General features: G+C 40.4%; 2 protein-coding genes and 1 pseudogene across 2 annotated transcripts; 2 read left to right on the top strand and 1 right to left on the bottom strand.

Annotated features, from left to right (window-relative positions):
• Positions 1–34,149: 34,149 nt before the first annotated feature.
• Positions 34,150–37,497, bottom strand: LOC129529393 (mucin-19-like; annotated as a pseudogene).
• A 10,375-nt stretch (positions 37,498–47,872) lies between these two features.
• On the top strand, positions 47,873–48,376 carry LOC129529333 (cyclin-dependent kinase 2-associated protein 2-like). Its single transcript, XM_055373948.1, has one exon. The coding sequence runs from the start codon at positions 48,047–48,049 to the stop codon at positions 48,374–48,376; it is 330 nt and encodes a 109-aa protein (XP_055229923.1). The 5' UTR covers positions 47,873–48,046.
• Positions 48,377–57,209: 8,833 nt separating this feature from the next.
• On the top strand, positions 57,210–61,649 carry LOC129529391 (unconventional myosin-Vb-like). The gene is given in 2 exon segments (XM_055374069.1): positions 57,210–57,255; positions 60,376–61,649. Coding segments are annotated over 2 exon segments (1,320 nt in total).
• Positions 61,650–72,089: the final 10,440 nt, after the last annotated feature.

Here is a 72,089-nt window from a genome sequence, read left to right as displayed (position 1 = left end):
CCACCACGCCTGGCTAATGTTTTTGTATTTTTAGTAGAGATGGGGTTTCATCATTTTGGCCAGGCTGGTCTTGAACTCCTGACCTCAGGTGATCCTCGCCCTCCCAAAGTGCAGGGATTACAGGTGTGAGCCACTATGCCTGGCCAAGCAACAGTCTTTTTAAAGGAATCTTTTTTTTTTTTCTGAACAGTAGGTGTCAATAGTGGGATTAATATATTCAGTAAACCATGCTATTAACAGATGTGCTGTCATCCAGACAGTGATGTTCCATTTCTAGAGCACAGAAAGAATAGATTTTGCATAATTCTTAAGGGTCCTGAGATTTTCAGAGTGGTCAATGAGCACTGGCTGTAACTTAAAGTCACCAGCTGCAGTGGTCCTCAAAGAAGTTTTGAAGCCAAGCATTGACTTCTCTCTAGCTATGAAAATTCTACATCTTCACTAAGCTTAATCATTTCTAGCTCTGGACTTAAAGTGAGAGACGTACAAGTCTTCCTTTCATTTGAGTTCTTTGAAGCCACAGTGGTTACTAATTACCACCCCCGGTGGGTGTCATCCTCCTCCCTCTTCTATCAAGTTCACCCACACCGGGGCGTGGGGAACCGCGCTTCCCGCAACCCACATGCCCTGCGCGCCTGGGGCTCTCCCACAGGGGGCTTTCGTGAGCCAGGCAGCAAGGGACATCCCGCTGCTCCAAACCAGCCAGGCTGCGCAGGCAGAAGGACTCTCCCAACCTGCCCGGGCATGCGGGGCTTTGTGTTCGCTGCCCTGGCTCCTCCAGAACTGGGGCTTTCCCATCCTCAGACTCCCTGGTAGTCTCCGCACCCCAACAAATGACAGGAAGACCAGAACCCGCAGCGCGACGTTCTTCTGGGCGCGTGCTCAGTGGGACAGCTTGGGCCCCCTCAAGCTGAGTCACAGCGGCAAGGTGTGCTTACGCCACCCACGTCCCACCGGAGTACGTGGTGGGGCTGGAGCCCCAGGTCGCCAGGGCGGCGTGGGAACCCGAAGACGGGGCACCTCCACCTCCGGAGCTCGCGACCCCGGAGGCCTCTGCGTCAAGCACAGATGCCAGCCATCCAGGCGCCTCCCAACAGCTCCAGGAGCCGGGGCTCTCATGTGCACTCACCTCCAGCCTGTTAGATGAGCTCCTGTCAACCCCAAAGTTTCAGCAAAAGGCTCAATCTTTCCTAGATCCGGCGCCACTAGGAGAGCTGAAGGACGTGGAAGAGCACGCTTTGCTGGAACCACTCTCAGCCAGGAAGAACACAGGGCTCTTCTGGAGGAGCAGGTTGGAGCGGGGTTGGGGCGTGGTGGGGGCAGGGCGGCGGCCTCTCTTTCGCGGTGAACCTCAGGCTTGGTATGGAGAGGCGTGTCTTCCCTTCCAGCTGACCTGCCTAGGATCCCTGAGTTCCAGGTCCAGTGAGAGACTCCACACAGAGGAGGGCTGTCAAGAATGACAAGAAAGAATTCCTGAGCATCCCGGGGATCCCAGGGCCGGTCCAGGTACCGGGAGGTGGGCTGTCTACTGCGCATACGCGGGTTTCCAGGCAGCAGCCTGGGTTTTCTGACTAGCCCAGATGGAGCTCTCATCCCTTTTTCCACACGTTCTTCAGTCGGGTTGGCGGAGACCTCAGTCCGCGAAACACTGGGCCGGGGCAGAAGCCAGGCCAGTTCTCCTTTCTGCGGCTCGACTCCTCTGCCTCTTCGCTCACCATCACTTGCCAACCCGTGTCCCATCAGCCTCCTTGCCAGCACCATGGAGGGCCTTGCAACTAAATGTAGACCTGAGACCCCGTGCAAACCGGGGTGCTGCCCATTCCAGGTAAAAGGGAAGGCAGGCAGAGATGAGGACAGGAACAGAGACAGAGTGAGATGGAAGGATGGAGCTAGGAGAGGATGGGTGGAAGGAGGGACCCCGGAAGGGAGAGAAAGAGGGAGGGAGAAAGGGAGGAAAAACCCGGGGGAGGGAGGGAAGAACAGAGGGAAGGATGGACCGAGGGAAAAAAGGAGCAAGAAGCAGAGAACGGAAGGCAGAGACAAAAACGGTCTTATGCCTCCAGAGCCAACAGGACCCAGCACTCCGGGAAAATGTTGGGTTCCCATTGCGGGCTAAGTGCTGGGCCCACAGCCCCGTTGGCCAGCGGGGCGATCAGCGGCCCTCTGGATCGCCAGCCTGGGTTACTTCATCCCGGAACAATTCAGACCAATTCCATTTCCAAAGGAATGAGCGAATTCCCCAGAAAGCAATGAGTTGAGACTCAGGTGGTTGTCTGCTTTTCATCCACATGGTTCACAGATGACATATCCCCACATTGAGCCCTGCAACAGAGCTCGAGGCAGATAGTCCCATCCACACGGGAGTCACACTGAGGCCAACTGAAGCGTGATTCTGGATTCCACGTTCTTTGCCCTCTGCAAAGGTGCCTGTTGCTCAAGTTTCTGCCCCCCAAAAGCGTGACCATGTTGACTGTTTGTTTCCCGAGCTCTGTGGGGCCCCGGAAACTTCCAGGAATGCGTGGAAGACCAGCATCATGTCGGTGCTCTCCTTTCCAGTTTTCAAACAGGCTATATTGGAGACTCCCCATTTTGAAGGAAACAAGAATGCATCGTCAGGCTGTGATGTACGGGATGTTTCTTTTCTCTGCGGTTTTGCTCTCGTTGTCTACGTGAAAATGAACAAGATCCACACACCTGCGTGTGTGAGACTATCACAGCAACTGTGACACCCACGCGCTGGCAATAGAGTTGGCAGCCTGATCCCGGGACAAAGGTACTGATGGCCATCCAGACACTCCCCACCACAATCACTGGCAAACCTACTCCAAAACATGCAGACGCACAGGGGCACACGCGCGGGAACACAAGCACACACACAGACACACAAAGACACAGACAACTTGAAGGAGAGCAAGGGACAGAGGGATGGAGAGATAGAAACCGAAGGAGAGAGAGAAACAGCCATCGAGAGAGAGACAGAGAGGAACTGGGGAGATTGAGAGAGAGAGAGCAAGGTGGAGAAGGAAGTAGAGAAAGGGAAAGGGTGAGGGAGCTACAGAGGGAGAGCAACAGAGCCTTGGAGAGGGAGGCTCCATCTGGTAGACAGGGTCCCCTTTGACCAGGGTAGGGTGGAGGGTGACTGGGCCGGGCTGGAACAGGGGGACAGGGCCGCCCCTGCGGGAAAATCAACGGAGCCCTGATACGTGTTTTTACTTGGATTGGTTGGTGGCCTTGGGGATGCATTTCGTAGCGTCATTCCTTTGTTGGCTCCTCCCTGTCCTCTTGGTGCTGTGGGCCCTGAAAGTTGTAGAGTGCGCCCGTCACTGTGGCAGGAGCAGTGGCGCTGAGCGTGCCCACGGGCCGCGGCTTGGGTCTTTCTCATTTTCCGGGTGGTATGGCCGTAGACAATGGCAGTGGCGCCTGGCTGGCAACCCGGGGCCGCGAGGCTGAGATCAGGCACCCCGGAGCCGCTTGCCCATGGCCGGGCTGCTCTCCCCCTCTACGCCCAAGCACCACCAGTCGCCGCGCTGCGCTTTCTGCCGACCTCCCAGAGCGTCCCGCTGTCGCTGGTGGCCAGACCACGTGCGAGACAGAAGCGGCGCCAGAGGCCTCCATCCCCTGCCAGGGCTCTGGACTCTCCATGCGGCCACCCTCTCGCTGACACTCCAGGCCTTCCCCAGGCTCTCGAGCTCCAGAGCTTCCAACACCTGGGGCCCGCTCAGGACGGGGTGTGCTCCGAGGCGTCAGGGCCCAGGGCCCAGGGTCCTGAGGTACCCTCCGGTCCTCCGCCTTGCCGCGGAAAAATTATTTTGGATTCCTGGCCGCCCCTCCTGCAAGGGCCCCTCTTGCCCCACACACCCAGAGCCGCCAGGGCTGCCCAGGGGCTAACAGCCGGCCCTGCCCCGCGGGCCCTTTTTCTCACAACGCCCACACCATCGTCGCTTGTTCCGACGAGGACCCGCCGTGGCCAATGGGGCAGGAAGGCTGTGCTTTGCCCCGTGCTAGCACTGGAGCCCCGGCAGCCTCATCCCAGGAAAGAGGGGCTGACGGACACCCAGACACACCCCACCACTACCACGAGCAAACCCACCCTGACACACACACGGATACACACTGGTGCACACACGCAGACACACACACACGGACACACACACCACACCCGGGCACACACACACGGACACACAAAGACACAGACACAGAGAGCTTGAAAGGAGACCACCCCTTATATTGTCTTATGCCCAATTTCTGCCTCCAAAGAAAGAAGTAAAATCTAAAAGGCAGAAATGAAATCCACAGGCAGACAGCCCTGCGCCACACCCTGGGCCTGGTAGTTAAAGATCGACCCCTGACCTACTCGATTATGTTATCTATAGATTACAGACATTGTATAGAAAAGCACTGTGAAAATCCCTGTCCTGTTTTGTTCTGATCTAATTACCTGTGCATGCAGCCCCCAGTCACGTACCCTCTGCTTCCTCAATCCATCACGACCCCCTCACACGGACCCCCTTAGAGTTGTAAGCCCTTAAGAGGGACAGGAATTGCTTACTCAGAGAGCTAGATTTTTGGAGACGTGAGTCTGCCAATGCTCCCAGCTGAATAAAGCCCTCCCTTCTACAAGTCGGTGTCTGAGGGGTTTTGTCTGCAGCTCCTCCTGCTACAGAAGGAGAGCAAGGGAGAGAGGGATGGAGAAATAGAACCAGAGGGACAGAGAGACAGCGATAGAGAGAGAGACAGAGAAGGGGGAGGCGAGACAGAGGGAGGAAGAGAGAGCCCCACAGTAGAGAGCGAAGTGGAGGAGGAAGTAGAGAAAGGGAGAGGGTGAGGGAGTTGTAGAGCGACAGCGACAGAGCCTTGGAGAGGGAGGCTCTGCTCAGGTAGACAGGGCACCTTTCAGCAGGCCGGGGTGGGGTGGAGGGTGCTTGGGCCGGGCTAGAACAGAGGGTCAGGGACCGCCACCCAGGAAAACCAACGGAGCCCTGAGACTTGTGTGTGTGTTTTTTTTTTCTTGAATTGGTTGGTTGCTTTGGGGGTGCGTTTCAGAAGGTCCTTCCTTTGTTTGCTTCTTTCTGTCTCCTTGGTGCCGTGGGCCCCGAGATTTGTAGAGTGTGCTGGTTTGTCTGCTGGGAGCAGTGGCACCGAGCGTGTCCATGGGGCGAGACCTGGATCTCTCTCCTGTCCTCAGGACTGGAGTTCACACGAAGTCTGTGGCATTGGGAAAGCGGGTGCACAGGGACGGATTTCCTCGTGGCTGGCGAAGACAATGTCCTTCCCTTGGGGAAAGCAGCCCACGGGTTCTGGAGCGGAGGTCTTCGCTGGGGTCTGTGGGACCCGCTGTCCCTGCCCGCCCCTTCCCCCGGCTTGCACGGTTGCCGCGTCGCTGGAAGAATGAATAGAATTGCCTGGGAGTCCGGGGAGCGTGAAGACACCCGGGACCTCAGGGAACCCGCGCCTTCGCCCTCGGGGTCGGTCCCGTCGCGCCAGGGTTGGAGCCGGGCTCCTGGCGGGGCTGCTGCGAGTCGGAAATGGTGGGATGCTGCTGCCTGGCGGTGCTGCAGCGGCGGATCTTCAGGACGAGGTCCTGGGCTTCGGCTGGGGGACGGGGGTGGTCAAGGGGTAGCAGAGGCGGGGGGCAGTTGGGAAGCACGGAGACAAAAGGGGGAAAGAGGGAGGGAGCGGGGAGCCAAAAGCCTATGGTACCCGCTATTACCAGGCGGAATCCCATCCAAGTACTAACCAGGCCCTACCCTGCTTAGCTTCAACAGATCAGAGGCGAGCGGGCGCTGTTCAGGGTGGTGTGGCCTAGACGCCAGCAGCGGCGCCTGGCTGCCCCAAGAGCCCGGCCCAGCCACGCCCGCACGACTCCAGGCGTCACCGCCACCCCGGGGCCGCGGGTCTCGGATCCGGGACCCCCAGAGGCGCTCGCCCGTGCCCCCGGGCAGCTGTCTCCCTCTACACCCGAGCACCGCTGGCCTCCCAGAGAGTCCCGCAGTCACCGGCGGCCAGGCCTGGCGCAGGACCAATGTGGCGCCGCCCTGCTGTTGCTGGGGAGCGCCGGAGGCCTTTGTCCCCTTCCCAGACTTCCGGCTATCGGGGCGGCCTCCTTTCCGTCCACGTTCCAGTCCTTCCGCGAGCTCCCGAGCTCCGGAGCTTCCACCACATCTGCCGGCTCAGGACGGGTCGTGCTCATCCCTTAACTTTTTAACTTTTTGTTTCTATTTATATTTTATTGTGCTATGTCTTGAAATGTTGTCGTAGTTATTACTTTTGATTGGATATTATTTAGTATTCCTACCTTGAATAAGAGTAGTTTACACAACACCCATCTATAGTGTTATAATATTCTGTTTTCTTTTGTATCCTATTAGCAGTGAGGATTTTTTTTTTACTTTTAGGTGATCATTTATTGCTCGTTAATGTCCTTTTCTTCCTGATTGAAGTACTCCCTTTAGCATTCCTTTAGGACAGGTATGGTATTCATAAAGTACTTCAGCTTTTGTTTGTCTGAAAAAGTCAGTATTCTTTTTATTTGAAGAAAATTTTCACTGTATATTCTATTCTAAGGTAAAAGTTTTTTTCCTTTAGTACTTTAAATATTTATTGCTTCTCTCTCCTGGCCAGTAGAGTTTCCACTGTAAAGTCTGCTGCCAGACGTGTTGGAGCTCCCCAGTATGTTATTTGTTCTTTTCTCTTTCCTCCTTTAGAACTTTTCTTTATGTTTGATTGTTGGAAGATCGGTTGTTGAATGCTTTGAAGTAGTCTTTTTTGGGTTAAATCTGCTTAATGTTCTATAACATTTTTGTAGTTGGATATGGATATCTTTCTCTAGGTTTGGAAAGTTCTCTGTTATTATCCTTTGAATAAATTTTTCTACCCCTGCCCCTTTCTCTACATCTTCTTTAAAACCAGTAACTCTTAGATCTGTCTTTCTGAGGCTATTTTCTAGATCCTCCCCTGCCTCTTTCTCTACATCTTCTTTAAAACAAATAACTCTTAGATCTGTCTTTGTGAGGCTATTTTCTAGATCCTGTCGGCATGATTTGTTGTTTTTATTCTTTTTCTTTTGTCTCTTATATGTATTTTCAAAGAGCCTGTCTTCAAGCTCACTATTTCTTCGCTTGATCCATTCTGCTATTACATGGCTCTAATGCATTCTTCAGCATGCCAGTTGCATTTTTCAGCTCAGAATTTCTGCTTAATTTGCTGTAACTATTCCAATCTCTTTGTTGAGTTTAGCTGATAAAATTTGGAATTTCTTTACTTTGTTATCTTAAATTTCTTTCAGTTTTTTTTTTAAATACAGCTCTTTTGAATTCTCCATCTGAAACATCACATATCTCTTTTTCTCCAGGATTTGTCCCCAGTGCCTTATTTAGTTCATTTGGTGAAGTCATGTTTTCCTGGATGGTGTTGATGCTAGTAGATGTTCTTCAGTGTCTGGACATTAAAATCTTGGGCATGCAGCACTATATGAGAGGTTTAAAAAATAAAATTTAAAGAGAGAAAAGGTGAGTATTTATTGTAGTCTTCATTGTCTGGGCTTATTCGTAGCTGTCTTTCTTGGGAAGGCTTTTCACATATTTGAAAAGAGTTGGGTGTTGTGGTCTAAGCCATATCTGCTTTATGGGGGACCTAATACCCAATAATGCTGTAATTCTTCCAGACTCAGAGAAGTACCACCTTGACAGCTTTCAACAAAATCCAGGAGAATTTTCTGGTTTACTAGCCAGAGACTCTTTTTCCCTACCATTATTTTCTCTCAAAGATACAGAGTATTTCTCTCTGTTCTAAGCCACCTAAAGCTGGGATAAGAAAGACACAAGCACCCCTGGCCACCACCACTATGACTGTCCTGGATCAGACCTGAAGCTAGCACAGCACGGGTCTTGCTCAAGTCCTGCTGCATGCACTTTCTGACGACTGCCTATGTTCACTCAAGGCCTTTGGTCTCTACAATTAGCAGGTGGCAAAGCCAGACAGGCCTGTGTTCTTTCCTTTAGGGCAGTGAGATCCCTCAGTCCCTGGCTGGGTCCAGAAGTGCCATTCATAAGTCAGGGCTTTGGCCACTTTTTAATAGGGTTTTTTTTTTGTTTGTTTTTCTCTTGTAAATTTAAGTTCCTTATATTGAATAGTAGATCTTTGTCAGATACATAGTTTGTAAATATTTTTTCCTCATTCTATAGGTTGTTTGTTCACTCTATTGATAATTTCTTTTGCGGAGCAGAAGCTTTTAAGTTTAATTAGATCCCACTTGTCAATAGTTGTATTTGTTGTTTTTGGTGTCTTTATCATGAAATCTTTACCTCTTTCTATGTCCAGGATGGTATTGTCTAGGTTGTCTTCCAGAGCTTTTATACTTTTGGGTTTTACATTTAAGTATTTAATCCATCTTGAGTTGATTTTTGTGTATGGTATAAGGAAGAAGTCCACCTTCAATCTTCTGCATATGGCTAGCCAGTTATCCCAGCACCATTTATTGAATAGGGAATCTTTTCCCCATTGCTTGTTTTTGCCAGCTTTGTCAAAGATTAGATAGTTGTAGGTATGTGGTCTTACTTCTAACCTCTCTATTCTGTTCCACTGGTGTATGTGTCTGTTTTTGTACTAGTACCATGCGGTTTTGGTTATTATAGTGCTGTAGCATAGTTTGAAGTCGGGTAATGTGATGCCTCAAGCTTTGTTCTTTTTGCTTAGGATTGCCTTGGCTACTTAGGTTCTTTCTTGGTTCTATATGAATTTTTAAATAGCTTTTTTCTACTTCCATGAATCATGTCATTGGTAGCTTAATAGGGATAGCTTTGGACAGTACAACCATTTAAATGATATTAATTCTTTCTCCCATTAACATGGAATGATTTTTCATTTATTTGTGTCTTCTCTGACTTCTTTGAGCAGTGTTTTGTAATTTTCATTGTAGAGATTTTTCACCTCCCTGGTTAGCTGTATTCATATGTACTTTATTCTTTTTGTGGAAATTGTGAATAAAATTGCCTCTCTGATTTGGCTCGTAGTTTGGCTCTTCTTGGTGAATAGGAATGCTAGCAAATTTTGTACATTGATTTTGCGTCCTGAAACTTTGTGGAAGTTGTTTATCAGCTTAAGGAGTTTTGGGTCACAACTCTAGGGTTTAGATAGAGAATTATGCTGTCTGCAAACAGAGGTAGTTGGACTTCTCTTTCTATTTAAATACCCTTTATTTCTTTCTCTTGTCTGTTTGCTCCAGAAAGGACTTCTAATACTATGTTGAATAGGAGTAGTGAGAGAGGGCATCCTTGTCTTGTGTGGGTTTCAAGGAGGATGCTTCCAGATTTTGCCCATTTAGTATAATGTTGGCTGTGAGTTTGTCATAGGTGGCCTTTATTATTTTGAGGTATGTTCCTTTGATACATTTAATTGAGAATTTTTAACATGAAGCTTTGTTGAATTTTACTGAAAGCCTTTTCTGCATCTGTTGAGACAATCACGTGGTTCTTATCTTTAGTTTTATTTATGTTATGAATCACATTTTATTGATTTGCCCATGATGGACCAACCTTCCATTCCAGGGAAGAAGCTTACTTCACTATGGTGAATTAGCCTTTTGATGTGTTGCTAGATTCAGTTTGCAAGTATTTTGTTGTGGATTATTGAATGGATGTTCATCAAGGATACTGGCCTTAAGTTTTCTTTTTTTATTGTGTCACTGCCAGGCTTTGGTATCAGGATGTTTCTGGCCTCTTAGAACAAGTTGGGGAAGAGTCCCTCCTCCTCTATTTCTTGAAATAGTTTCAGTAGGACTGGTACTGGCTCTTCTTTGTACATGTGTTAAAATTTGTTAATCTATCAGGTCCTGGGCTTTTTTGGGGAGTTGATAGGCTATTTGTTACGGATTCAATTTTTGGAGCTCATAATTGGTCTGCTCAGAGACTGAATTTCTTCCTGGTTCAGCCTTGAGAGAGTATATGTGTCCAGGAATTTATTAATCTCTTCTAGGGTTTCTAGTTTGTGTGTATAGAGGTGCTCATAGTAGTTGCTGGTTGTTATTTTTATTTCTCTGGGGTCAGTGGTAACATTCCCTTCATCATTTCTAATTTTGTTTATTTGAATCTTCTCTCTTTTCTTCTTTATTAGTCTATCTAGTGCCCTATCTATCTTATTAATTTTTTCAAAAAACCTTGATTAAGTGATCTTTTGAACCTTTTTTCTTGTCTCAATTTCTTTCTATTCAGCTCTGATTTTAGTTATTTCTTGTCTTCTATAAGCTTTGTGGTTGAGTTCTTCTTGCTTCTCTAATTCTTTCAGTTGTGATATTAGGTTGTTAATTCGAGATATTTCTAATTTTTCGATATGGGCATTACTTCTTATGCCCTACTCTAACTTTTGTCCTTCTAGAAAACTCAGAACTATGCTTTCTAAACCAATTCAAATTTTCTCAGTGAATCAACCTGGTCTCCCTGAGGCAAAGTTCGCAATTTTCCATTACACATGGTTCTCTTTCTCTGTAAGAATATCTAATGCAACAATGCAAGTGTTTCTTTCCCTCCTGGTAATGCGGGAAACACCTTTTGGCTGAGACCGAGACTTAAAACCTTGTTCTTCCAACACTAATGAAGATCTATTTAGAAAGCCTCCATTTTTACAGAAAAGATATATAAACACCAATGAAAATAAATATGAAATTATATGACATGCAATTATATTCTGGAAAGACTGAATAAATAAGTGAACTAAGCTCTAAGAAAAAAGATGATGATATAAAATGATATAGAAGTAAAAACCTCGGCTGGTATAGCATAATTAATGTATCAGTAAAGTATGTACATTGTAGAAGGGGCAGGAAGACAGCACACAGAGTGAGACCGGACCAAAAGCTTTAAGGGAAGTTCTATACCCTTAAACGAGATTAAAGTGGACTCAGGAAAACATGGGCCACATGAGGGGAAGGACACATGTTCCAGACGGGCCAAAGCTCAGAGGATCTCTACCTTCTTCAGGAGGAAAGGGGAGGCAAAGCAGCAGGCAGAAGACAGCACGGCCAGGTCAGCACAGGGCACTCAGGCCAAGCCAGGTGGGCTCCATCCTACGGGTAGTGAGGAGCCACTGCCGGGTGGGCTTTATTCATTAGTTTGTTTTGTTTCCTTTAGTAACGAAGGCACATGATCAAAGTTGACCTTTGTAAGTGCTGCAGCTGAACAAAAAGATGGATATAACAAGTATTTTAAAAATTATGTTGTATAGAGCACTACCCTCAGTGAGATATTAGTAGAACACACTTGCACACACACGCACACACACTCACACTGAGCCCAGATTATTCTGGCAAATGCTGGGTTAAGCAAACTAAAAGAAACATCTTTTGTGCTGGACTTCTCAGAACCTGGAATGTGGCTATATGACTCATAAAACAGCAAGGTTAAGACAGAGCATGTCATTTTTTCCCAGAAAAGTTGAAACACTTTCCTTCCCTTGGCTTCAGTGTCACCTTCTTTCTCCTGGTTCTCCATCAACCTCTTTGGCTGCTCCTTCTTGATTTCCTTTTTGACAATCTGCTGCTGCTCAGCCATTCTCTTTTCATTCCCCATGGATTTCTCAAGTGTGTTTCTATTCCTGCAGATTAAACTTCCCTTGTTTTTCCTGACACCTCTCCTTGTCTGACCCTCCCCAGTTCTAAGGCAGGTGTTCCATCTGTGTGGGCTTTTGGCATCCTGGGATGCTCCCAGCATGTTCCCTGCCACACTTCATCAGGTTTTCTCCGTAGACTCTGCGAGGGCAGCAGCCTTGTCTCCACCATTCCTTCAACGCTCAACACATAACACGGAAGCTGACTCCATAACATTTAGTTGGCCAACTGAGAATAAATGTATGTTCCTCTAGATCTTAAAAAGTTACAGAAACATAGCACAATAGTCAAAAAAATTCTCTTTAGTCAGGAGATCTCTATATATGTGCAACAGTTTGAAGTCATTATTAAAGCAAAGTGAAAGAGAAACTGTCACAAAATTCCCTAAGATATATTATTTTGCTTTAATCTTCAATTCGTTATGTGAGATAATCAAGACCATGTGTTATTGTACATATTTCTAGCTTACAACACAATGACCTGATTTTTATTGTTTGAAATAACCGCAATATAAATCAGTTAATTAAAAATTGCATAAATAATCCTTTCAAATAAAATTCTGCCTAAATTTTCCATTACTCATATGTTCAAATGATAATGAGCTCATAGGCTTTTCCAATACCTCAGTCAAAACACTGTACTGATTCCAGCTGTGGGAATACTACCTGAAAGTTATTTTACAGATGGGGAAAATGTACTTACGTGACGTTGGCATTTGCACTACTGTGCCCTTTTGGGTCAGGAAAAAGCTGTTCCCTTAAAGTCCTAAAATCTCTTCTGTCAGGTCTGAAGGGTGGGTGGGAAACACAGTTTTACGAATTTTAGCCACAGATGTTTTATTCCTTGCTTAAAGCAGTGACTAGATAAAGGCCACTAGAAGAGCCTTCTATGTTTCTTTAGAAGTGTGTGCCTGAGAACATCTTCCTGAAACACTCCCTTGTCTCTGCCCAAAATCATTTTAGGTAGGAAAATCAAAACTCAGCAGGCTGAGGAGATCGAAGGGGATCACTGAGCTCTGAGTCTTATGAGGGAAGAGAGAGAGGTCTAAGACTTTTTGTGTATAAATTTAAGGGTTCCAAGTACAATTTTGCTGTAAGCATGGATGGCATAGTGGTGAAGTCAGGGCTTTTAGGTATCCATCACCAGAATAATGCACATTGTACCCATTAAGTAATTTCTCACTGTTCACCCCTTCCATCCCCTCACCCTGCTGAGTCTCCCTTGTCATTACACTCTCTACGTCAATATCTACACATCTTTTAGCACCCGCTTATGAGTGATACAATATGATGTTTACTCTGTGTCTGGCTTTCTTCACTTACAACAATGGCCTCAAGTTCCATCCATGTGTCTGTAAAAGTTATGATTCTATTGTTTTTTATGCCTGAATAGTATTTCATTGTGTATATTTTCTACATTTTCTTTCTCCAGTCATTTGTTGATGGACATTAGGTTGATTTTATATCTGTGCTACTGTGAATAGTGTTGCAACAAATACACAAGTACAGTTATCTTTCTGATACATTGATTTCTTTTCCTTTGCATAAATACTCAGTGGTGGGATTGCTGAATCAGACAGAGCCAATAGATGATCAGTAATGGTGGCCAATCATCAGCTAGAAACAAAGAACTTAGCAGGGCTTGAAAACACCAAAACTCTGAGACCACTGACCTTCAAAAACTTCAACAGCCCTGAGTGAAAAGTCCAAACACATTTATCTACCATTCGAAGACGCTTTATTGTCTGTCCTCTGTGCATCTCAGTAGTCTCTTTTTACCACACTGTCTATATACTGCATAAGCCATTTATATGAAACTATCTGACACTCCAAGGCATCTTATACTATATAGTCAACCATGTATCCCTAGTACTTAGCACAGTCCTGGCATATAGTTTGCTACTAAACTTTTGCAGAATGAAGGAATTATCTTGTAACCAGGTTCCAAGTTTTAAGGTGATTCTTCACTAAAAAAAGTATTACAGTTCACAAATAATCTAATTCCCTTTTTACAAATGGGATCGATTTTTATCTTATCTCCTAATAACATTACTTTCATTTACTCCGATCTAAATATACTGTCCTAAGAGAGCAATTAGAAAGAGTTGAAGCTGGAGTTTGAAGAATTGTACATGGTCCTGTGATCCCCTACCTTGTTTTAACCTGAGTGACTCTCTCCTAGAGGAGAGAGAGCCGGAGAGACTCCATTTTAGTTTCTTCAAGTGCAGCCCCCATTACCTCCCTCCCTTAAGGGAATAACTAGTGTAAACTGACTCAAAGCACGTCCAGGAATGCACTTACTGATAAGATATTGAGGCAAGCTGCACCAGCAGCTCCTGGGGACGCGCTCGGTGAATGTCACGCAAAACCCCTGCATGTCTCTTTTTGTGATAGTTTAAGCCCCTGCACCTGGAACTGTTTATTTGTTTTGTAACTGCTTTTGTAACCAATTAATTTTTTTAACTATTTGCCGGCTCTGCTTCTGTAAAAATTGTTTCAGTTAAACTTCCCCTCCCCTATTTAGACCACAGAATAAAAACAAAACCAGCCCCTTCTTCAGGGCCAAGAGAATTTTGAGCGTTAGCTGCCCTAGGTCGCTGGCTAATAAAGGACTCCTTAATTTGTCTCAAAATGTGGCGTTCCTCTATAACTCGCTTGGTTACAACAGTCCACACTGTGGCCTGAGGTGCATCGCCCACCTGAGCTTCATCTGTCACCTCTGTGAACAAAGACTTCAGAGCCAGATGACAAGAACGGCCCAAGCAGTCCACTAGGGAAACCTGGGCCCAGTGTACATCAATGCAGAGCATCAAGCATGGCGTAACAGGTGCACAGTTGCCTATTCCTGTTCAGAGATGACTGCATCTCACACACTGTAAAATGACGAAATGCAGAGAAGCAGATGTAACTGAAGAAGACAGCAGGAGCAACAAGGAGGGACAACCATGACCTAGGAAGGCACAGTGCCAGAGACGCCTGGACCCCACGCTAGGCTTAGTGCCTTTTATACTCTTGGGACCCAGCGCTTTCCCTCTCCATCACAATGCATACATGACATTATTTGTTGTTTAAAATATTGTCCTTAGATTTCACCTTTCCTAGGAGACACAGGCAGACCCTGTGACATTACAGCTTCTGGCACACAGTAGGTGCATCACAAACATCTGCTGAGTTCACACACTCTTGCCTTCTCAAACCTTCTTGTCAAGTCTTCAGTGAAAAGGAATTGCTGATTGAGCAAGAATTAAACTTCTAAAGACTCCTGGATCCACTGAAGTTTGAGACAAGGTGAGATTTGTTTACTGCCATATTCCTAGCTCATAGCATACTGTAGTCACTTAAAAAATGTTTGTTGAATCAGTGAATGAATTGATTCATACGTCATACTGAGCTATATATTTTCTGAGAAAAATTGATAAATTTAATAGTTTAATTCTAGTATAATTTTACTTTACTTACTCAACGAACCTGACAATTCAACTCGGTGCCAAGCACACTGCTGCTGAAGAAAAAGAGGTGTACGATACGACTTCTGTCTACAAGAAAGCCACAGTCTAAAAAGTAGAAACATATGAACAAATTATAACAATAAATAGGCTAAATTCAAAATCAGAGGGGTTTGTTTCTATTTTAAACAGCTCTAGTCAGGAAGTGTTAGAAAGTTCTAAACAGGAAATGTTCCAACACACCATCCAAACATGAAGCAGGAGACACCCATAATTGAGTTTGCTGCCACCAACCCCAACAGCAAGAATTCCAGTCCTGCTGCTGCAAAGTAAGTGTCACTCTGATTTTATTACTGCTGTGTAACCCAGTTTTAGACTCTCTGGTTCTCTCTTAATATTCTAAAAAACTGTTAAAGAGAAAATATTATTATGGTGATGAGCCCATCCAATGCAGCCATCTCAACATCATACCAATTATAAGGCCTATCTTTTAAATAGAAAACTGTTAGTTTAACTTATTTATCCAAATATCAGTATTAGATAAACATGTTTGTCATCAGACTTTGGATTTGTGGGTTAAATAGCATATAAATATGATTAGAGCCTTAAAGTTTACACTTCTCTGGTTTGCTCAAATTTTTTTCAAAATAGCATATGCCTTTCTAAAAAATTGTTAGTATATTTTTTACAATGAACATTAAAATATATATTTTCCAAAAACAAAATGCAGCTCCCATTGGTAAATGATGATGTTGAGATACAACAGACAACTTCTCTTGGAAACCATTTAATCAGTGCTCACTTTTGCACTCTTTCCAGAAATGTCAATGGCTTTAAAATGTAGAAGTATATTATACAACTAAACTTACACTTATTCAGTATTGTGCAATATTTAGTACTTGATCTAGCTATCTCTTGCTGAATAGTAACCCATTCCAAAACTTAAGGAATTATTTATTGTTTAATATTGTTTATTGTTATTATTTGTTCAGTGATTTTAAATAATGTTATTTCTCATGGTTTTGTGGGTTGATGGGCACTACAAAAGTTCTCTTTTGGAGTCTTTCTTGCAGTTGCTGTTGGTTGGCTGCTGCTGAACTCACCTGAAAGCTCCACTAGACTAAAGAGCCTAGACGGGTCACTCATATGGCTGGCAGTGCATATTGGCTGCTGAGTGTGATGCCTATCTGACCTCTCCATGGTATCTGGAGTGCTCACAACTTGGTAGTTGGTCCCAAGACACACAGGCAAATACTACAAAGCTTCTTAAGACCTAGCCTTGGAGGTCCTAGAATACATCTTCTGCTCCATCCTATTGGTAAAGCAAGTCATTGTGACCAGCACAGATTCAAGAAATTGGAGATTCGACTCCAGCTATCAATGTAAAGAGCAGCATGTGCATGCAGGGAGGAAAGAAATTGAGGGCATCATCTTGAAAACTATCATATCACATTATTATTCCAACTAATGAACATTATGTTTTAGATGGGTAGTACTAGCTACTCGTCTCTCCCCCAGAAACCCAAGCTAAGCATGGACATATTGAAGAGAATGTCAGCACCATTAAAAAAACTCTAGAAAAATCACATGTGATGACTGAGGTTAATTCAGTCTGTCAATTACATCAATATAATTCCCTTCTTGTAACCCTAAATAAGGTGAAGCAGAATTGAATTCTACAAAAGCCTTTCATCTGTTTTCCTATGGAATAATTAACAAACCCAATAAATGTATAAATAGTATGAAGTCCAATTTATTTTAGATTTTTACCTTTTAATTTCAAAGCTTATAGAAATCCAGAGAACTAATCATCATAGTCCGTAATGCCTGGACCAGAAGTCTTTGTTCTAAGAGTATCTTGTGGCATGCTAAAAATGTATTACTAACTAGGAAATTTAAAACTTTTTTGTTAGTGATTTTAAGAGAGCTGACTAGCTCATCACCACAGTTCACACAGATTAAGAATGGAGATTACTCTGCTGAGTGGATTCATAGTGATCAGAAAAAAATCACAAAAGAGGGAAGGAGATAGAGAAGGGGAAACATACTGTCAATCCCTACAATTAAAGTGATTTTTCGAATGGTTTGATTTTGTATTTGCAAAGGAAAGGCAGCTTATTGTGATAGAATAAGAATCCCACTTCTATATATATAGATATATATATATATATTTTTTTGAGACGGAGTCTCACTCTGTCACGCAGGCTGGAGTGCAGTGGTGCGATCTTGGCTCACTGCAAGCTCTGCCTCCTGGGTTCACGCCATTCTCCTGCCTCAGCCTCCTGAGTAGCTGGGACTACAGGCACCCGCCACCACGCCCGGCTAATTTTTTGTATTTTTTGTAGAGACAGGGTTTCACCGTATTAGCCAGGATGGTCTCGATCCCTGACCTTGTGATCCTCCCACCCCAGCCTCCCAAAGTGCTGGGATTACAGGCGTGAGCCACTGTGCCCGGCTTGTCTTCTTTTGAGAAGTGTCTGCTTATGTCCCTTGTCAATGTTTTAATGGGGTTGTTTTCTTAATGTTCAACATCACTAATCATCAGAGAAATGCAAATCAATGTGAGATACCATCTCATATTAGTCAGAATGTCTACTATTAAAAAGTAAAAAAAAAATAACGAATTCTGGTTATACTTCAGAGAAAATGAAATGCTTATACACTGTTGGTGAGAATGTAAATAGTTCAGCCACTGTGAAAAGCAGTTTGGAGATTTTTCAAAGAATTAAAAACAGAAGTACTATTCAACCAGCAATTCCATTGCTGAGTATATATCCAAAAGAAAATTAAAAATTCTACAAAAAGAAACCCCACATGCACTTGTATATGCGTCATATTGCTATTCACAATAGGGAAGGCATGGAATTAACTTATGTGTGAATCAATAAATTGGATAGAAATATGTGCCACATATACACCATAAAATACTATGCACACATTAAAAAGAATACAATCATGTCCTGTGCAGCAACATGCATATGTCTGGAGGCCATTATCCTAGGGAAATTAATACAGGAACAGAAAACCAAATACCACATGCTCTTGCCTATAAGAAGGATCTAAACATGGGGTACTCATGAATATAAAGATGACAGCAATAGACACTGAGAACTACTAGATGAAGGAGGGAAGGAGGAGGGCAGGGGGTGAGAAACTATGAGTGCTATGCTTACTGCCTAGGTGATGGGATCTATTATATCCCACATTGTTCAGCATCACACAATATATCCATGTAATAAACCTGCAAATATACTCCCTGAATCTAAAAAAATTTAAGGCAGAGACAGAATAAGAGGGCAGAATAGAAGCCTACATTCTCATCCACCACACAAAAACACCAAATTTTCACAACTCACTACATTCAAGAAGCACTGTCAAAGGGACCAAAAATTGGGTGAGCAATCACTGTACCTGGTATTAACTTCATATCACTGAAACAGACATTGGAGAAGACAAACAAATAAAAGATGGTCTAGAAGCACAGATGCCACCTCTTTTTCAACCACCAGTAGTGGCTACATCATACAGAGATAGTATGTTTGGGAGAGGGAGAGCATAGTTTGTGAGGCTTTGCAATAAACTCAGTACTACCCTGTCACAATGAAAAGCAGAACCAGACTGTACTCAGCTGACATCTGCCAATGGGGGGAGCACTTGTATTGGCCTTAGAAAGAGGAAAACCTCCCATCTTAGTGTTGGGAGCTTGAGTTTTTACAAGTCTTGCCATCATGAGTTGACATGCTATTGGACTCTAAGAGAACTTAAGGGCAGTCTAGGCCACAAGGACTTCAATTATTAGGCAATTCATATTCTGAGCTGGACTCAGAGCCAGTGGAATGTGGAGGGTGGGGAGAATGGGGTCTACTGAGACAGCAGCCAGAAAAGCTAAGGGAGTGCTCACAATACCACTCCCCCACTCCCACCTAGCAGCAGCCACAAAACACAGAGAAACCTGTGAATTTGGGAGAGGGAGAGCACAGTGACTGGAGGACTTTTCATTAAACTCAGTGCTGCCATGTCAGTAAAGACCTGGCAGAATTCATCACCTGCTGACTAAAGAACCCCTGTACCCAGAATAAAAAACAGTGACAACCAGGTAATACACCATGGGCATTGGACTCTGAGAAGCGCTAACTTCAGGTGTGACCCAGTACATTTCTAGCTGTGGTAGCTATGGTGAAAGACTTCTGTTTGAGAAAAGCAGGGAGGAAAGTAAAGGGTCCACTGCATTGCACCTGATATGCCAGCTCAACCACAGTGGGGTAGAGCACCAAGAGGATTCTTAGAGTCCCTGAGTCCAGGCCTAGAGTCTTCTTGGTCAGCATTTCTGCACTTGCCCTGGGCCAAAGGTCGAGTCCCAGGCATTGCAGAATTTATCACAAGCTAATTAAAGAGTCCTTGGGCTTTAAGTGAGAAAATGATGATGATTTGGTGGAAACCCCCCATGGGCCAGTAGTGTTGGAAGTCATAGAAGAGGCTCTTCTGCCTGCAGACAGGGGAAGGAAGAGTAGAAAATACTTTGTCTTATTCCCTAAGTGCCAGGTTAGCTACAATAAAATAGAAGAGCAGGAAAATTTTGAAGATCCTATGCTTTAATCTCTGGCTCCCAGGTAGCATCTGTGGACCCACTCATGGCTAGGGGAACTTGCCACCCTATAGGCAGAGACACAAACCTGGCTGTCTTTGCCAACTATTAATCACAGAGTCCTAGGGCTTTGAATAAACTTATATGGTAGCCAAGTAGTGCTTGCAGTGAGCCTTGCGTGAGACCAAGTTCTGTGCCTACTTCAGGTGTGAACCAGCACAGTCTCAGTGGTGGTGGCCACAGGAGTGCTTATGTTACCCCAATCCCAGCTTCACAGGTCTCAGCACAGAAAGAAAGACTGCTGATTTGAGAGAATGTAAGGGAAGAGAACAAGAGTCTTTACTTGATAAATCATGAGAATTTTTCTTGATGTTAATCCAAGGCAACCAAGGCAGTGCCTCTATGTGTTTGCATAAACAACTTTGCTATTGGGTTTGGGACCCAAGTTTCTTTGAATACCTGGAAAGTGTTCCCAAAGATAATGGGCACTAACAAGCCCAGACTGTGAAGACTACAATAAAGCTACAATAAAGACTGAACTCTTCAATGCCCAGATACAGATGAACATGTACAAGTATCAAGGCCATCCAGGAAAACATTACCTCACCAAACAAGCTAAATAAAGCACCAGGGACAAATCCTGGAAAAACAGAGATAGGTGACATTTCATACAGGAAATCCAAAATAGCTGGTTGAGGTAATTCAGAGAAATGTACAATATAAGACAGAGAAGGAATTCAAAATTCTATCAGGTAAATTTAACAATGAGATTGAAATAAAAAGGATAAAGCAGAAATTCTGAAGTTAAAATGCTATTGTCATACTGAAGAATGGATCAGAATTACTTAAAAGAATTGACCAAGGAGAAGATAGATTTAGTGAACTTGAAGCCAGACTATTTAAAAACACAAAGTCAGAGGAGAAAAAAAAGAATAAAAAGTAAAGCATGCCTATAGAATTTAAAAAATAGCCTCAAAATAGCAAATCTAAGAGTTATTGGCCTTAAAGAGGAGGTAGAAAAAGAGATGAGTTGAACATTTATTTAAATAAATAATATTAAATAATATTAAGCAATTCCTCAACATTTGATATCAACATTCGAGTCACAGAAAGTTACAGAACATAAAGCAGATTTAACCCAAAGAAGACCACTTCAAGGCACTTAACTGAACTCCCAAAAGTTAAGGGTAAAGAAATGATTTTAAAAGCTTCAAGAGAAGAGAAACAAATAACATTCAGTGGAACTCCAATACATCTGACAGCAGACTTTTCAGGGGAAAATTTACAGGCTGTGAGATTGGCATGACATATTAAAAAAGCTGAAGGAAAAAAAAGACTTTTACTTTAGAATAATATATCTGGCAAAAACGTCCTTTAAACCTGATGGAAAAAAAAGAACTTTTTCCAACAAACAAAAACTGAGGGATTTCATTAACACCAGACCTGTCTTACGAGAAATGCTAAAGGGATATCTTAACCTAAAAGAAAAGAGTTATTGAGCAATAAGAAATCATCTGAAGGTACAGAACTCACTAGCAATAGCACATGTAAAAACACTGAATATTATAATATGGTAATTATGGGGTGCAAAAATCTCAAATAGAAAGAGTAAACAATAAACCAATAAAAACTACAACATATTTCCAAGACATAGACTGTAAAATAGGGAATGAAGAGAAACAACAAAAAGTTGAAAATAATGGCAATATAGAGTTTTTATTAGTTGTTTTCCTTGTTTCTTTTTTTATTATACTTTAATTTATAGGGTACATGTGCACAACACGCAGGTTGGTTACATATGTATACACGTGCCATGTTGGTGTGCTGCACCCATTAACTCGTCATTTAGCATTAGGTATATCTCCTAATTCTATCCCTCCCCCATCCCTCCACCCCACAACAGGCCCTGGTGTGTGATGCTCCCCTTCCTGTGTCCATGTGTTCTCATTGTTCAATTCCCACCTATGAGTGAGAACATGTGGTGTTTGGTTTTCTGTCTTTGTGATAGTTTGCTGAGAATGATGGTTTCCAGCTTCCTCCAAATCCCTGCAAAGGACATGAACTCATCATTTTTTATGGTTGCATAGTATTCCATGGTGTATATGTGCCACATTTTCTTAATCCAGTCTATCATTGTTGGACATTTGCGTTGGTTCCAAGTCTTTGCTATTGTGAATAGTGCTGCAATAAACATATGTGTGCATGTGACCTTATAGCAGCATGTTTTGTAGTCCTTTGGGTATATACCCAGTAATGGGATGGCTGGGTCAAATGGTATTTCTAGTTCTAGATCCCTGAGGAATCGCCACACTGACTTCCACAATGGTTGAACTAGTTTACAGTCCCACCAACAGTGTAAAAGTGTTCCTATTTCTCCACATCCTCTCCAGCACGTGTTGTTTCCTGACCGTTTAATGATCACCACTCTAACTGGTGTGAGATGGTATCTCATTGTGGTTTTGATTTGCATTTCTCTGATGGCCAGTGATGATGAGCATTTTTTCATGTGTCTTTTGGCTGCATAAATGTCTTATTTTGAGAAGTGTATGTTCACATCCTTCGCCCACTTTTTGATGGGGTTGTTTGGGTTTTCTTGTAAATTTATTTGAGTTCATTGTAGATTCTGGATATTAGCCCTTTGTCAGATGAGTAGGTTGGAAAATTTCTCCCCCATTCTGTAGGTTGCCTGTTCACTCTGATGGTAGTTTATTTTGCTGTGCAGAAGCTCTTTAGTTTAATTAGAACCTATTTGTCAATTTTGGCTTTTGTTGTCATTGCTTTTGGTGTTTTACACATAAAGTCCTTGCCGATGCCTATGTCCTGAATGGTATTGCCTAGGTTTTCTACTATGGTTTTTATGGTTTTAGATCTAATATTTAAGTCTTTAATCCATCTTGAATTAATTTTTTTATAGGATGTAAGGAAGGGACCCAGTTTCAGCTTTCTACATGTGGCTAGCCAGTTTTCCCAACATCTTTTATTAAATAGGGAATACTTTCCCCATTGCTTGTTTTTGTCAGGTATGTCAAAGATCAGATAGTTGTAGATAAGCAGCATTATTTCTGAGGGCTCTGTTCTGTTCCATTGGTCTGTATCTCTGTTTTGGTACCAGTAACATGCTGTTTTGGTTACTGTAGCCTTGGAGTATAGTTTGAAGTCAGGTAACGTGATGCCTCCAGCTTTGTTCTTTTTGCTTAGGATTGACTTGGCGATGTGGGCCCTTTTTTGGTTCCATATGAACTTTAAAGTATTTTTTCCCATTTCTGTGAAGAAAGTCATTGGTAGCTTGATGGGGATGGCATTGAATCTATCAATTACCTTGGGCAGTATGGCCATTTTCATGATATTGATTCTTCCTATCGATGAGCATGGAATATTCTTCCATTTGTTTGTATCCTCTTTTATTTCATTGAGCAGTGGTTTGTAGTTATCCTTGAAGAGGTCCTTCACACACCTTGTAAGTTGGATTCCTAGGTATTTTATTCTCTCTGAAGCAATTGTGAATGGGAATTCACTCATGATTTGGCTCTCTGTTTGACTGTTATTGGTGTATAAGAATGCTTGTGATTTTTGTACATTGATTTTGTATCCTGAGACTTTGCTGAAGTTGCTTATCAGCTTAAGGAGATTTTGGGCTGAGACCATGGGGTTTTCTAGATATACAATCATGTCATCTGCAAACAGGGACAATTTTACTTCTTCTTTCCCTAATTGAATACCCTTTATTATGACCACTATGAAGGAGTTTATGACCACTAAGTTTGTTCTTCAAGAAATGCTAGAAAGTCCTCTGAGATTAAAAAATGAGAGTACCAAAAAAGCCATACAATACTATAAAGCTCTGTTGTAAAGCAAATATATAGAGAAATATAGCATCCTGTATTATTGTGATGTTGGTAAGTAATTTTAATTCCCTTATAGAATTTGACACAAAATATACAAAAATATTTTACATATATGTTAAAGAATACATTATATAAAGAGGCCTAATTTGTAACATCAAGAACAACTTGTGTGTTGGGAAAGACAGTCACGTAAAAGACTGGAGTTTTTATATGCTACTGGAGATAAGATCAGATTAAACTAGATTGTTATAACTTTGAGACGTTTCATGTAATCTGTATAGTAATCACAAAGATAATACATGTAGAATGTATACAAAAGAAAAAGAAATAAAAACATTAGTAAAAAAACCAATTAGACAAAAAGGAAGATAGCAAGAAATAAAATAAATAAAAGAACTACAAAAGAAACACAATACAATTAACAAAACGGCAGTAGTAACTCCTTAACTGCAAATAATAACCTTATATGTAACAATGTTAAATTCTCCAATAACAGACACAAGGTCCCTGAAAAAATAAAAATATAAAATCAAATAAATTCTGTTTGTTTAAGGATAAACATGGACTGAAAGTTCAGAGACGGAAAATTATATTCTATATGGTAACCAAATCATCCTAAATAGCAACCAAAATAGAATAAAGTGGGTCACATTTACATTAGATGATTAGAATTTAAGCAAAAAACTGTCATAAAGACAAACAAGGACATTATATCATAAAAATAAATCTCCAAGAAGATATCATAATTAAAATATGCACATGTATCAGCAACTATTCCAAACACATAACACAAATAATGACAGAATTAAAAGGAGAAATAGGCTGAGTACCGTGGCTCACGCCTGCTTGTAATCCCTGCATCTTGGCGGGGGCTGAGGCAGGAGGATGGCTTGAGCCCAGGAGTTGAGAGTAACCTGGGCAAGATAGCAACAGTTCGTCTGTGTAAAAAACAAAATTATAAATAAAAATAAAGGGAGGAATAGAGATCACCACCAAAATGATAGGAGACTTTAATAATGGAGAGGACAACCTGGCAGACCAAATGAAGACAGAGGATTGAGCAAGGAGTGATTCAACCAAATCCAACAGACTTTTAGAAAAGGTCTTCTCAACAATAGAATGCACATGCTCCTGGTGCGCACATGGAACATTCTTGAGACTATATCACAAATCGGACCACAAAGAAATCAATTCAAGAAAATTAAAATCATACGAAGTATCATTTACAACTAAAATGGAATGGAACTAGGAGTGAATACCAGAAGAAAAATTTAAAAATTTGCAAATACATAAAAATCAAGTAACAAACTCCTAAACAACATTATGGGTTAAAGAAGAAATCACAGTGAAAATTTCAACATAACTGGAGACAGCATAACAAAATAATTGAATGCATCTAAAGCTTGTATCCAATTGTAGTAGTAAATGTGTGCATTTAAAAAATCCATCTAAATCAACTAGTAAATGTAACCTCACATCAGTAAAGAAAAAGAATTTCAGCAGTTAAAAATAAATAACAATTAAAAGCCATGGAAAAATCAATTAAAGTTTGGTTTTATTGAAAAGATTAAGAAAACCGACAAACAGATTAAAAGAAAAAAGAAGATACCTCAAATAATTAAATTCATAAATAAAAGAGGAGCTATTACTACTGATGCCACAAAAGTAGGAAAAGAAGAGATTATAAAAGTTTAATTCCAAGTATATGCTAAAAAATATGATAAGCTAAGAGAAATAGACAAATGTCTAGAAATATAGATTATACTAAAAATAAACCATAAAAAAATCTGAATAGGCATATAAGTAGTAACAACAACCTCCCCTCAAAAAGCCCAGGCCCGGATCACTTCATTAAATACATATTTTTTTCAAAATGTTAAAGCAGGGTTAACACCAACCCTTCTTAAACTACTTCAGAAAAATGAAAAAGATAAAACAATTTCCAACTTATTTTATGAGCCCAGCATTAACACAACACCAAACCCCACAAAGACACTAAGGAGAAAAAGAAATACAACTACAAATCAATTTTCCTGTTGACTATTGATGTAAAAATTCTCCTCGGAACATTAGAACACCAAATTCAATAACATATTGCAAGGATTATACACCATGAGGAAGAAGGAGTTATCTCTCCAATAAAAGTATTGTTCAACACGTGTAAATCAATCTATTTGTTTTTTTTATTTTTTATTATACTTTAAGTTCTAGGATACATGTGGACAACATGCAGGTTTGTTACATAGGTTTACATGTGCCATGTTGTTTTGCTGCACCCATCAACTCATCATTTACATTAGATATTTCTCCTACTGCTATCACTCCTCTAGCCCTCCAGCCCCTGACAGGCCCCATTGTGTGATGTTACCTGCCTTGTGTCCAAGTGTTCTCATTGGTAAATTCCCACCTATGAGTGAGAACATGAGGTGTTTGGTTATCTATCCTTGTGATAGTTTGCTGAAAATGATGGTTTCTGGCTTCATCCAAGTCCCCGCAAAGGACAAAAACTCATCTTTTTTTATGGCTGCGTACTATTCCACGGTGTATATGTACTGCATTTTCTTAATCAGTTATATCATTGATGGACATTTGGGTTGGTTCCAAGTCTTTGCTATTGTGAATAGTGCTGCAATAAACATACGTGTGCATGTGTCTTTATAGTGGCATGATTTATAATCCTTTGGGTATATGCCCAGTAATGGGATTGCTGGGTCAGATGGTATTTCTAGTTCTAGATCCTGGAGGAATGGCCACAGTGTCTTCCACAATGGTGGAACTAATTTGCAATCCCACCAACAGTGTAAAAGCCTTCCTATTTTTCCACATCCTCTCCAGCATCTGTTGTTTCCTGACTTTCAAATAATCACCATTCTAACTGGCATGAGATTGTATCTCACTGTGGTTTTGATTTGCATTTCTCTGATGACCAGTGATGATGAGCATTTTCTCATGTGTCTGTTGGCTGCATAGATGTCTTCTTTTGAGAAGTGTCTGTCCATATCCTTTGCCCAATTTTTGATGGTGTTTTTTTCTTGTAAATTTGTTTAAGTGTTTTGTAGATTCTGGATATTAGCCCTTTGTCAGATGGATAGATTGCCAACAATTTTCTCCCATTCTGTAGGTTGTCTTTTCACGCTGTTGGTAGTTTCTCTTACTGTGCAGAAGCGCTTTAGTTTAATTAGATCTGATTTGTCTATTCTGGCTTTTGTTGCCAATGCTTTCGGTATTTTAGTCATGAAATATTTGTCCATGCCTATGACCTGAATGACGTAGCCTAGGATTTCTTCTAGGGTTTTTATGGTTTTAGGCCTAACATTTAAGTCTTTAATCCCTGTTGAATTAATTTGTGTATAAGGTGTAAGGAAGGGATCCAGTTTCAGCTTTCTACCTATGGCTAGCCAGTTTTCCCAGCACCATTTATTAAATAGGGAATCCTTTCTCCATTGCTTGCTTTTGTCAGGTTTTTCAAAGATCAGATGGTTGTAGATGTGTGGTGTTATTTCTGAGGCCTCTGTTCTGTTCCATTGGTCTATAGATCTGTTTTGATATCAGTACCATGCTGTTTGATTACTGTAGCCTTGTAGTATAGATTGAAGTCAGATAGTGTGACGCCTCCGACTTTGTTCTTTTTGCTTAGATTGTCTTGGCGATATGGGCTCTTTTTTGGTTCCATATGAACTTTAAAGTAGTATTTTCTAATTCTGTAAGAAAGTCATTCGTAGCTTGATGGGGATGGCATTTAATCTGTAAATTCCTAGAGCAGTATGACCATTTTCACAATATTGGTTATTCCTATCCATGAGCATGGAATGTTCTTCCATTTGTTTGTGTCCTCTTTTATTGCGTGGAGCAGGGATTTGTAGTTTTCCTTGAAGAGGTCCTTCACATCCCTTGTAAGATGTATTCCAAGGCATTTTATTCTCTTTGTAGCAATTGTCAATGGGAGCTCACTCATGATTTGTCTCTCTGTTTGTCTGTTATTGGTGTATAGAAATTCTTGTGATTTTTGCATATTGATTTCTTATCCTGATACTTTGCTAAAGTTGCTTATCACCTTAAGGAGATTTTGGGCTGAGACGATGGGGTTTTCTAAATATACAATCATGTCATCTGCAAACAGAGATAATTTGACTTCCTAATTGAATACCTTTGTTTCTTTCTCTTGCCTGATTGCCCTGGCGAGGATTTCCAACACTATTTTGAATAGGAGAGGTGAGAGAGGGCATTCTTGTTTTGTGTCAGTTTTGAAAGGGAATGGTTCCAGTTTTACTGATTTAGTATGATATTGGCTGTGGGTTTGTCATAAATAGCTGTTATTATTTTGAGATACATTTCATCAATATGTAGTTTATTGAGAGTTTTTATAGGAAAGACTGTTGAATTTTGTCAAAGGCCTTTTCTATATCTATGGAGATAGTCATGTGGTTTTTGTCATTGATTCTGTTTATATAATGGATTACATTTATTAATTTGTGTATGTTGTACCAGCCTTGCATTGCAGGGATGAAGACTACTTGATCGTGGTGGATAATCTTTTTGATGTGCTGCTGGATTCCATTTGCCAGTATTTTATTGAGGATTTTCACATTGATGTTCATCAAGGATATTGGTCTAAAATTCTCTTTTTTTGTTTTGTCTCTGCCAGGGTTTGGTATCAGGATGATACTGGTCCCATAAAATGAATTAGGGAGGATTTCCTCTTTTTCTATTGATTGGAATAGTTTCAGAAGGAATGGTACCAGCTCCTTTTTGTACCTCTGGTAGGATTCAGCTCTGAATCCATCTGGTCCTGGATATTTTTTTGTTGGTATGCTATTAATTATTGCCTCAATTTTCAGAGCCTGTTATTGGTCTATTCAGTGATTCAACTTCTTCCTGGTTTAATCTTGGGAGGGTGTATGTGTCCAGGAATTTATCCATTTCTTCTAGATTTTCTAGTTTATTTGTGTAGAGGAGTTTATAGTATTCTCTGATGGTAGTTTGTATTTCTGTGGGATCAGTGATGATATACCATTTATCATTTTTTATTGTGTCTATTTGATTCCTGTCTTTTTTCTTCTTTATTAGTCTTGCTAGTGGTCTATCAATTTTGTTGATCTTTTCAAAAAATCAGCTACTAAATTCATTGATTTTTTAAGGGTTTTTTGTGTCTCTATCTCCTTTAGTTCTGCTCTGATCTTTCCTGCCTTTTACTTGTTTTTGAATTTGTTTGCTCCTGTTTCTCTAGTTCTTTTAATTGTGATGTGGGGTTGTCGATTTTAGACCTTTCCTCCTTTCTCTTGTGGGCATTTAGTGCTATAAATTTCCCTCTGCACCCTGCTTAAATGTGTCCCAGAGATTCTGGTGTTTTTTGTCTTTGTTCTCACTGGTTTCAAAGAACATCTTTATTTTTGCCTTCATTTCGTTATTTGCCCAGTAGCCATTCAGGAGCAGGTTGTTCTGTTTCCATGTGTTTGTGCCATTTTGAGTGAGTTTCTTAATTCTAAGTTCTAATTTGATTGCACTGTGATCTGAGAGACAGTTTGTTGTGATGTCTGTTCTTTTAAATTTGATGAGGAGTGCTTACTTCCAATTATGTGATCAATTTTAGAATAAGTGCGATGTGGTGCTGAGAAGAATGTTTATTCTGGTGATATGGGGTGGAGAATTCTGTAAATTTCTATTAGGTCCACTTGGTGCAGAGCTGAGTTCAAGTCCTGTATATCCTTGTTAACCTTCTGTCTTGTTGATCTGTCTAATATTGACAGTGGAGTGTTAAAGTCTCCCATTATTATTGTGTGGGGGTCTAAGTCTGTTTGTAGGTATCTAAGGACTTACTTTATGAATCTGGGTGCTCCTGTATTGAGTGCATATATATTTAGGGTAGTTAGTGCTTCTTGCTGAATTGATCCTTTTACCATTATGTAATGGCCTTCTTTGTGTCTTTTGATCTTTGTTGGTTTAAATTCTGTTTTATCAGAGACTAGGATTGCAACCCCTGCTTTTTTTTATTTTTTTGCTTTCCATTTGCTTGGTAGATCTTCCTCCATCCTTTTATTTTGAGCCTATGTGTGTCTCTGCATGTGAGATGGGTCTCCTGAGTACAGCACACTGATGGGTCTTGACTCTTTCTCCAATTTGACAGTCTATGTCTTTTTATTGAGTCATTTAGCCCATTTACATTTAAGGTCAATACTGTTATGTGTGAATTTGATCCTGTCATTGTTATTGTAGCTCACTGTGTTTCCTGTTAATTGATGCAGCTTCTTCATAGTATCGATGGTCTTTACAATTTGGCATATTTTTTGCAGTGGCTGGTACCGGTAGTTCCTTTCCATGCTTAGTGCTTCCTTCAGGAGCTCTTTTAAGGCAGGCCAGGTGGTCTCAAAATCTCTCAGCATTTGCTTGTCTGTAAAGGATTTTATTTCTCCCTCACTTATGAAGCTTAGTTTAGCTGGATATGAAATTCTGGGCTGAAAATTCTTATCTTTAAGAAGGTTAAATATTGACCCCCACTCTCTTCTGGCTTCTAGGGTTTCTGCTGACAGATCTGCTGTTAGTCTGTTGGGTTTCCCTTGTGGGTAACCCGACCTTTCTCTCTGGCTGCCCTTAACATTTTTTCCTTCATTTCAACCCTGGTGAATCTGACAATTAGTATCTTGGGGTTGCTCTTATCCAGAAGTATCTTTGTGGTGTTGTCTGTATTTCCTGAATTTGAATGCTGGCCTGCCTTGCTACATTGGGAAAATTCTCCTGAATAACATCCTAAGGAGTGTTTTCCAACTTGGTTCCATTCTCTCTGTCACATTTACGTACACCAAGCAAATGTAGATTTGGTCTTTTCACATAGTCCCATTTTTTCTGGAGGCTTTGTTCATTTCTTTTCACTCTTTTTACTCTAAACTTGTCTTCTCACTTTATTTTATTAATTTGATCTTTGATCACTGATATCCTTTCTTCCACTGGATTGAATCAGCTATTGAAGCTTGTGCATGTGTCACAAAGTTCTCGTGCCATGGTTATCAGCTCCATAAGTTCATTTAAGGTATTCTCTACACTGTTTATTCTAGTTAGCCATTGTCTGACCTTTTATCAAGGTTTTTAGCTTCCTTGCAATGTGTTTGAACATGCTCTTTTAGCTTGGAGAAGTTTGTTATTACCAGCCTTCTGAAGCCTCCTTCTGTCAACTCGTCAAAGTCACTCTCCCTCCAGCTTTGTTCCATTGCTGGTGAGGAGCTGCAATCCTTTGGAAGAAAAGAGGTGCTCTGGTTTTTGGGATTTTCAGCTTTTCTGCTCTGGTTTCTTCCCATCTTTGTGGTTTTGTCTACCTTTGGTATCTGATGTTGGTAACCTACAGATGGGGTTTTGGTGTGGATGTCCTTTTTGTTTATGTTGATGCTATTCCTTTCTGTTTGTTAGTTTTCCTTCTAACAGTCAGGTCCCTCAGCTGCAGGTCTGTTGGAGTTTGCTGGAGGTCCACTCCAGACCCTGTTTGCCTGGGTATCAACAGAGAAGGCTGCAGAACAGCAAATATTGCTGCTTGATCCTTCCCTGGAAGCTTCGTTGAAGAGGGTCTCCCACCTGTATGAGGTGTCTGTTGGCCCTTACTATGAGGTGTCTCCCAGTTAGGCTACACGGGGTTCAGGGACCCATTTGAGGAGGCAGTATGTCCATTCTCAGAGCACAAACACCATGCCAGGAGAACCACTGCTCTCTTCAGAGCTGTCAGATGGGAGGTTTAAGTCTGCAGAAGTTTCTACTGCCTTTTATTCAGCTATGCCCTACCCACAGAGGTGGAGTTTATAAAGGCAGTAGGCCTTGCTGAGCTGTGAGTGGCTCTACCCTGTTCAAGCTTCCTGGCCACTTTGTTTACCTTCTCAAACCTCAAAAATTGTGGATTCACCTCCATCTGCTCAGCTGCAGCATGAAGGTTAATCTCAGACTGCTGCACTGGCAGTAAGCAAGGCTCTATGGGTGTGGGACCCAATGAATCAGGCACAGGAGAGAATCTACTGGTCTGCCAGTTGCTAAGACTGTGCGAAAAGTGCAGTATTTGGGCAAGAGTGTCCTGTTTTTTCAGGTACAGTCTGTCATGCCTTCCCTTGGCTAGGAAAGGAAAATCCCTCAACTCCTTGCACTTCCTGGGTGAGTTGATGCCCTGCCCTGCTTCAGCTCACCCTCCATGGGATGAACTCACTGTCCAATCAGTCCCAATGAGATGAATCATGTAGCTCAGTTGGAAATGCAGAAATCACCCATCTTGCATTGATCACACTGGGAGCTGTAGACCAGAGCTCTTCCTATTTGGCTATATTGGAATGAGAGTTTAAATCAATCAATTTAATATATCATATTAACAGAGTAAAAGATATAAACCACACAATCATCTCAAATAATGCAGAAAAGTCAACTGACAGTATTAATCATCTTTTCAAGGTTAAAAAAACACTCAATAAACTAGAAATAAAAGGAAACTAACATAGCAAAAGATATGTAAATAACTCATCACCAACTGGGTTCAACAGCTCATGCCTGTAGTCCCAGCAGTTTGGGTGGCTGAGGTGGGTGGATGATTTTAGGTCAGGAGTTCCAGACCAGCCTGACCAACATGGTGAATCCCTGTCTCTGCAAAAAATATTAACATTAGCTTGACGTTGTGGTGTGTGCCTGTAGTCCCAGCTACCAGGGAGGCTGAGGCATGAGAATAGCTTGAACTCGGGAGGTGGAGGTTGCAGTGAGCCCAGATCATGCCACTGCACTCCAGCCTGGTTGACAGAGCAAGATCCTATCTCAGAAAAACAAAAACAACAACAACAAAAAAAACAACAATCATCACTAATATTATAGTGAATTCTGAAGTGTGGAAAGTTTATCCTCTAAGATTAATAATAAGGCAAGATATTCACTGTTGCCACATCTATTCAAAAATAGCAGTGAAAGTCCTGGCAAAACAACTAGGCAATGAAAAAAAGAAAAGATCCATATTCTAAAGGAAGAAGTAAAATTACCTGTTACTTATGATATGATGTTATACACAAAAAAATCCTATACACTGAAAACAATTCCTGTTAGAACTAATAGTTGCATTTAGCAAAATTGCAGAATACAAAATTAAGTGTATTTCTCTTCATTACACGATACAATCCAAGTTTTTAAAATTCCATTGAAAATAGCATTAAGAAGAATATACTTTGGAATAAACAAGCAAAGAGATATAAGACTAGTATACTAGAAGTTACAAGATGTTGCTGAAGAAAAGTCACAAACAATGGGGAAGATATTCTGTATTTATAGATTAGACAATTGAAAAGATATCCCATATTCATAAATTAGAAAACAATATTCTTAAGTCTATACTAATGAAATCAACAACAGATTAAATGCAATAGCTATATAAATCATAACAATATTTACTTGCAGAAATACAAAATTCTAAAACATATGAAATCTCAAGATTGAAAATAGCCAATTAAACTTGTAAAATAATGTCAATTGTGGAGCCCTCACAATTTTTAAATCAAAAACTAATTGCAGTGCTGTTGAACTCTTTTCAAATGTGGTATTTTGAGGCCAGGTTCTATGGCTTACACCTGTAACCTCAGCACTTTGTGAGGCTCAGGTAGGAGGATTGCTTGAACCCAGGAGTTCAAACCACACTGGACATCCTAGTGAGAACATCCATCGCTAAAAAAAATTAAAATTAAAATTAACCTGGCAATGTGACATGAACCTGTAGTCTCAGCTATTCCAGAGGCTGAAGTGAGAGGATTCTTTAAGCCTGGGAGAGCAAGGCTGCAGTGAGCCATGGTCGCACCAGTGCACCCCAGCCTGGATGACAGAGAACCTGTCTCAAAAAGTAAAAAGGAGAAATTCTAAAAAGAAATGTATTAAATCAAGACGTGTAGACATAGAAAATAATAGAGACCCCTCTCTCCACAAAACCTTGTATATATGGTCAAAATGATCTTCAACAAGGGTGCAAAGGCCAAACTATGGAGAGGGAATAATAGCCCCCTTTAACACAAAAACGGTATGAAGATTTGCTATCAACATGTAAAATATAGAAGTCAGAATTGTAGTTTATACTATATATTTTTTAAAACTCAAAATGTGTAAGTCTGAAAGCCTTACACAAAAATATAAGGGAAAAATATCCAAAATTATGCCATGGAATTTGGCAATGGGTTCTTGACTGCCAGCGGCCCCACATCCCTGGAGCATCCATCCGCTCACCGCTGCCTGGTGCTGGGTCCTTCCACACCTGTCACACTGCTTTGTGCGGAGCTCTGAGGGGCACGAGCCAGGACACCAGGCCGAGCAAAGGGCACAGGCCGGGCGTTCTCCGGCTATTCAAGGGCAGGCTGTCCCCATGACAGCCTCAGGTGCAGGAGGGAGGACGGCCTGATTCGAGTCTGTGGAAGGAGGAAGAAGCTCGTTTCCTGAGCCAGCAGGGACACAGAGGCGGATGCGGGACACAGGGACACAGGGGTGGATGCCATAAAAATATATGGCATATATTTTGAAACATGGCCGCAATTTGAATAATTAGAGTGTTATGCTGAAACTGCACCAAAATTTATCATTCCAGTGACTACAGAGAATTTTTAATAGTTGTTATTTTTATAATAAAATTAAACTTTAATGAAATAACTGACTTTCAAACTTCAGCAAGAGGACAAATATTCAGCCAGAGGTATCAGTTCCCGGTTTCTGCTTCGGGTCCTCTCTGGTCTCCCACAGCCCCTCCTGCATCACCCAGGTCTAAGGGGCCACCTGGCCTGGCCTGTGTTCCCTCGTCCCTCCCCTTCCCCACCCAGATCCTGCAGCGCCTTTCTGGGGCAGGGGCGGCGAACCGTCCAGAGCGGGAGGCTCCTTCGCCCAGGGCAGCACCGCTCCGCCCCTCTCCACACCTGCCCAGCCCCTGGCAAAGGAGTCGCCTGGGCCGGGCCCGCTGCCCGCTCCCCAATGCCTGCCCTGTGCCTGCAATGGCGATGCTGCCAACAAGAGGCGCCAGAGACAGCGGCGCAACCCGCCCAGAGAGCAGGGTCCCACTCACCTGGGAGCGGGGGCACGTCCCTTCCAGTAGGCGATGGAGTTAAGATTGTTTCCTTATTTATTTTACTTAAAACTGGTAGAATGTCACTATTATATGAAGTACCCATGACTCTCTCAGTAAATTTGAGCAAACGTTTATTAGTTTTTGTCAGTTTAACTAGTTCTTTTGTGTCTATTAAGGTGAAATTTAACTTCTATCTGAAATCAGTAAGATACAGAAAGATTTTAATGACAAGTGAATATTTTTTTCTCAGGGGGAACTGAATTATGAATTTAATGAATGAATTCTGAATTAAATGAATGAATTCATTAGCAAGGTAGAGAGGACACTAACCAATCGGTAGTTTTAATCAATCTGTATTCCCTCCCCCCTCCCTCTTTGTTTTTTGTTTGTTTGTTTGTTTTTGAGACAGAGTTTTGCTCCGTCGCCTAGGCTGGAGTGATGTGGCGCGATCTTGGCTCACTACAACACCCGCCCCCCGGGTTCAAGCGACTCTCCGCCTCAGACCCCCGAGTAGCTGGGATTACAGGCGCCAGCCACCATGCCCAGTTAATTTTTGTGTTTTCATTAGAGGCGGGTTTTCACCACGTTGGCCAGGCTGGTCTCAAACTCCTGACCTCGGGTGATCCGCTCACCTTGGCTTCTCAAAGTGTTGGGATTATAGGTGTGAGCCACCAGTCTCGGACCGTCCCACCTCTCTGTATTATGACAATGTGTACCCAGCATTTAGCTGCCACTTATGAAAGAGAACATGTGCTTTTGCATTAGTTTGCTGGAAACAATGCATCCATGTTGCTTCAAATGGCATAATTTTGAGTTTTTTCTGGCTGTATAGTATTCCATGAGTCTTTATCCAGACCACCACTGATGGATGTCTGGATTAAGCCTATGTCTTTGTGATTGTGAATACTGCTGTGATAAAAATATAGCTACATGTGTTTTTTTGATAGGATATTTATTTTTTTTCGGGTATATACCCAGTAATGGGGTTACTGGATTGAATGGTAAATCAACTCTCAGTTCTTTAAGAAATTCCCAACCTGCTTTCCACAGTGGCTGAACTAATTTACATTCCTTCAGAAAGTGTATAAGTGTTCTGTATTCTCTAAATCTTCACCGATATGTGTTTTTCTTTTGACTTTTCAAAAAAGGCCATTCTGACCAGTATGAAATGGTATTTCACTTCGGTTTTGATTTGCATTTCTCTAATAAATAATGACTATGAGCACTTTTACATATGTTTGTTGGGTGCTTGTGTGTATGTCTTCTTTTGAAAAGTGTCCGTTCGTGTCCTGTTGCCCACTTTTTAATGGAGTTACTTGCTGCTTGCTTGTTGATTTGTTTAAGTTCCTTATAGGTTCTGCATAATAGACCTCTATTAGATGCGTAGTTTGTGAATATTTTCTTTCATTCTGTGGGTTATCTCTTTACTACCTTGATAGTTTCTCTTGTTGTGCAAAAGTTTTTCAGTTTAATTAAATCCCACTCGTCATTTTTTGTTTTAGTTGCAATTGCTTTTGAGGACTTAGCCATAAATTATTTGCCAAGGCCGTTATCAAGAAAAATATTTCCTAGGTTTTTTCTAGGCGTTTTATAGCTTGAGATTTTTCATTTAACTCTTTAATCCATCTTAAGCTAATTTTTGTATTTGGTGAAATATGGGGGTCTAGTTTTATTCTTCTGCATATGACTAGCCAGTTATCCCCGCATTATTTATTAAATAAAGTCTTTTTCCCATTGCTTACTTTTGTCAACTTTGTTAAAGATGTGATGGTTGCAGGCATGTGGCCTTAGTTTCTAGTACTCTAGTCTGTTCCATTGGTCTATGTGTCTGTTTTTCTACCAGTACCATGTTGTTTTGATTACCATAGTCTTCTAGTATAGTTTGAAGTCATGTAATATGATGTCTCTAGCCTATGTCTCTAGCCTTAGTATTGCTTTGGCTTGGCTATTCAGACTCCTTTTAGGTTCCATATAAATTTTAGATGTTTTCTATTTTGTGCAAAATAACATTAGTAGTTTGATAGGAAAAGCACTGAATCTGTAAATCGCTTTGAGCAGTATACTCATCTGCATGCAGATGATACTCCAGTGTATGTTCTGTGGTTGATGAGTGAAGTGTATTGTAATTCCAAATGGTCAAGCCAGACCCTGCCCCCACCCGGCTCCTCCTCTGCCAGAGCTGGACACCTCTACCCAGGGGGCCTCTAGAGCCACTGGGGATGGGGCTGAGGGCCACTTCCCGCCCCCATGCAGCTGCTGCAGGGCAAATCACCTGGCTTGGCCGCAGCCACAGGGACATCTGGCCCTGCTTCCGAGATGTGGGGAGTGCGGGCAGGCTCAGGAGTTGCCTGGAGGCTGCTGCCTGCACACAGAAGGCGGCTGCAGCTTGGGAGCCCAGGCGGGCTGGAGGTGCATGGCCTGGTCGGCCTCGGGATCGCCAGCGCGCCCAGCCTGAGGGCCCCCAGGCCGTGCCTCCCACCCACTCCTCCACCTGAGAGCGATCGGGGCCGCTGTCATGGGCACTCGGCAGTCACTCCGTGTGGGGTTGAGCGGCGGGTTCTCAGTTCTCGCCCCTGTGCAGCCGCCACCGCCAGGCAGAATGCCTGGCTTGGCCACAGCCACAGGGACACCTGGCCCTGGTTCTGCGAGACTGGGAGCGCAAGCAGGCTCAGGGGTTGCCAGGTAGCTGCTGCCTGCACACAGAGGGCGACTGCAGCTTGTGCTCCCAGGCGGCGGAGCATGGTCTGGGTGGCCTCTGGAATGCGTGCGTGCCAGGCCTGAGGGCCTCCCTGGTGGTGCCACCTGCCCCAGTCTTCCTCTGCTGGAGCCTGGAGCAGCTGGAATGGCCACTCTGCAGTCACAGGGGATAGAGTTAAGTTTTCTTATCCCACACATGCACACAAAAACGTAACTATTCTGTGAGGTAATTAACATGTTCATTGACTTCGTTTTGGTAATCATTTCAGAATGTGCATATAAACGCATCACGTGTACAATTTTTTATTTCTCTATTACACTTCAGTAAAGCTGAAATAATTAACAGGATTGAAAGGATAAACCCACAGTTCTATAGTCACAGTTGGACACTTCAATACCTCATTTTAATTAATGGATAGAAAAACCAGACAGAAGCTTCATGAGAAATACAAGAGTTAAACAACAGTATAAGCCACTGAGAGCTAATACGCATATACAGGACAGTCCATTCAACAACAGCAGAATATACATTCCTTTCAAGTGTATATGGAAGTTCTCTAGGATGGGCCATATCTTCATCCACAAAATATGTCCTAATCATTTTTAAAAGTTTGACATCATACAAAATATAATTTACACCCACAATGGAAGAAACAACAGATAAATAAGTGAAAACTGGAAAATTCACGAAAATGTGGAAATTAAACAATACAGTCTTCAACTACCAGTGAGTGAAAAAAATAAATCACGAGCAAAATTATAAAATATCTTGAGATAAATTAAAATAAAAACAAAACATACCAAAACGTATTGAATGCAGTGAAAGTAGAGTTCAAAGGAAAATGTATGGATATAAACAACTACATTTAAGAAAAATCTCAAATCAACATCCTCACTCTATACCTAAAGGCAGTGGAAGAAGACAAAAGAAGACTAAATCCAAAGCTAGCAGTATGAAAGAAATAATAGAGAGTATAATTAGAGCATAAATCAATAAAATAGAAGTTTGGAGAGCCGTAGAATGAATAAACATAGATTATTTGAATGATCAAGCCTTTCACTATGTTGACTGAGCAAAAGATGGAAGACTAATTATTAAAATAATAAATGAAAGCAGAGCCATTACTACCAACTTTACAGAAATACAAAAGGATTACAGGAGTATACTGTGAACAACTGTCTAACAACAAATTAGCTGCCCTGGATGAAATGGACGAAAGACACAAACTACCAAAGTGGCTCAAGAAGAAAGAGAAAATCTGAATAGACCTATAACCTAGGAGATTGAATTAGTAATCGAAAGTGATTAACAAAGAAACATTTATGACCAAATAGCTGCATTAACTGGTGAGTCAACCTAACATTTAAAGAAGAATTAATACCATTTCTTCTCAAACTCTTCTGACATAATACATGAAGAAGGAACACTTGCTAATTCATTTTTTGATAACAGCATTATCCTTATACCAAAGCCAAAGAGAGCACAAAAAAGAGAACTACAGCACAATATCCCTTATGAATATATAAGCAAAAATCTCAGCAAAATACTAGCAATACTAGCAAAATACTAGCAGCAATACTGTATAATCAAAGGATTGTAAACTATCACCCTGTGAGATTTATCCCCAAAATGCAAGGGTGGCTCAACATATAAAAAATCAATCAGTGTAATATACTCTAACAGTAAAATGAATAAGCACGTGATTATTTCAATTGATGCAGAGAAAACATTGATGAAATACAACACCCTTCTATAATAAAAATACTCAATAAACTAGGCATAGAAGGGATTTTCTGCAACATGACAATAGGATGTACAAAAACCCAACAGTTAATATCATGATCAATGATGAAACACTGAAAGCTGTTTTCCTAACATCTAGAACAAGACAAGCATGGTGCATTTGCCACTTGTATTCAACGTACCACTGGCAATTTTAGCCAGAGCAATTAGGCAAGACAAAGAAATAAAAGGCATCTAAATTAGAAATAAAAAACAGAAGTAAAATTATATCTACACATGATCTTATGTGTATAAAGCTCCAAATAAAACACAAAACCGATTATAACTAATAAAAGAGGCAGGATGCAAGACAAATATAGGCAAATGAGCTATATTTCTATATAGTTGTAAAGAACTATGAAAACATTTTAAAAATTCCATTTATAATAGCATCAAAGAATAAGTTATTCAGGCATAAATCTAACCATGGTGGTATACACAAAACTTTGCTGAAAAAAACGAAAGAGAGTGGAAATAACTGGAAAGACATTCTGTGTTCACGGGTTGTAAGACAATATTGTTAAGATGACAATACCATCTAAAGTAATCTACAGATTCAATGCAATACCATCAAAATCCCAAAGGCATTTCTGTAGAAAGAAAGAAACTCATTCTACAATTCATACAAAAATCCAAAGGATCTGACGGACAAAACAGTCTTGAAAAAGAATATTAGAAAACTCACATTTTTCAGTTTCACAGCCTACTACAAATCTACAGTAATCAAGAGAGTGTGGTACTGGCATAAGACTAATAAACTTTTAGACCAATAAAATAGAACAGATTTGAGATCCTACAAATTAGTGCTCACATATATAGTCAATGACTGTTCAACAAGCTGTCCAAGTCTAGTCAAGGGAGGAAAGAACAGTCTCTTCAACAGCTGGATGTCAGTGCACAAGAGAGAAGTTAGACCCCTACTTTGCTGTATACACAAAAATTAATTCTAAATTAATAAAAGACTTAAATGTAAGGACTAAAGTATGTAACTCTTAGAATAAAACACAAGGTAAACCTTTATGACCTTTGAGTTTTAAGTGTATTTTGAAATATGACAGAAAAGCACAGATAACAAAAGAAAATACACGTAAATTAGATTTAATCAAAATAAAAAACCTTTATGCATCAAAGGATACTATCAAGGGAGTTAAAAGACAACCCATAGTATGTGAGAAAATATGTATCTGATAAAATCAAAGTGTGTATCTGATAAAAGCTTAATATCCCACAACTCAACATCAGAATTTCTAACATCCCAATTAAAAAATAGGCAAAGGACTTGAATAGACATTTCTCCGAAGAAGATACACAAATGTCTAAGACGGACAAGAAAAGATGCTAAACACCGTTATTCATTAATAAAATGCAAGACAAAACCCAAATGAGATGCCACTTTGCATCCACTAGTAAGGCTTTCATAACAACGACACAGAAAATCAATGTTGCTAAGGAGGTGGAGAAATTGCAGCCCTCATGAACTGGCTGCTAGGAATAGAAAATGATGCACTTGCCGTGGCAAACAATTTGGTGGTTCCTCACAGAATCACACAGAGAAACAGGAGTTGCTGGCTTCCGGGTTTTCCTGGGCTGGTGAGGTACATCCCGGAATCGCAGGCGCGCATCCCTTCCCACCTGAGGGCCTGCCTGGCCGTGACTCCCGCCCCTCTTCTCCTCGGAAGAGAGGTCGGGGCCGCTCCAGGGGCCGTCTGCAGCCACCGGGGATGGGGCTGACGGTCGGTTCCTGCCCCGGTGCATCCGCCGCCGGTCAGACCGCCTGGCTTGGCCGCAGCCACGGCGACATCCAGGCCCGGGTCTGCGAGGCTGGGCGCGCCAGCCAGCTTGGGAGTTGCCTGGCGCCTGTAGCTGGGCGCCCAGGTGGTGGAGCATGGCCTGGGCGGCCTGTGGATCGCGAGTGCTCCTGGCCTGAGAGCCCGCCAGACCCTGCCCCCGCCCGGCTCCTCCTCTGCCAGAGCTCGACACCTCTAGCCAAGGGCCCTCTGCAGCCACGGGGGATAGGGCTGAGGGCCGGTTCCCGCCCCCGTGTAGCTGCTGCGGGGCAGACCGCCTGGCTTGGCCGCAGCCACAGGGACATCTGGCCCTCGTTCCGAGATGTGGGAAGTGAGGGCGGACTCGGGAGTTGCCTGGAGGTTGCTGCCTGCACAAAGAAGGCGGCTGCAGCTTGGGTGCCCAGGCGGGCTGGAGGTGCATGGCCTGGTCGGCCTCGGGATTGCCAGCGCGCCCAGCCTGAGGGCCCCCAGGCTGTGTCTCCCGCCCAGTCCTCCACCTGAAGGAGATCGGGGCTGTTGGTATGGGCCCTCAGCAGTCACCCCGTGTGGGGTTGAGCGGCGGGTTCTCAGTTCTCGCTCCTGTGCAGCCGCCGCCGGTCAGAATGCCTGGCTTGGCCGCAGCCACTGGGACACCTGGCCCTGGTTCTGCGATGCTGGCAGCGCGAGCGGGCTCGGGGGTTGCCAGGCAGCTGCTGCCTGCACACAGAGGGCGACTGCAGCTTGGGCGCCCAGTCGGCGAAGCATGGTCTGAGTGGCCGCTCGAATGCGTGCGCTCGAGGCCTGAGGGACGCGCTGTTGGTGCCACCTGCCCCGCTCTGCACCTCTCCGCACCTGCGCCGGCGCCCTGCGCCCCCTCCACGCCTGCGCCGGCGCTCTGCGCCTCTCTGCCTTTGCAAAGGGTGCTCTGCCTTTGCGAGGGCGGAGCTGCCTTCTCCTCAGCACAGACCGGAAGAGCATCGCGAGGGCGGAGCTGAGTTCTCCTCTGCACAGACTTCCGAGATACAGCGAAGGCGGAGCAGTGTTCTCAGTACAGACTCGGGCGGGCGGGCCGGGGGCACCGCGAGGGCAGAGCTGCGTTCTGCTCAGCACACACCCGGGGGACACCGCGAAGGCAGAGCAGCGTTCTCCTCAGCACAGACGTTGGGGGCACTGCCTCGCTTTGGGACAACTCGGGGCCGCATCAACGGTGAATAAAATCCTTCCTGTTTGCAGCCCTGAATAATCAGGGTTAGAGACCAGTTAGAAGGGTTCAGTGTGGAAAACGGGAAACCAAAAGCCCCTCTGAATCCTGCCCACCGAGGTTCTCCCCAGCCAAGGTGAGGCGGCCGCAGTGCGAGATCCACACCGGAGCCTCGGAAGACAAATGCGGCATTCCTAATGCAGACATGACACCCAAAGTATGACACCCCCATTGCTCATGTAACAAGCACCTGTAATGCTAATGCACTGCCTCAATACAAAACTATTAATATAAGATCCGCAATCCCCTCGCTGCCATGCAGTCCAAAGACAGCGATCATAATAATCAACATTGACATAGTCAATACAAACGTAGTAATGAACCTAGGGTTAAGGTTGGTGTTAGGGTTAGGGGTTAAGTTTAGGGTTAGGGGTTGGAGATAGGGATTGGGGTCAGAGTTAGGGGTTAGGAGTCAACGTTTAGAGTTAGGGTTTAAGAGATATTAGGGGTTAGGGATTAGGGGTTAGGGTTGGGTTAGGGTGAGGGTTGGGGTTAGGGGTTAGGGTTAGGGATAGAGGTTAGGGTTTGGGTCAGGGGTTAGGGGTCAGGGTCAGGGGTCAGGGTCAGGGGTCCCACTCTGCGATTTGTCTATTTACTCTGCTGACTGTTCCCTTTGTCATGCAAAAGCTCTTTAGTTTAATTAAGTCCCAACTATTTATCTTTGTTTTTATTGCATTTGCATTTGGGTTCTTGGTCACGAAATCCTTGCCTATGCCAATGTCTAGAAGGGTTTATCCAGTGTTATCTTCTAGAATTTTTACAGTTCAGGAATTAGGTTTAAGTTCTTAATCCATCTTGAGTAGATTTTTGTATAAGGTGAGAGATGAGAATCCAGTTCTATTCCCCTACATGTAGCTCGCCAATTATCCCAACGTCATGTGTTGAAAAGGGTGTCCTTTCCCCACTTTATGTTTTTGTTTGCTTTGTCAAAGTTCAGTTGGCTGTAAGTATTCGGGTTAATTTCTGGGTTCTCTCTTCTGTTCCATTGGTCTATGTGCCTATTTTTAAACCAGTACCTTGTTGTTTTGGTAACTATGGCCTTATTGTACAGTTTGAAATCAAGTAGTGTGATGCCTCCAGGTTTGTTCTTTTTGCTTAGCCTTGGTTTGGCTACATGACACCCTTCTGGTTCCATATTAATTTTAGAATTGTTTTTGTAATTCTGTGAGGGATGATGGTGGTATTCAGATGGGGATTGCATTGAATTCGTAGATTGCCTTTAACAGAATGGTAATTTTCACAATATTGGTTCTACCCATCCATGAGCATGGGGATGTGTTTCCATTTGTTTGTGTCATCTATGATTTCTTTTCTTTCTTGTTTTTTTTTTTTTCAGAGGTAGTTTCGCTCTTGTCGCTGAGGTGGGAGTGCAGTGGTGTGATCTCGGCTCACTACAACTTCTGCCTCCAGGGTTCAAGCGATTCTCCTGCCTCAGTTTCCCAAGTAGCTGGGATTATAGGCATGCGCCAACGTGCTTGGCTCCATCTATGATTTCTTTCAGCAGTGTTTTGTAATTTTCATTGTAGAGGTCGTTTGATTACTTTGCTAGGTATATTCCTAAGTTTTGTTTGTTTGTTTTTGTTTGTTTGTTGCAGCTATTGTAAAAGGGGTTGAGTTCTTGATGTGATTCTCAGCTTGGTAGCTGTTGATGTATAGAAGAGCTACTGATTTGTGTACATTAATCTCGTATCTGGAAACTTTGCTGAATTCTTTTATCAGTTCTAGGAGCTTTCTAGAGGAGTCCGTAGGGTTTTCAAGGTGAAAGATCATATCGTCAGCAACCAGTAGCAGTTTGACTTCCTCTTTACCAATTTGGATTTCCTCTATTTCCTTCTTTTGTCTGATTGCTCTGGCTAGGACTTCCAATACTATGTTGAAGAGGAGTGGTGAGAGTAGGCTCTTCGTCTTGTTCCAATTCTCAAAGGGAATGCTTTCACCTTTTCCCCATTCAGTATTATGTTGGCTGTGGGTCTGTCATAGATGGCTTTTATTACATTAAGGTATGTCCCTTGTATGCGTATTTTGCTGAGAGCTTTAATCATAAAGCAATGCTAGATTTTGTCCAATGCTTTTTCTGCATCTGTTGATAAAATCATGTGAGTTATTTTTTTAATTCTGTTTATTTGGTGTATCACATTTATTGACTTGCATATGTTAAACCATTCCTGTGTCACTGGTATGAAACTCACTTGATCATGGTGGATTATCTTTTTGATATGTTGTTGGATTCAGTTAGATAGTATTTTGTTCAGGATTTTGGCATCTGTGTTCATCATGGATATTGGTCTGTAGTTTTCTTTTTTGGTTATGTCCTTTCATGGTTTTGGTATTAGGGTGATGCTGGCTTCATAGAATGAATCAGGGAGTGTTTCTTCTTTCTCTGTGTTGTGGAATAGTGTGAAAGGATTGGTATCATTTCTTCTTTGAATGAAAGAAAATATTCTTTGAATGTCTGGTAGAATTCTGCTGTGAATCTGTCTGGTCCTCGGCTTTTTTTGTTGGTAATTTTAAAATTACCATTTCAATCTTGCTGCTTGTTTTATTGGTCTGCTTGGGGTATCTACTTCTTCCTGATTTAAGCTAGGAGGGTTGTATTTTTCCAGGAATTTATGCAACTCTTCTGGGTTTTCTAGTTTATGTGCCAAAAAGTGTTCATAGTACCCTTGAATAATCTTTAATATTTCAGTGGTGTCAGTTGTAATATCCCCTGTTTCATTTCTTAGTGAGGTTATTTGGATTTCGTCTCTTCTTTTCTTGGTTAATCTTATAATGGTCTATCGATTTTGTTTATCTTTTCAAATAACCAACTTTTCGTTTTATTCATGTTTTGTATTTGTTGTTCTTGTTGTTGTTACTGTGTCAATTTCATTTAGTTCTGCTCTGATCTTGGTTATTTCCTTTGTTTGCTGGGATTGGGTTTGGCTTGTTCATGCTTCTCCAGTTCCCTGAGATGTGAACTTAGATTGTCTGTTTGTGCTCTTTCATACTTTTTGACATAGGTGTTTAGGGCTACAAACTTTCCTCTTAGCACTGCCTTTGCTGTATCCCAGAGGTCTTGATAGGTTGTGTCATCCAGTTCGAAGAAATTTTTTCCATTTCCATCTTGATTTTGTTTTTCACCCAGTGCTCATTCAGGAGCAGGTTATTTAATTTCCATGTATTTGCATGGTTTTGAAGATTCCTTTTGGAGTTGATTTTCAGTTTTATTCCACTGTGATCTGAGAGAGTGTGTGATACAATTTCAATTTTCTTAAATTTATTGAGACTCGTTTTATGGCCTATCATATGGTCTATCTTGGAGAAAATTCCATGTGCTGTTGAATGGAATGTGTATTCTGTGGTTGTCGGATGAATTGTTCTTACATATCTGTTAAGTCCATTTGTTCCAAAGTATAGTTTAAATCCAGTGTTTCTTTGTTGACTTTCTGTCTTGATGACCTGTCTAGTGCTGTCAGTGGAGTAATGAAGTCCCCCACTATTATTGTGTTGCTGTCTATCTTATTTCTTATGTTTACTAGTGATTGTTTTATAAATTTGGGAGCTCCAGTGTTAGGTTCATGTATATTTAGGATTGTCATGTTTTTCTGTTGAATGAGACCTTCACCATTAGATACTGTCTGTCTTTGTCTCTTTTAGCTACTGTTGTTTTAAAGTTTGTTTTGTCTCATATGAGAATAGCTACCGCTGCTCGCTTTTGGTGTCCATTTGCATGAAATGCCTTTTTCTACCACTTTCTTTAAGTTTATGTAGGTCGTTATGTGTTAGGTGAGTCTCCTGAAGGCAGCAGATAGTTAGTTGGTGAGTTCTTATCCATTCTGTGGTTCTGTATCTTGTAAGTGGAGCATTTAAGCCATTTACAACCAACATTAGTATTAAAAAGTGAGGTGCCATTGCTTTCATCATGCTCTCTGTTGCCTCTATACTTTGTTTTTGTTTTTTGTTTTTGCTTTTTAACTTGTATTTTTGTTTTATAGGTCTTGTGTGATTTATGCTTTAATGAAGTTCTGTTTTGATGTGTTTCTAGGGTTTGTTTCATGATTTAGAGCTCATTTTAGCAGTTCTTACAGTGCTGGTTTGGTAATGGCAAATTCTGTCAGCATTTGTTTGTCTGAAAATGACTGTATCTTTCTTTCATATATGATATTTAGTTTTGCTGGATACAGAATTCTTGGCTGATAATTGTTTTGTTTGAGGAGGCTGAAGAAAGGGCCCCAATCCCATCTAGCTTTTAAGGTTTCTGCTGCAAAATCTGCTGTTAGTTTGATAGGTTTTCCTTTATAGGTTACCTAGTGCTTCTGTCTCACAGCTCTTAAGATTCTTTCTTTTGTCTTAACTTTGGATAACCCAATGACAATGTGCCTAGGCTAAGATCTATTTGTGTTGAATTTCCCAGGTGTTATTTGTGCTTCTTTTATTTGGATGTCTAGGTCTCTCACAAGGCCACGGAAGTTTTCCTTGATTATTCCCCCAAATATGTTTTCCTAGCTTTTAGAATTCACTTCTTCCTCAGGTACACCAATTAGTCTTAGGTTTCATTGTCTTAGGCCCCACCACTGGGGAGGCTACACATGACATGGGATGTGGGCCATCGGTCAAAGGGCGCAGAGATGGGGCACTGCCAGGGGAGCCAAGGAGGAAAGAGAGCGCTTTCCAAATTGTCTTCCAGGGTTTCAATGTGCATTTTATTAACTCAGAATCTGTCGGGAATAATACTAGGGAGCTACCTTTCCCTGGAGATGGGTCTTGTCAGTGGAGTGAGATAGGCTGGGGGGAGGAAGAGGAATGGGAGGCTCAGTTTATAAATATTAAGATCAGAAAGGGTGTGCTGCTGGAAGGAGCAGAGGGGGCCTGGAGATTTGGGTGGCTGCCATTGGTAAGTGGTTGCAATCCAGAGAGTGGGATTGAGTTCCTCCCTTGTCATGTTAGCATCCCATTTCCTGGGCGCAGGTCTAACGCCCTGCAGGTGGTCATTTCACTCATGGTGGCTTTGTCTCTCTTCTGCCATCTCCAGACTCAGCTTTGCACTCCAGGGCTGCGTACCACCAGCCACTGTCATGTTAACCCCTTCCCAGGCCAATGTGTCCTCGGCCTGGAGCCCAATCTGCTGGACAGCCTGGGACCGTCCATTTTCGGGGTGGTGGGCAACCTGGTGGCCATCGTGGTGCTGTGCAAGTCACGCAAGGAGCAGAAGGAGACCACCTTCTACACAGTTATGCGGCTGGCCACCACCGACCTGTTGTTCACTTTGCTGGTGAGCCAGGTGACCATCGCCATGTACATGAAGGGCAGGTAACCTGGGGGCCAGCTGCTGTGTGAGTACAGCATCTTCAGCCTGTTCTTCTTCAGTCAGTCCGGCCTCAGCATCGTCTGTGCTGTGATATCTATACAGGTAATTTGTGTTAGACATTCTTAGAAGAGTTTCAAAAGTTTTATGTTTTTATCTGGGTTATAAACAGAGTCCTCAAATGCATACAAAGGAAATCATGCCATGATTGAATTTCAGCAGGAATAAGTTTATTTTACCTATTCAAAGTTAAAATACTTTTGTTGTGTTTGAAAATGTGTTTTAAAGATATGTGTTTGAAAAAAGTTTAAGCAAATATTTAATCATGTCCCCTTTTCTATCCCAAGAAATAATTTCATATATAGTTTATTTAAATTTTTTAACAAAAATGTAGCATAATTTTTTTAAATTGTATATTTTATTTAACCCAATATATATCCAAAATATTGGGTCAATATGTAATCAATATAAAAATTATTAGAGATAGTTTGCATTCTTTTTTCATATGAAATCTTTGAAATCCATTGTGTATTTTACATTTTAGGATGTCTCAACTCAAATGTGAAATTTTCATGGAGAATATTTGAACTGTATTTAGATTAATACAAATTGCAGTTAAAAAGTTTAATATAGATTTACCAGGGGGCGTGCAGCCCGCTTGCCAATCAGATCGCTGCGGAGCGGTCCCGCAGCCAACCCCCGAAGAGCAGCCTGCTGGCTTCCCCAGCGCCCAGGAGTTGGGGATGTCCTACAAACCTACCACCCCTGCCCCCAGCAGCACCCCCGGCTCCAGCACCCCTGGGCCAGGCACTCCGGTCCCTACAGGAAGCATCCTGTCGCCGTCGGGCTCAGGGCTGGGAGCCACTGCCCCTTTCAGACCGCTGTTTAAAGACTTTGGACCGCCTACCGTTGGTTGTGTGCAGGCCATGAAACCACCTGGTGCCCAGGGCTCCCAGAGCACCTACACGGAACTGCTGTTGGTCACAGGGGAGATGGGCAAAGGGATCCGGCCCACCTATGCTGGCAGCAAGAGCGCCGTGGAGCGCCTGAAGAGAGGTATCATCCATCCCTAGCCAGAGTGCCTGGTAGAGACAGAGCGGAATGCCCACACTTAACAGGAAGCTCCTAGGCCTCTGTGTCTGGACTTCAGAGCACCTGTTTCTCCCTGACCTTCATCCCTAGTTGCACTAACCATCCTGGACTTCCTGTCCTGTGTCCCTTGATGGGTGCTCTCCAGGAACCAAGGGGCGGTTCTCACTCCAGGTGGCAGCACTAAGGACCCCCCTCCCCATCCCACCCCGCCAACGCAACAAGAGTTAGCAGCGAGGTACCCGTGAGTCCCACCCATGACCTGCCGACAGTGTTGCCCACTGGAACTTTCTGTGGCCCCCACCACTCAGCCCTTTCCACACTTGTCCGGAGCCTCCTTCTCCCTCAGCACAGCTCAGGCCTCAGGCCTGACACTTCCCTGCCTTGTGTCTTTTGCTAAATATGACCTTTCTATATTAATAAAAGATGCTTTGGAGTTGTGCTCTCTAAAAAAAAGTTTAATATAAAGGAGAAATAAAAGGAAATTTAGCAAAGAAATATGTAGATGAATATATAAATACTCAGAGGTGACATTACTACCAGACATAATGAGATTATCAGATGTTTCATTTACTTATGATTAATATGTTTGTATTTATTTTTATTCATTTTATTTTATTTATGTATTTATTTATTTTTATTATACTTTAAGTTCTAGGGTACATGTGCACAACGTGCAGGTTTGTTACATATGTGTACATGTGCTGTGTTGGTTTGCTGCACCCATTAACTTGTCATTTACATTAGGTATTTCTCCTAATGCTCTCCCTCCCCCAGCCCCCCACCCCATGACAGGCCCCAGTGTGTGATGTTCCCCTGCCTGTGTCCAAGTATTCTCATTGTTTAATTCCCACCTATGAGTGAGAATATGCAGTGTTTGGTTTTCTGACCTTGCGATAGTTTAAACAAACTAGGAAGTTCAGAAGTCACTTTACAAGAGAAATAAAGAAAAATAAAGTATTAATGACATTGGTAACAGAATAAAAATTAGAGTTAGACAAAGTATTAACAAGCAAGCTTATATATTTATAAGAGATGGGAAAATATTAGAAAGGAATAAATCATGTCTTGTCAACATGAAGAAAAAGTGTATTTTTTTGTTAACTTATTATTGTGTTTCCTTGTATAATTTTCACTTGGTTTTGTTGGTTTTACTACTTGCTTCATTCTTTCAAAAACTACATCTTCATAGACCATCTCAGCTTTTGCTATGTGGGCAGAATTATAAAACCCAATTTCAAAATTTCAACTGAACGTTGTCAGCATTTTTCTTTGGGCTTTTTATTGAAAAAAAAAAAACTAAGTAATTGTGTGCGTGTGTATTTTAGTATTACCATGAATGTAATAACAATAAAATCAAACAAAAACAAATGGATATGCAATATGTTGGCCTAGCATCTCAAATATGAAAAAGGCATTGCCAACAGTGATATGATTTTTTTCAAAAAGGTAAGCTTTTTAAAGTATAATCTTATTTTAACCTAAAATCTTACTATCAGAAAATGCAGTGTACATTAAAATGTTCTGAAATGCTTTATTCACATTTATTAAATGGTTGTACTCACTCAAATATCTACAAATTGGTTTTTCACTTATGTAATTATCTTATAGAATGTTCAAAAGTCATGCAGAATGTGAGATAATTTTCTATTGAATGTGATTGTTTTATCATTGCAAGACATCAAACATCCCTGTTTCCTGCCAAATGAATGTACAATAGCAATAAATGTAAAGATGTGTTTTTTGGAAAAGACACATTTTTGAGTTATAAAACAAGGATTTTAAAACTTGAATTGTTACAGTGAGTTTGTCTTAATATAGGCTACAGTCACTTTAGATAAAAAATTACCTCACATCTATTTTCAATATTACTTAAAGATGTTCATTTAGTGGCAATTTTTTTTTTTTGCCTAGAGGCAGATATTTTGTCACATGGCTATTTATGAAACTGTATTTAAATGCATGTACACACATAAAAGCTGCCACTGTGGCTGTAAACTATTACAAGTTATCAAGATTAAAAAATAAACAAAAAAAATTCAGTTTTTCTACAAAATGTCTTTACTCGATTCCAAATTTAGAGGTTTAAAATGCTTCAAATTAATAAAACCAAGTGTTTCACATATTTCAGTTGGAATGGCGTTTGTCCTAGTTTTATTAGTGAAGCAGCAGACTGTATTTTTTCACTCTCATACACCTTCAAAAGGTGGAGAGAAAAATTTGATAAAACTTCTAGGTCATTATCTGATGAAACACATTAAACACTAAAGGAGGTATACAACTTCATTGCTTGTAAAAGACATATAAGAAGGAAACCTACATACATATATCTATCGGTTTTGTATTTTCAAGAACTATTTGCCTTAAAGTGAGCTTTGTAACAGTATGTGTTCTCCAACAAAGCCAAGGAAAGTAAGTTTGACACAAGGATCTGAAAGTCTACGTGTGTGGCATAATTACATTGAATACATTCCACAAATAAGGCAGAAATGTATAGTAGAGTGTCCATTATAGAGGAACACTCAATAAATATTTAATAAAGTGCTTAAAATTTCTCATTATTGACCTGAACAATGAGTATACTTATTAAGTTTGTCAGTGACAGATATTAAAAGTGGAGATTGAAGGAAAAATGATGTATAGAAGAGAGATTTTACCTTCAAAGTGACATAAATAATTTGAAGAAATTGAGGGAAGTGACTTGCTTAAATATCCATACAGTAAATATTTATTGTGTGCTTACTGTGTGCATTGGGAATTAAGCAGTGAAAAAAATACAAAGGAAAACATCAACAACATCTCTTCTATCATGGAGCTTACATTCTACCAGTAAGAGAAAGACCATCAACAAATACATATGTAGTATAACATGACTATGAATGGTATGGAGAAAAATAAGAACAGTAAGGGGGATGTGGGGGCCTGGGGATTTATTTTATATAAGGACAGACAACAAAGGCCTCATTACTAAGTAATTTTACTCAATCTTTTTTTCAATTTATTTATTTGTTGATTCCATAATACTTATTTATGTATTTATGTATTTTTAATTTATTTTTTATTTTTAGAATCAGGGTCTTACTCTGTCACCCAGGCTGAAGTGCAGGGGTGTGATCATAGTTCACTGTAACCTTACTCCTGGGCTCAATAGATCCTCCCATCTCAGCCTCCCAAGTATCTTGGTCTACAGGCACCTGCCACCATGCTTGGCTAATTAAAAGAAAAAAAATTTAGAGATGGGGTTGTGCTATGTTGCCCAGGCAGGTGTCAAAATCTTGGCCTCAAGCAATGCTCCTGCTGTGGCCTGTCGAAGCATTGGGGTTATAAGCATGGGCCACCGTGCCTGGCCCTGTAATATGTATTTAGCGTATACACTGTGATAGGCACAAGAAAGTCTCTGATAGTTCAGTAAAAAACTGCAATGATGTCTGCAACAGATAATTAAGTTTGGCCACGATTCTTTTGAGTGTCATAACACTGTCCTAAGAAAAAGTCTATATTTCCACTTTACTGGGTCTGTGAAACTCAAACTCAACGTTAAAAAGCTCTGATTTTTGGTTGAAATCATAATCCAACTAAAAGCCAGAAATGTGGAGCCTTTTTTTTATTTTAAGTGAATCATAAGCAGTCTTGTATTTAAGACAGATAAAATTATTGTACAGTATTATGTTTTCTGTACTTAAAATGAGAGAAAACCACGAGGGTTTTTAATGTTTGAAAAAAGAAGGCATCTATGAGGAAGCTTTATATTGGTAGAAAGTGTGAAAGGAAAATAAAATCTCAGGACCCCAAACTCACTATGACAAAGGAAAATTAAGCTTGGAACCTGAGTCATGCAAAAACTGCCATCCTTTTGTTCCCAAACAGCTGTAATTTCATATGCTTACTTTAACTTATGTAAAATGTAGATTTACTGAGAGAGAGGATGAATGCACAACTGACTCCTTCCTCCTGTTTTTGCCACATGTAACATATAGATTCACTGAGCACTAATCAGAGCCTCACAAGAATGTAGCCATTAGCTTCCTTGCCTTCCCTCTCTCCTTCTTTTCCTCCCCTGGTTTAATTTCCTGCCTGCTTCCTCTTTCTCCTTTAAATATTGAAGTTCCCAAAACCCTCTTTAGAAAAAGCACAGGACATCGCCTACTTGTGACTTGTGATTCTTTTTCCCAGGTGTATCCTCCACCTTGCAAAGCAAAATCTCTAAATCACTTGAGATCTGCCTCATTCACTTATTGGTTTACAAAAGGAAGTTGGAAAAAACCACTCTTCTTGCAATGCACAAATGACTGTTTTATAGTAACTTTATTGCCTATGCAATCAATCACGTATTTGATATAATTATAGTATCAGATGATAAATGTAGATGTAAAAAATCTATCTGTAAAAGTGACTTTTCTTATTTCCCCTCTCTCCTTTTCTCCCCTACTGTGCTTTGAATTCTTTATTTTCATATTCACTTTGCTGGCTTCGGATCATTTCCAAACCTACTCTAATGGTAGCATGATAGCATCCAGTGAGTTTGTTGTTGCTGTTCTGATAGGACCATAGACTTTCACATCTAGTTGTGATATCACATGCTCACATTGTCTAACTACTTCATTTTACAGTTGAAGAAATTGAGACACAAGGTAAGGTGACCTGCCCAGTTCCAATCTAGTTATATAATAAAATAATGGCTAATATTTAATAAATAATATGAGTCAGGCACTGGGAAAATAAGGCACTTTTTTTTTTTGAGACGGAGTCTCCTTCTGTCGCACAGGCTGGAGTGCAGTGGCGCGATCTCGACTCACTGCAAGCTCCGCCTCCCGTGTTCTTGCCATTCTCCTGCCTCAGCCTCCCCAGTACCTGGGACTACAGGCGCCCGCCACCACGCCCGGCTAATTTTTTGCATTTTTAGTAGAGATGGGTTTTCACCTTGTTAGCCAGGATGGTCTCGATCCCCTGACTTCGTGATCCTTCCGCCTCGGCCTGCCAAAGTGCTGGAATTATAGGCGTGAGCCACCGCACCCGGCAGTAAGGCACTATTTTTATCCCTATTTAAAAATGTAGAAACTGAGCCAAAGAGAGGATATGGTATTTGCCTGGGATCATAAGATTAGTAAATGTCTGAGTTGGTATTTAAAGGCAGGCTGCCAGATTTCATAGCCCATCCACAATTGCATGCCTCTCAAGTCTTCTGGCTCTGACTTCTCTGCAATTTACACAGCCCTACACTGCCTTCCTCCTAAACTCTCCAACATCCTATTTTTTTCAGCTCTAAACTTTGATTCCCTAAACACAGCAGTCAGGGACAGGTGGAAGATTGTTGTCAAAAGAACAGGCAGCAGCATTACGGTTTAGCCTCTTTTTATATCTATTTTATTCTACAGATTAGTGTACTTTTCTCAATTATGCATACTTTTCCATTCTGCCAAAAATTTATTTTAAGGCTGTTAAAGCTGTAGTCAATTTTCTCACTTTGATCTTCCAAAGGAACCTGCTGTATCTTTTTCATTCTGTGCAAAAATAGGCATTTTAGGATCCACTCAATGCTAAAGTCATTGAGTAGCTACAGACTTGCTATTTGTTTCTCCATTGTTATATTTTCATAGTTTTAGAATCTGAGCAGCATTTAATTTGTCTATGCTTTATATTTTCCTTTAGAGAAAGAACACAGTGATACTTGCTCATAGTGTCAGAGGAATAATCCCAAAGAGAGAAATTATTCTTCGAATATCCACCATGACTGACTACTTAGTAATACTGAAACCTACTTATAAAACAAAACAGAAAACCTCCAAAAAACCAAATAAACAACAACAAAACTTAAAACCAAAAAGGTACTGGAAGTCTCAGAAGTATTTAGCAGTTATTCTTGCTCCTTCAAATGAAAAGATGCTTTATCGTATCCTCTATGGAGAGAATTCTGACAGTATTTATCAAAGACCTTACATTTATTCACCTTTTGCCCTAACAAGTTCCTAACTTAAAAATACATACAACAATTTATAATATAGCATTTTTTGTAAAGGGAAATAATCAGAAAGAGTCTAAGTGTTCAACAATAGGACACTTGCTGAATTATGATACAATCACACAATAAGGTCTTCATAGAGCCCATTAAAATGATGTTATTGATGTTTATTTATTAATAGGAGAAATCATTTAGAATTTTTGGTTAAGACCTTTAACTAAGCACAAAGTCTATGAAGTAATGTGCACAACATTCCATATTTTCATAAGGGGAACGACTTTTAAAACTACCCTGCAATCATCTCATTTTACACAAATGTCTATGCAGGTTTGTTACCCGGGTATATTGTGCCATGCTGAGGTTTGGTTTATGACTGATCTCACCATGCAGATACGAAGCTTAGTACCCTGTAGTTTTTCAACCCTGGCTGCCATCCCTACTGCCTATACTAGTCTCCATTGTCTATTATAGTCATCTTTTCTTTTTTAAAAAAAATCTGTTTTTCTGATTTTTTATTAGGTAAAAAATGGAAAAACAAAATATAGTTTTCATTCAATACATATTTCATCCTTATGCGTTATTTTTTCAGAAAGTGAAGTCCATTTAGAATGATAGCAGTTCATCAACCAAATAATTCATCTTCACACAGTTTCAATAACTTCAGAAATTTTCTTCATCTCTCTCTCTGTAGAAATTCTCAAACTGTGGAATGGTCATCTTTATCGTCATAAATACTGTCATCTTTATGTCCAAGAATATCCAACATTTAGCTACCAAACTACTACCCAAATCTGATTAATTGATCATGTTGATTCTGTCACATTCTACTTGTCATATCAGATTTTTATTAAAGAAATCATTAGCTTATCTATTATTGTTACTGTGGTTGTAAGAAAATTTTATAATTCATTTGGATCAATCCTCTTCTTTATGGTCTTATTTGAGAATAAAACTTAGTTCTGTCTTAGCCTGTCATTTAATAAGCCAGTGACCTGGGGCAAATCTAACTGCTTCATCTGTAAACTATGAATGATAATAGAGTCCCTCTGCCTGTCACACATGGGTATAGTAAGGTTCCATTTTAAAAATTGCTCTTGTTATGTTACCTGAAAGGCATTCTGTAATGATGAGTGGCAAGGTGGTCTTAGCAACAGTGCAATGAAAGTTGGGACCATTTTCTGTCGCTATCATTTCTATTTTTGTGATACCCTCTTTGAATTAGCCTTAGGATGCAATTCAAAGGAGTGATGTAATTGGAATTTTCTTCTTTTTTTTTTTTTTTTTTGAGACAGAGTTTCCCTCTGTCGCCCAGGTTGGAGTGCAGTGGTGCAATCTGGGTGCACCACAAGCTCTGCCTCCTGGGTTCACACCATTCTCCTGCCTCAGCCTTGTGAGTAGCTGAGACTACAGGCGCCGCCACCGCACCTGGCTAATTTTTTGTATGTTTGGTTGAGACGGGGTTTCACCATGTTACCCAGGATGGCCTCGATCTCCTGACCTCGTGATCCGCCCACCTCGGCCTCCCAAAGTGCTGGGATTACAGGCGTGAACCACCGCGCCCGGCCCATAATTGGAAATTTTTGTACTGTTAGATCTAAGAGTATTTTATGTGGTATAATAAAAGATTAATTTAGTGAACCTCATTAGATAATTAGCATGGAATATATTATGCACTGCCATGCAGGGGCCTAAGAGAATGGTCCACACCTCTTGCGAAGTTTATATGAAGACAGGCAACAAGACAGTCTAGCTGAGTAAAAGTCTGTAGACATCTCTAGGGAGGAGTGGTTAGAGAATGCCTTGACTGTGGATATCTGGCATATTTTACCCCAGAAAGAAGAGCACAGAGTGGCAGAGAGTACTTGAGATTTAAATAAGAAAAGAGGATGAAAAAATTACTTTCACTAATTATAAATTTTCTCAAGAATTGACTTATTCTCTATTTTCTATTGCCTCTTGAGAAATCATTATTTTGCATTCAGTCAACATAATTATTAAGACTAATTGTGGAGGGTATTCAAAATGGAAAAACAGCGGTCCCTAGGATTATATTTTATTTATGAATGATCACTCATTTGTAACTTTTCCTTCAGTTAGATGTTTTTTAATACAAAAATACCTTTTTAGCACCAGTACAGTTTGTGAAACGAAATGTGAAATTCAGGCATATATGTAATTTTATGTGTAAAATATTCCATTTCTTTCTGTTAATGAAGTAAGTATGTTTAACATGAGACATATCCTCTTAATAAATTTTTAACTGTGCAATACAATCTTGTTAACTATAGGTGCTCTGTTGACAGCAGATCTCTAGAACTTATTCATCTGTTATAACTGAATTTTATACCCGTTGAACAGCAACCCCCATTTCCCCTCCTTCCAGACCCTGGCAACCAGTATTCTACTCTATTTCTAGGAGTTTAACTATTTTAGATATCTTACGTAAGTGGAATCAGGCAGTATTAAAACATACTTTCAATTAGTAATGACTATAATTCAGATAATTTAAATAAGAGAAAGCAAACATCACTACTACTAGCTTTTGGGGGAAAATATTACAAATAGGGATATTGTGATAAAAGTGTACAATATTTTTTACGTTTGTGCACTTAGATCCATGTTCAAACTTTGCCACCTATACATGTATAGCATATTTGAATGTGTGCTACAGTATGCCATTTATAAAGACTGAAAATAACGTTTTATAAAATATTATTATTTATTTAGCAACCTCATGAGCTTTGGCTTCAAAAATACCTGATTTACAAAGCATAATCCTAGTGCTGGAGAACATATCAGTGGCTGCCAAAGGTTAGTGTTGGTTGGAAGATGTGATTAGTGAGGGATAACATGAAAACATGTACTTTCTTTGTGGTGATAGAGCAGTTCTGCGTCCAGATTATGGTGATGGTTACATAAATCCGCACTTCATAGATCTATACACACACATCACACATACACTCACACACACCTACACAAGAGTACATGTAAAATCCTTAGAAATCTGAATAGGGTCTGAACCTGAGTTAATGGTATGGAAACAATGTCAATTTCCTGATTTTGGCAACATACTAGGTTAAGTTAGATATAATTATTGGGGAAGGTTGGCTGAAAATAACACAGTCATTCTTTTTACTATTTTTTAACTTCTTGTGAGTCAAATTATTTAAAAATAATTGGTATTAAACAAAGACAAAAAATCTAAAATTTCTAAAATCAAAGCCCTTATGAATTTGAACATATTATTTGATTTATTTTGTAGACCTTGATTTCTTCACGTGTAAAAATGGAATGATAGTAGAATTTCTATCTCATTATTGTCATGCTTAAACCATACCATTTATGTAAGTGCCCAGTACCGTGTCTGGTGAACAATAATGCTTAAACACTGAGTTCCCCACTTTTTTGTGGCTGTTGGTTTACAGGTGGTTTTTAAGTTCCTAAGTGGAAGTTTGTTTAAAAAGAGGCAGTCAAAATAAACAGCAATGTCTCAGAGCATCATCTGAACAAGAAAGGAAGGTGTTCTCCATCCCTTGAAATGGTCTCAGTCCTCTTTTATTGTTTAGCTCTCATGTGAGTCTTCACAAATAACCTCAAGAATTGCTACAACACCAACAGAGAATTAACTCTCATTGAGTTTTTAGCTCAGTAGATTCTGGGTCCTAAAATTTATGGACTCAACTGCTTTTTAAATTTTTCCCATTTAGAAATATTCAATTTAAATCTTCCTTCAGTACGCAATTGTTAACTGTTAACAATCCTAACATTATAATAAAGTCAGAGGTAACATTTATTACTTTTGTTTTCCACTCATACTGTTTGCAGTCCATAAGCATACAGCATTTTGGTCTTTTCAAATATCTAAAGGAAGATAAACAAAATCAAAACTAAGAAATCCTACTCTGAAGTCATATCTCTCTAACTAGATTGTATATTTATTGAGGGTGATGACTATATTTTATTTTCCAGAAGAATAAAACAAATACAAGGTTGGGACGAATTGAATTTAGTGGGGGATGGAGAGGGGAAGGAGTCAAGGTTTTTCATCCTTTTCCATGCCTTGATAACTTGATCTGTGAGATCCTAGTTAAAAGAACATGACTATCTAAAGAAGTAAGTGCTTGAAAGGCCCACTGTATTAGGAGATTAGGAATTGTTAGCTTGAAAAGACATAAATGGAAAGAAAACATAATACAGAGACAAAATACATGAAATTTGTATTGTGGTACACATGTGCTTTGTGATCATATTTCTGTGTCATAAACAAAAAAAAGTATAAAGCTTAACCAAGAGAAATTTAGGGCACATAGAAGCATTTACGTGTTTTCATACTATGAGCTGGGGCTAAGGTGTCCTTTACCATGACAGTTGGTGAAGCATAAGAACAAATCAATTCACAAATGTTCTGGCAAATTCCAATTTCCACATCTTAAATCATAGACCTAAGTCAGTCAAAGTCAGTCATATATATAGATAAGTGTGTGTGTGTATATATCTATCTATCTATCTATATATATATCTATATATATATCTATATCTATATATATATATATAGACACCTACTTAAGTGGTATGATTTAAGCATGACAATAATGAGATAGGAATCATACTATTCCATTTTTTACAGGTGAGGAAATCAACGTCTACAAAAGAAATCAAATAATATGTCCAAATTCATACGGGCTTTGATTTTTGAACTTTCAAATTTTTGTCTTTGCTTAATACCTTTTGTTTTAAAATAATTTGACTCACAAGAAGTTAAAAAAAGAAGTAAAATGAATGACCATGCTATTTTCAGGCAACTTTCCCCAATGATTATATCTAACTTAACCTAGTACGTTGCCAAAATCAGGAAATTGACATTGTTTCCATACCATTAACTTAGGTTCAGGCCCTATTCATATTTCTAAGGATTTTACATGTACAGATGTGTTTGAATGTATGTGTGATGTGTGTGTATAGATCTATGAAGTGTGGATTTATGTAACCATTACCATTATCTGGATTCAGAACTGCTCTATCACCACAAACAAAGTACATGTTTTCACGTTATCCCTCACTAATCACATCTTCCAGCCAACCCTAACCCTTAGCAGCTACTGTTCTGTTCTCCAGCACTGGGATTATGCTACGTAATTCAGGTATTTTTGAAACCAAGCTTATGACATTGCTAAATAAATAATAATGTTTATAAACTATTATTTTCAGTCTTTATAAATGGCATACTGTAGCACATATTCCAATGTGCTATACATGTATAGGTGAGCCAAAGTTTGAACATGGATCTAAGTGCACAAACATAAAAAATATTGTATGCTTTTATCATAATATCTCTATTTGTAATCTTTTTCCCCAAATACTAGTAGTAGTGATGTTTGCTTTCTCTTATTTAAACTATCAGAATCTTTAAACTTTCTCTTATTTAAACTATAGTCATTACTAATTGAAAGTATGTTTGAATACTGCCTGATTCCACTTACACAAGATAGATATATATATCAGTCATATCTATGTGTGTGTATATATTTATATATATGTCAGTTATATATACGTGTGTATATATTTATATATATGTCAGTCATATATATGTGTGTATATATTTATATATATCACATACACACATATATAGATGGAGTTAGGTCTATGATCAGTGTATATATTTATATAAACACATATGTATTTTTAAACTATTACATGAAGCAAATAGTACAGTTGATTTCATATAACAAGAGTTATTGGATGTATATGGGCAAAAGTTAATGCATATGGGCAAATAAATTGATGAACTTACAGACTCATTTATTTGACATATATTTATTGTGTGGTCTCTATTGAATGCTGGGTATCTTCCAGGAGCCTAAAATTCAGCAGTGAATGTAACAGGCTCAAATCCTTGTACTCAAGTAGCTAATATTCTAATCGAGGGAGAAGACAATAAACAAACTTAATAAGCAAAATATTCAACATACTAGTTGATAGGAAGTTCTGTGGTGAAAAATAAAGTAAGAGGAAAAGAATGAGAAGCTCTAAAAGCAACTGAAGATTTACATGAAGAAGCTGCCCAGGCGTTGGCCCAGAGTGAGAGGAAGCGCCATGAGTTCAACAGGCAGGTCACAGTTCAGTGGAAAGAAAAGGATTTCCAGGGCATGTTGGAGTGCCACAAAGAGGGCGAGGCCCTCCTCATCCTCAACCTGGTGACAGACTTGAAGCCCCAGATGCTGTTGGACACAGTGCCCTGTCTCCCCGCCTACATCCTCTACATGTGCATCCGGCTCGCGGACCAAACCAACAATGATCTCAAGGTGCACTCCCTGATGACCTCCACCACCAACGGCATTAAGAAAGTCCTGAAGAAGCACAGTGATGACTTTGAGATGACGTCATTCTTGTTATCTAACACCTGCCACCTTCTTCACTGTCTGAAGCGGTACAGCGGGGATGAGGGCTTCATGACTCAGAATACTGCAAAGCACAACGAACACTGCCTTAAGAACTTTGACCTCACCGAATACCGTCAGGTACTGAGCGACCTTTCCATTCAGATCTACCAGCAGCTCTTTAAAATTGCCGAGGGTGTGTTCCAGCCGATGATAGTTTCTGCCATGTTGGAAAATGAGAGCATTCAGGGTCTATCTGGTGTGAAGCCCACTGGCTCCCAGAAGCACTCCTGCAGCATGGCAGATGAGGATAACTCATACCGCCTGGAAGCTATCATCCGCCAGATGAATGCCTTTCATACAGTCACATGTGACCAGGGCTTGGACCCTGAGATCATCCTGCAGGTATTCAAACAGCTCTTCTACATGATCAACGCAGTGACTCTTAATGACCTGCTCCTGCAGAAGGACGTCTGCTCTTGGAGCACAGGCATGCAACTCAGGTACAATATAAGTGAGCTTGAGGAGTGGCTTTGGGGAAGAAACCTTCACCGGAGTGGAGTAGTTCAGACCGTGGAACCTCTGATCCAAGCAGCCCAGCTCCCGCAGTTAAAGAAGAAAACCCAGGAGGATACAGAGGCCATCTGCTGCCTGTGTGCCTCTCTCGGCACCCAGCAGATTGTCAAAATTCTAAACCTTTAGCCTCCCCTGAATGAATTTGAAGAACAGGTAACAGCGGCCTTTATACAAACGATCCAGGCACAACTACAAGAGCAGAATGACCCTCAGCAACTGCTATTAGATGCCAAGCAAATGTTTGCTGTTTTGTTTCCATTTCATCCATCTTCCCTAACCATGGAGTCAATCCCAGCATGTCTCAATCTGGAGTTCCTCAGTGAAGTAGATGCATGTTTAGTCTGATTCCCAATGTCAGCAAAAAGGAAGTATAGACAGTAAAGTAAATTCAAGGATCTGTTAAATCTGGTAAAAGTAGATCAAATCAGAGATTGACAGCCTGTGGAGGGTGCTGAACTATACAGAATTAGACACAACTATGGCATTATATTTTGTACATACTGCTCAGAATAAAAACACTTGAAATGTGGAAGATTTTAAGTTTGATTTCAGTCCAGCAAATATACATAATAATTTATAGACACCAAGCAGTCCCCATAGCCATATAAAAGATGCCAATTCTATAAAATGAAGCTGCCGAGTTTTAATCTTTGCATATAACTGGAGAATGTCCAAATTAAAATACTAACTATATATAAGTCACATAAATTGTCTTCAAAGGGCTTTTAACGAATAATAGTACTAATAACCATGATAATGACATATACTGACATTTCCCAAAGTTTGCAAACCATAGGTGTGGTAGAGTTTGTGGTGAGATGTGTTAAGAACAAAAATATGGGGATGAGACTTCTGAGAAATGTCCCCAAAATATTTTTTAATGGCTGATTATACAAAGATAGCAGTGTTACTGACCTCCAAACCAGACATTTTGAGTACTGGTTTCTGAAGCAAAATTAGAAGTGCCAGTCCTCAGTGTCCTCAAACGCTTTTGTGTAATCTTGGTTTAATGGAAGAGATGATTAAAATGCTGCTATCTGAAACTCCAAGTGAGAAAGATGGAAAAATAATTTGTGTCTGATGCTAGTCCATACACTTTCCAAGTCCCACAAAACTCTCACAAAACTGTATATAAGCTAAATATTAGAAAATGATAACAACTTGTTTTATTTATAGATGTAAAAACCAAACAATGTGAAAGCTTTTAATCTCTTAATACCATTAAGCCTCCAGGAAGAGCATCATATAATGCTCTACTATTCCAAACAACTGAATAGTAAAACAAACTAACCTAGCACATCAGATTATCTGAAAAACCTTCAAAAATACTCAGTTCAGGGATTACTATTATGCAAAAGTTTAAGGTTTTTTAAGAGAATAAAATGGCTTAGGTCAACTTTCCCCTTTCAGGTTATTTTCAACGTTTTTCAAACCTTGTAATTCAAAATTATAAATATCTCTCCTACGAAATAAGGATTTTAAAAAAGAGTAATTCAGTAATATAACAGACATAGAAGTTTGCTGCTCTTAGAATTTTTTGTTTGTTTTTGGGCTCTTCAAAAGCAAGCATTCAGTTAGAAACCCATATTATTCTTTCCACACTTTTTTTATTATACTTAAAGTTCTAGGGTACATGTGCACAATGTGCAGGTTTGTTGCATATGTATACATGTGCCATGTTGGTTTGCTGCACCCACTAACTCGTCATTTCCATTAGGTATATCTCCTAATGCTATCCCTGCCCCCTCCCCCCACCACACAGCAGGCCCTGGTGTGTGATGTTCGCCTTCCTGTGTCCAAGTGTTCTCATTGTTCAATTCCCACCTATGAGTGAGAACATGAGGCGTTTGGTTTTTTGTCCTTGCGATAGTTTGCTGAGAATGATGGTTTCCAGCTTCATCCATGTCCCTACAAAGGACATGAACTCATCATTTTTTATGGCTGCATGGTATTCCATATTCTTTCCACACATTTTTTTTTACATCTTTTCCCTATTTCTTGATAGCAGTATGCTGTTTCCATGATAAGAACAAATAGTGTTTGCCAATCATAGAAGAACAGCCTCTGTATTACATTGAGAAAATTAGATTTATCCGTGGATTGGGAGTAGAACAGCCTGCCTCCACCCTCCTTTACTCAACCTCCCAACTTAAAAGGCTCTCGGAAACACAGCACACTCCAAGCTACCTTCTGTACTGTGCCCTTAGACCACAGCTTCCTCAGTCATTCTCTGCATCTCCTGGGGCTTAACCCAGTCTTAGCCTGTGTTGAGGCTGCTGACAGTTGTGTTCCAATCAGTTGCCATGGACATTATTCCTTCTACATCCACATTAAACATGCCAGCTTCTCTTGGGTGTATGCAGAGCTGTGCCTTTTTCTTTCAGTTACAGTTACATAATCACTGACGTCCATGACTCTCACACATGGATCCATGTGCTGACTTCATTTAGAAGGCCAATCTAAAACAACTGGGTTTGTGGCTATCTCTTTAAAGTTATTTGTGAAGTATAATTTGCTTTTTGATGCACTTTAGTTTGAAACTGAGTCCCTTATGTAAGGACTGTCCTTAATCTCAAAAATGCCTTGTTAGAGTGTTAAGGAGTTTTGACATGCAGTGGTTCCACAAATACAGTGGCTTACTGTCCTTATATACTGTCTTACACCATCGTTCTCTCCATCTCTCTTGGTCACTACTGTCTGCTGTCACTGGTTAATCACTAGATGCCAAGAGCTTACTGAACAAAAGCTTGGCAATCAGAATAAACGGGGAGGGAAGGACCTTATGAATCATCTACTTAGCCTAAGAAACGGCAGGTTTAGTTCTTCTCTTCCAAAAGATACAGGTATATCACTGGAATTGTACTTAAAATTAATAAATGACTAGCAAATATATACTTTATATGTACTTAACATTTAGATCAATCTTATTTAATACTTGGGGGTTAGAAGAAGCATCTTTAGGGGAACTATATAATATTCTGTTAGCATTTTCTCTGCATTTTTAAAAATCATTTCAACTCAAACACTTATCAGCATCATGAAATCAGTAATGACTCTTAAACAATTCAACATAAAGGTTTGAACTCTGCACTAGATGTCTCTTTAATTTTTTAATATTTAAAATTTAGTTCAGGCTTTTCTCACCAGGTGCATTTAGTGGTGACTAAGATAACTGACTTCTCAATTGTTTCTCTGAAATAAGTGTTGCTGTGGGAATAATTTTAATGTTCAATGTGATATCATGGTAGAGTTTTGTCTTTTAAAACATTAGAAGCATTTTAAATACTAAGAATCAAATATTTATAGATCAAACACTTCTGTTTTAAGTATTATATGGGACCTGTTTACATATAGTAAATGTGTATGTATGCATGAGTTGTTGCTGAAGCCGACAAGCATATTACATACATGCATTTTCCCTGTGCCATCATAGTTGCAGTTAGAGTTCTAGTACTTGTAGGCTTGCCTGGGAGGCAGATTAGACCCAAAGGTAGACATTTTTCCCTTTCCCTGAAGCTTGATGGTGGGAGTTGATTCTTTGATTTCCTTAGTACCAAACCTTAAGGCTTTTGTAAAAACAAAACAAAAAAAACTAGGAGCTTGGAACATTTAAAAATTAATGCTGCTACCATCAATTCATCAAATATTTACTTAGAACCTTCATACATTAAGATTCTGGTAACCAATACATTAGAATTTATTTCTTCTGCATAAAGTAAATTTTCATACACTCAACCTACTGAGACAGCAAAGGTGTCCTAATTTGAGGCATTTGTATAATGCCTACATAACTAAATGGTAACTAAAATGGGACAGCATGGGCAAGACCTTGTAGTTCTTCACAGACTATTTGTCATCAGTTTCTCCAATTAATTTGCTGCATGAGCCAAATAACCATAATTCACCTTTTGTACCCACTGGAGCCATAATTAGAGAATTAGAGGGTGTAGACAGAGGTTAATGCCAATGACAAATGCAGGGCAGGATTTATTATTATTATAAAGGTCATTACATACAAAAGATTTTCTTTAAAAAAAAATTCCTAATTCTAACAAAGGGGATCAACCAGAAATGAAACTCACCTACTTTCTGAAGTGACACTGTATCAGAATAATCCAGATTTCAATATAACATTTTGCCACCCACTGACATTTAGATGAAGGACTGCCTCTCCAGAAGAGTTCAGAACATATTCAGGGGTGAACCTAACACCAGGGAAGAAAGACTACTGATGAAAATATTTTTCCACTTTGAACAAATCTGTAAACTACACCTTTCTTTATAGAAAAATGCTTGGAATAGTCACTGTAATATTTAGCTGTGGATAAAAATTTGTGAAAATAAATACTTTTGAATTAGAAAAAGCAAGGAAAAAGAATGGGGTTGATAGGATGTATATTTAAAATAGATTATCCAGGAACAACTGCACTGTGTTTTATATATGTGTGATAATATATGTATAATTGTATATCACTATATATAACAACTGTATCTTTATATCTGGTGCAGGTGAGTAAATAACCCATGCAAATATCTGGGGGAGGAATAGTCCAGGCACTACAGGAATATCAAAAAGGCCAATATGACACAAGCAGAGTAATGACAGAGTGATATGGAGTGAGGAGCAGATGAAATAATAAGAAAAGTAGGCAGGTCGTTTTGAGGGGTATGCTTCTCAAATTCTAATTTGCATATAAATCACCTAGGTTTCACATTAAAATAAAGATTCTGATTCAGGTGGTCTGGAGAGTTTATATTTCTTACAAGTTTCAGGGGATGCTGGTGCTACTGGCCTGTGTATCACACTTTGAATACCAAAGGACTGGAAATGCATGCATGGTAAGGAGCTTTGGGATGTGAGTAATGTGGGTTGAATTGTGTCTTCCCCAAAAAGATGTTCAAATCCCAACTCTCAGTACGTGTAAATATGACATTACTTGGAAATAAAATCTTGCCTAGTCAATCAAGTTAAGTGGATTCAGATGGGCCCTTATCAAATAACTAGTGTGCTTGTAAGAACGTGGATATTTAGAAAAACACACAGTGGATAAATTATGTGAGGATGAAGGAAGAGATTGGAGTCATGTAACTACAAGCCAGAGAATGCCAAGGATTGATGGCAACTGTGAGAAGCTAGGAAAAGACAAGGAAGGATTCTCCCCTGGAGCCTTCAGAGACCATGACCCTGATGACATCTTACTTTCAACTCCTAGCCTCCAGAACCGTGAGAGAATAAATTTCTGTACTTTTAACCTACTCAGTTGGTGGTAATTTGTTACAGTAGCCTGAGGACACTAATACTTTGAGTGGGATGGAGAGTGAAGTCATTGGAGGGTTTTAAGAGAAGAATGGCTCGGTCTGACTTATTCTTAAAGAATCACCCTAATTGCAGAAACTAGAATAGACTGAAGGCAAGGGGCTACAGGGAAGTAGGAAGACCAGTTAGGCGGCTATAGCAGTAAACCTAACTGGAGAGTGGAGAGATAGTGGTTTGAATCAGGGGGGTAGTGATGGTGGTGAGACAGGAACAGAATCTGAAGATGTTTTGAATTACTATTGATAAAATTTGTTAACATAGTATGAGCTATAAAAAAATGAGGGTGGCTGGGAATGGTGGCTTACTCCTGTAATCAAGGCACTTTGGGAGGCTGAGATGGGTGGATTACCTGAGGTCAGGAGTTTGAGACCAGCCTGGCCAACATGGTGAAACCCTGTCTCTACTAAAAATACAAACATTAGCCGGGCATGTTGGTGGGTGCCTGTAATCCCAGATCCTCAGGAAGCTGAGGCAAGGGAATCACTTGAACCCAGGAGGTGGTAGTTGCAGTGAGCCAAGGTCATGCCATTGCACTCCAACCTGGATGACGAGAGTGAAATTCCATGTCAAAATATGTAGAATGATGTATAATACTTTGGGTAGAAATCTAGTAATGGGATTGCTGGGTCAAATGGTATTTCTGGTTCTAGAACCTTGAGAAATCACCACACTGCCTTCCACAAAGTTGAACTAATTTGCACTCCCATCAACAGTGTAAAAGCATTCCTATTTCTCCATATCCTCTCCAGTGTCTATTGTTTCCTGACTTTTTAGTGGTCGCCATTCTAACTGGCATGGGATGGTATCTCACTGTGGTTTTGATTTGCATTTCTCTAATGACCAGTGATGTGGGAGATTGGTCAGGGTGGTGGGAGAAGCTATAAGGAAAGACGCAAGCCTTCTTGAAAGTTTGGAAGGTCTTGCAAAAGCTTCATGAGAGAATAAAGGTGAAGGAAGAAAATTCTCCTTCTCTGAGGCTAAGGGTGAGAAGTAGGTGCAAGGAAAAGTAAAAAAGTTTATCTAAATAGGCTTGTTTACTTATGTCATCAGGAAACTGACTTTTGAACTTCTGAGCATGAGATTGCTCCCTGTAAGAGGGAGCAAAAATGTTAATTACCCAGCAATTGTGTTGACTCTAGGCCTTGGACGTTATACCAGTACTGAATAAATACAAGCAGCTCTGGCTTGTCGAGACTGCTAACTCTCCTCTGCCCCTAGTTCTCGCAGCCTCCTAGCCTGCTCTTACCCTGTATATTTGCGTCTGAGTACTCCTTTCTTCTGTTGCTCAGCCAGGGTCTGCGGGATGGACCCGGCACAGTGATGATGAGCTTTTTTTCATATGTTTGTTGGCCGCATAAATTTCTTCTTTTGATAAGTGTCTGTTCACATCCTTTGCCCACCTTTTGATGGGGTTGGCACAAGCACATGTATGTTTACTGCAGCACTATTCACAATAGCAAAGACTTGGAACCAACCCAAATGCCCATCAATGATAGCTTGGATAAAGAAAATGTGGCACATATATACCATGGAATATTATGCACCCATAAAAAAGAATGTGTTCATGTCCTTTGCAGGGACATAGATGAAGCTGGAAACCATCAGTCTCAGCAAACTAACACAGGAACAGAAAACCAAACACTGCATATTCTCACTCATAAGTGGGAGTTGAACAATAAGAGCACATGGATATAGGGAGGGGAATATTACACACAAGGGCCTGTCAGGGGGTGGAGGGTAAGGGAGAGATAACATTAGCAGAAATACCTAATGTAGATGACAGGTTGATAGGTGCAGCAAACCACCATGGCACATGTATACCTATGTAACAAACCTGCATGTTCTGCACCTGTATCACAGAACTTAAAGTATAATTTAGAAAATAATAGGGCTGCCAAGGGTATAAACAGGGTGTTTTGTGGCTTAATAACTGTATAACTATAAGGATGGAGTGTATTACCTCCTGATATGAGGAACATGATGAGAGAAGGTGAGAATGGGGAAGATGCTGGGTAAGTGGGGAGAATAGTAGAAGGAGATTAAGAGCTCTTTTTGAGGTATGTTCACTTTGAGATGCCTATTTTGCCTGCAAGTGGAGATAGTAATTAGGCTACTTGGCGTAAGTCTGGAGTCCAGAGCATAGGTCTCCACTGGAGATTTATCTGATATGAGTTATTAAGAGAAATTATGATGTTTGGCAAGCATGTCCTTAAGTTGTGAGATTAACATCAAGAAGGACAATCATTTACTTCTAAAACATGGTGTTCAGTGTCACTTATTTGAAAACATACTGGGCCATTATTTGACCTGTGACAGTTCGGACATTCATTCTAAGACTACCAGATATGAAAGTCAGGAGACTGATTATTTTCTTTTTTGGTGCTTTTCTCACTCTAAACTTCAACTTTCCATATCATTAAAGCCACTAAGGTAAACAATTAGCCTAAGAGATATATTCATTTTTTTTTGCTGCCTTTAAATTTGATGCCTCATTGTAAAAAATATGACCTCACTTGTATTTGTGTGGATGATATTTTAAAAGATCATACTGGGCAGAGAATATGGACAATTTCATTATTTAATACTTTAGACTAATGCCAATCATTCAAACATGAATTCTTCATTCATCTGTCTTGTTAAAGAAACAGAGCTCATATTGCATATGTGAAATATCACCTAGTGTCTATTTCAATCGTATATATTTTCTGTTTGTATCTTAGAAAAATTATTTCACCTCAACAAGCATATTGCTTGTTGGAATTATCTGGATATAGTGATGAAATAATTATTTTCATCAACATCTGAAGAAAATGCCTATGTATCTATTGGGATGGGAGGTGGGATGGAGAGGTGTGCAGTTGTCTAGCACCACTTGTGGCTGGGAAGGTATGTGTGTCTACAGTAACAGAAAAAATCTATTGTTACCACAAAGATTCCCCATAGCTCCTTTAAAAATAAACCTGCCATCTTGATCTCCATCTGCCTGAATCTTTGCGTATCTCTCCCTTAGTTCAAAATTCTGACAGAGAATAGAAGCATATTTATCAATCCTTCAAGCCCCAGTAGAAACATCAGAGGGAGAAAACTTACCTATTTTGAAATGGTTGACCAATTCTCAGTGACAAAGCTACAGTTACAGTCTGATTTTCTTGTCCATTGCCAAGAAAAAATGATTCAGTCTGACTCCAATTTATAAGGGCGTGTTGAAAGCAAGAATCCTACTTGTAGAGATTCTTCTTCTAGGCATGAGGAATGGTTATTCCAGGTAATGGATTCCTAATTTGCCCTTCTGTGGAACTAGATTTGCATGACAGATGACAGAATATTTGTCACCTTAAGATTCTTAAAAAATTAATTTAAAACCATGCTATTTCTAATTGTTTTGGCTTATGCTCTGAAGTTTTTTTTTTGTTTGTTTTTTGTTTTTTGTTTTTTTGAGACAGAGTCTCGCTCTGTCACCCAGGCTGGATTGCAGTGGCGCAATCTCGGCTCACTGCAAGCTCTGCCTCCCAGGTTAACGCCATTCTCCTGCCTAGGCCTCCCGAGTAGCTGGGACTACAGGCGCCCGCCACTACACGTGGCTAATTTTCTGTATTTTTAGTAGAGAGGGGGTTTCACCGTGTTTGCCAGGATGTTCTCGATCTCCTGACCTCGTGACCCGCTCGCCTCAGCCTCCCAAAGTACTGGGATTACAGGCTTGAGCCACCGCACCCGGCCCTGAAGTTTTTCTAAGGCTGCCAAAATTGTGGTCACCAACATAATAGGTACCATTTTTCCATTTTCCAGTGTAAAATATATAAAATATGTTATATAATATAAAACTTAATATACCTGCTGGTGCATATAGCTTTAATATCATATAAGCTATATGAAAGCAGAAATATGCATTTAAATTCAACATTTGCAGAATGTTTCTTTTTTTTTTTTCTTGAGACAGAGTCTCGTTCTGTCGCCCAGGCTGGAGTACAGTGGTGTGATCTCGGCTCACTGCAACCTCTGCCTCCCGGGTTCACGCCACTCTCCTGCCTCAGCCTCCTGAGTAGCTGGGACTACAGGCGCCCGCCACCACACCCAACTAATTTTTTGTATTTTGAGTAGAGACGGGGTTCACCGTGTTAGCCAGGATGGTCTTGATCTCCTGACCTCGTGATCCGCCCACCTCAGCCTCCCAAAGTGCTGGGATTATAGGCATGAGCCACCGTGCCCGGCCTGCTTTTAGCTCTTACAATCGAGGGTAAATCTACTTATAAGGGTGGATTGCAATATGCATATATTTGAAGAAACCTGATACACATTGCTTCATTTTTTCATACAGCCTTAAGCAGATTATTAAATTTACCTTTTTATTTGAGTACTAACACTTTTCCTACATAGTTAGAGAGAGCTGTTTGCTCAGTTAATGCAGCAAAGGGATGAGGGTAAGAATGTGTGACAGTTAGCTCATTCTAATTTGCTTATTGATTGGTGGACATATTCCCTCAATTACTTGACCTCAGATCCTATATTGGGGCTTACATTAGGTGAATACCCAGGGTCTCAGGGCTCCATGTGAGTGTTTGAAATCACTTGTCTAGATATATAAAAGAGAACAGGATATACTCACCACTTGCTTGGACACATTTTACTGCCTAAACGGTTCATTTACACCGGCCAGTGATGCATTACTTCTTGTTCCTAAGCGTTTCTCAATCTGTGTTTTGTATCTAAAATACACCTTTTTCTCCATAATCTTTTAAGTTGTCTTTTTTTGCTAGCATTGCTTATAAAATCTCATTTTCTCCAATAAATCTCTCTTGAAGCTTAGAAAAACAAAATTGGGGTAATATTTTCTAGGTAAATAGGTACAATTCTATAATTCTATATTCCATGATTTGTATTAAATATAATATAAATATCAATACATATTCTTTGTCTTTCAGAATAGGTATGTTATGTTCATATGTGTCAGGTTGGATCAGTATTTAAATTTTACTACTGAGATAAAGAAAGAGTTATTAGCAATTTTTAAAAGTTGCTGTACAATTTGTCATATTACATTGTGCTTCTTAATGACAAATATGTCCAATATTATATTGGGAGATGCCACTTTCTGTACTTTATCCCCAGATTTGGGAGTGATACTTATTACAGCTTTCAGAATTTCAAGAAATAGTAGCACTACTTTTAACTAGACTAAAGTCATTTGTTTTTCTTTTGCATAACTTTCTGGACATTTGTAAATTCACAGGATGTCTTCCTCAAATCACAAAATGCCCACCTTCTAATTCAATTGGGAGGTCAGATACCGGTTTAATTCTGGAGCCATATGAATATTGCCTGAGTTAGTGTTATAGCTGAATATCATGCAAATGTGGAAGAAGTCTATTGAATCAATGTCATTTTATACATGGAAATAAGCAAACAGTTGTAAATAATATGGAATATTAAAAATCTTTCTAGTAAACCAATGTTTATGCTTTTCAATTGTC

This window comes from Gorilla gorilla, chromosome 22, assembly GCF_029281585.2.
Source record: "Gorilla gorilla gorilla isolate KB3781 chromosome 22, NHGRI_mGorGor1-v2.1_pri, whole genome shotgun sequence".
In the NCBI taxonomy this organism is placed as follows: Eukaryota; Metazoa; Chordata; class Mammalia; order Primates; family Hominidae; genus Gorilla; species Gorilla gorilla.
Note: the sequence above shows the minus strand (reverse complement) of the source record. Positions and strands in the feature narration are given on the sequence as shown.

Coding starts and splice junctions, on each gene's coding strand:
- LOC129529333 (XM_055373948.1), top strand. CDS start 48,047: ATGTCCTACAAACCTACCACCCCTGCCCCCAGCAGCACCCCCGGCTCC.